This window comes from Spinacia oleracea, chromosome 6, assembly GCF_020520425.1.
Source record: "Spinacia oleracea cultivar Varoflay chromosome 6, BTI_SOV_V1, whole genome shotgun sequence".
Lineage (NCBI taxonomy): Eukaryota > Viridiplantae > Streptophyta > Magnoliopsida > Caryophyllales > Amaranthaceae > Spinacia > Spinacia oleracea.
In genome coordinates, this window is record NC_079492.1 from 62,995,548 (window position 1) to 63,067,636 (window position 72,089).

A 72,089-nucleotide genomic window follows, 5' to 3' on the forward strand; every position below is an offset into this window, starting at 1 on the left:
ATTAGCACACGCACGTACATAACAATCAATTTCTTATGCTAGCATTGACTAGCTACTAATGCACATATAATTCTATCTTATATGCCCTTCTTATACTACCATCTCTCATAAACTAAAGCATTGAAATAATTTAAATGACAAAGTAAAAGAACGATAATATAAGAAAATTATAACATAAAATAATAACATAAATATAAATATAAAATAGATAAAGTAGAATAAATTAAGGAAATGCGTATCGAATAAATTCGAAAATAAAGTTATTAATTCGAAAAAGATTTATATTTCCTAAATAACGAATTCTAATTCTTGAAACAACTTAAAAAAATTTGAACTCCTTTAAAAAAATGTATTCATATTATTATTATTATTATATTTTTTTTGAATAATAAATAATAAGAAAAATAAAAATGTCGAAAGTATCACTTTAACTTGAAAAAAATAACTTGAGTTCGAACTTAAGTAAGAAATATTATATACTTTCAAACAAGATAAAAGGAAATCGGCCCCCCAAAAAAAAGTACCAATTTTTTTGAACACTATAATACGTATAATCTCGATTTTTAAGAAATTTATTTTAAATAACTAGATAGTTAGGCGCCTAAAATTTTATTAAAGTAAAACCTTAGCTTCTAGATACCACTTTGTAACACCCCGACAGTTCCCTTTTTCTAAAACAACCCTTTTATAAATATAACTATAGAGAATTATCAAGGCATTATCGCCCGTGTGAAAACGTAACGGCTTATTCAGAATTTTGCAGCGGAAAACATAAAACTAACTTTAGGTTTATAAATAATCGATTACAGGTTTAGTCCCAAAAATCAACCAACGAAAGTAAGGAAATATAAATAGTATGACAAGTTTAAAGTCCAATTAAACAAACCCAAGTCAACTTAACAAATCAAAACTAAATACAAGTTCTCTATTCCCGATCCCAATGATGCAACCTCTTCAAACCTGCAGATGGACAATGCTTATTGATCCTTAGAGACTGCTCACCAAAGATTGGGTCATCACAGGATCAATAAGGCATAGCCATGATCAACATGCATAAGCAAAAGCACGTAATCAGCAAAGCTGAGTACTACATACTAAATCAATAGTAATCCTAACATGATTATATTAAACGAACAACCCTAACATGATACTAATGAACACAAACAAGGGCAGACAAAACATGATAGTTTGACGACCATACTTGACCAGACTAGACTAGGCTAGACTTTTAGCAATAATATTATTTTAGTTGAAATAGACAATGGACCGAGTTGTCCATCCAGAAGTCTTCACTAAGGAAGATGAGGTACGGGCGCGACTCCGTAACCTCAGTGATCTGCGATATCGAGGAACGTTTTAATAAAAATAGAACACGGTGATCAATCCGGTCCCAGAAAAGGCCATGGGCTACCACCATGAACCCCAACTCCTGTTTGTCCGTCACTTTAGACGTGCACAGTCTAAAGCTATTACTACTCAGTTTCACTTTACATGATTTACAAATTGAGTCTCTGTTACGACTCAACAATCACATAAGGCATACAATCCACGTTCGTTCACAACTGCTTTTATCTTGGAATTAAGTAAGCGATCATAAAGGCATCAATCAAGACTCATTCCAATTTACCCAACCTTTCCTTTAACCATGATCAACCCTGTACATGGGTATAAAGTTTCAACTTACTAAACAAGGTCCACCGCCCTCATAAAGTAGTGAAAAGCTAAAAAGGGAACAATAATCAATCGATCCAAACTTTAAATCAGTGAGGAAATGATGTAAATTTCTCTTCAATTTTGATAGCAGATTAACTGTAATATATATATATATATATATATATATATATAGTGATCAATGTTTAAATTAGTGATGTACGGGTATGCTACCAGCTGGCTGGTAGCATCGCCAAACTGTTAAGGAGGCACGTGACCAGTTATTATTAATCCTTAACGGCAGTTATTATTCCCTACCAGCATCTCTTACAAGCCGGTAGGGGGGAGGCACGTGACCAAACCAAGAGGTCAACGGGTCGCTATCAATCGGGTAGGACCCATTTGTCCGTACGCCCGACCCGCGCCTATATATATGGGCTTCATTTATGACAAAAGGTACGCAAACACAATCATTTCCACTAAAACCAAAATACTTATCACTCATCATATCTGACTTTAGCATCGGAGGGGGGATCCTCGAATCACCCTCGAGGCTAGTTCATCTTTGTTATCTGCGTAGGATATCAACAGGGTAACAGTAGCACTCAACCAGCAAGACATCTCCAACCGTTCCCAAATCATACCGGAACAATTGGCGCTAGAAGGAGGGGATCTCCCAACCTTGTCAAGTAAATCAGCCATCATGGATACCAACAACAAAAAACCTAGAAAAAACAACAATCTCCCACAATCAGCAGTGATCACACCAACATCAGTAGCACAACCCGCAGTCAAACCTTCTCTCTTACCTGTCTCAACCAGCCAAGTCACACCACTTACCGATCCTCCCCCAAAAACACTCAAGTCACAGATAAGCATTGCCCCCCCAGGTTTTGAAGACCCGAACGACGTGATCATAGAGGACGAAACGTCCATGGAAGAAAGGGCACAAGATTCCCCATCACCCCCACAGATTCAGAGCAACCTCTCGGCGTTGTCCCAAAGGTTCACACCACAACAGCTGCTGACGGCGTCTGCCGTCATGAAAGCAATGGCTGAACTGTCCTCAAGGAGGACGGAGGGAAATCAGATCGTGGTTACCGGCAATCGCCCGGGTGTGATGCCGGTTAGAAATCTCTACGAAACCCTAGAGCATGAAGTGGTACTGCCAGCACAACCTGAACCAATACTTGTACAGAGTGAAAATCCGGGTAGAAGAAAAAGGCATAGCTCTCTGACAGGCTCAATCGCACTCCTATCAAAGATAAACCTAACGTTCACCAACTAAAAATATAGCAAGGGAAGCAGGGATCGTATCCACAGGGAAACAGGCGTTCTTTCTACTATTAAATTATTAATCTAGACTACTGGTAACAAGAGTTTGGATTGGGTTGTGTATTAAGCTAAGGCAAATAATCAAACTGGAATATAACAATATTAAGGGAATCTAGGGCAGCGGTTCACCATAAATGCAGACCGGGATTGGACAACGGACAATAACAATTAATTAACAATCATAACTAGGAAAACATGCATCTCTCGAATCTTATGAATTCCTTAGGATATAACAACTAGCGGGCTCTCGCTACGTACTAGAAATAATTCCTATCTAATAGCCACAGACCAAAAACATCAGATTTATACCTCTCGGCGCATAATCTAAGGTTAATCAAACTCAAATCAAAATAGTCCGGCCGAACAGAATTGACGAGCAATAATAATAAGCTATAGAAATTATAATCAATCAATCAAATAATCAAGTCCACATATAATCCCAATCATGCATTCATGGATCTCCTAAACCCTAGAAATTAAACTACTCACTCATGATAACTAATAACAAAGCGATTAACATAATGGAAAACATGATCAATGCAATAGAATAAATTAAAGTAAGAAACAATACCGACTTGAAGAACAATGGAAATTGAAAGCTTGCGTTTTTATATAAATCGAACTAAGTGTTTGAATTGATGTAGAGAGAAAAATAAAACTTAGAAAAATAAACTAAGGGTTTTGTGCTGGAAAAATAAGATGTCCATCAAAAATAAAACAAGTTTGCTTATATAGTTTTGCCAAAATAAGGCCTAAAAACGGAATTAAAAACGCGAAAAACTGCTGGAGGTTGGCGTCGCCCGATCGGGCGACGCTTCGCCCGATCGGGCGAATCACTCGATAGTCGGCCCGATCGGGCCAAAATCCGCCCGATCGGGCGGATTGCGAAATCTCCACAAAGCCTCCAGATTGACCGCCCGATCCGCATCGGGCGAGCTGCGCCCGATCGGGCGCGCGTTGATGAACTTGGCTTGCTTATACTTCCGCCCGATGGTTGCATTTCGCCCTCAGCTTCCAGGGCGATTTGCAATCTTCAATGTATCTCGCCCGTATCACCAAGTCTAACTCCCGGGGCTCAACCATAAGCATCTCAGGCTCCCGAAAGTCGACGATGGAGGTCCCGAACTTCTCGAACTCATATAGTGGCCTTGATCAACAATGAAACGGGTCTAAAACGACCAATTTCTCATAATCAAACCTGAAACTCAAGGCACACTCAATAACACACATTAGTACTAGAAACGGCTCCTAAGAGCACGTTTGATACATAAAAGTACTAAGGGACGGGGGCAAAAATTCTATATAAAACGCATATATCAAACTCCCCCAAGCTAGATCTTTGCTTGCCCCTAAGCAAAGAAATCATCGATGAATACATAAATCAACTTCACCCCAAACACATCTTAAAACAATGGATACGATTCAAGGCAAAATCCAACAAGCATGCATCAATGTCAACCAATCAAATCCATCCAACCACTAATCCGCCTTAACAATCGTCACGCAAAGCGAACCAAAAATGCACATTGGAATTCAAGACTAGTGCTCACATACTCGTCACTCATTTATGTGGCGGATAAAAGATGTACCCGTTCGCTCTCCTCCCAACATATGAGTGAACAATGCCCTCCCAAACTCACAACACTCGTGTGTCTAGAAAAACATACACTCAACCTAATAGTCGACTCGAAATGTGTCATGTCATAACTTGCATTGATAAACAACTACTTTCACATTAATACAACTCTATGCACAAAGGTCGGAAGGTCTTTCAAGCTTGTAATGTTAGGCTTAGGTAAGGGTGCGGTAAATTTGGGAAAAATGTGAGCTTAAAGCCTTGGCTTTGGGGAGCATAAATCCTAGCAAAACCATGGTCAACCACAAATGAAGACCACAACCACAACTTCCCACTCAACACATGATGAAACAACAAACAAACCACACTATACTTTCTTGCCTTTCTTTCACAATTAAAATCAATCACTCATAAAGATAAGAAATTACAATACTTGAGTGTAACAATGTTTTGAATTTTTCTGAGAGTAATGAATTTTTTTTTTTTTTTTTTTCCTTTGGAAACCTTCATATTTTCTATTCTTCTCATCTCTTTCACTCTTCATTATTTTTTTTTTTCTTTTTCAAACAACAAGATAAGAAGAACTCCCTTATTTCCTTTTCAACACTCACTTTGTGCTCAAAACTAAGCACACTACAACTCCCTCACCTCACTTACTATTAGCTCCCCCAAGCTAGGCTTGGGACTAGTAACCAATGGGGCTTTCATGGGCTTGTAATATGGCTAGTCACCGAATAAAGGGGCACAAGCAACAACATGGGTAGAAAAGGAGGGGACAAATGTATCTAATTTCATCTGAAGGCTACCTAAATAGAAAAATGCCTTCGTCCTCCACAATGTGCATGTATATGAGTCATAAAACATTACTAATAGTTGCAAATCAATACTCAAAATCAATGACACACCAGGAAGCTATCACACATCCTAACCAAATCAACTAGTCAAGCACCAAGTCCACAAATAGTTGGTCAGAGTTGACTCATGTTAAGGCATCAAAGCAATCGAATATCAAATCATGGCTAACGCATCCACATTGCTCGTCATCAAATACCAAGAATCAAAACAATTTTCAATTCAAAGGGGCACAGGGAAGCATGATATTGTATTCATCGGAACGTATTTTTGTATTTTTGTGTATTTTTTTTTTTTTTTTTTCAAAGCAATAAACTAATTTAGAAAGCATTAAACATACCAAAATAAACACACTAAAATAGAGAAATGCGAAAATAAAAGAAAGACATACCTACAATGTACAAGTAGTGTGAAACCCCCCCCAAACCAAATCAGACAATGTCCTCATTGGCTCAAGGGTATCGAACCTCATCATCAACATCATCTCGGCATCACTGATGGCCTTGGCCATCATTACCAGCATCATCACCATCATCTCGGCCAGCATGCCCACTAGGACCCGCTCCCCACCCTCCGTACTGGGTGGGTGTGAAGGTGCCCATAGAACCCGGAGCTCCATATCCCTCCGCGGGATAGGTAAACCAGGTAGGGTGCTCGTAATCTGGGGCAATATAGCCCTGCCTGGCATACTGATCATAAAATGGGAACATGGTCCTCTGGTGATCAGCTGCGAACTCCCGGAACCCGAGCTCAAGTCTGCTCAACCTCTCATCAATGGACCCCTGATCCTCATGAACTACCGGGCCACTCTGGGGCCTCCCCGTGTCTCGACGCCCCCTCCTGAAGTAGGTGCGAGGCTCTGGCTGGTACTGATGGGGCTCTGGCTGAGGGTCAGGCTGAGGCTGGGGGTCAGGCTGAGGCTCTCGCTCAAATCCAACAAATAGATAATGAGCCTGACCGGGTCTGAAACTAGTGCGGCCCTGAGGGTCAGGCAAGGTGAAAAGCCTGTTTCCCTCGAACATCCAGTACATGGCTCCCGGCCTAAATAACCCGTGCTCCCCCTGCAGCCTACGGAGTCCAGCAAAATAAGCCAAATCAAGCAAGTTGCTACCCAGAACTGGGATCTGGTTAGCCTCAGTAAAATTGGCCGTGGCCATGGCTATGTGGGTGATCAACCCACCAATGGTAATCTTGGTAGTATGCGTGGAGGTGGCTATGGAGTAAAATTGAGAGGCCATGTGATGTGCAAGGTTCATTTTGTAGCTCTCCTCTCCTTCGGAAACGTAGCCACCTAGGATCTCTAGCTCCGTACTTCTAATATTCTGGGTCTCATCCCTACCAAAGATAGTAAATCCTAGGAACCTGTAAAAGACAATGGGTACCGGGTGTTGAATCTTGGAAGCATGCAAATGTTGCATACTCCCGGGATTATCATTGCCCGTAAGCTTTCCCCACATGGTACAGTTATTGTGAGTCTCCTTGGGTTTCCTACTATATGTGGTAGACAATCCAAAAATTCTACCAAAATCAGATAAGCTCATGGTGTAGGTTCGGTTCATGACACGAAATTGAACCGATGACACGGTTCGATAACCATCCCTACGAATATTAAAACTACTCAAAAATTCTAGAGTCAACCGCCTAAATGTGAGACGGAGCATACCATACATGCTACTCATACCAACACCAACAAAAACACGTTTTACATCACGCTCAATTCCCATTTCATGCAATGATTTTTGACATATAAAGCGAGTAGGGATTACCTCCCTCAATTTGAGGTGCATGAATCGTGCTCGTTGCTCCTCCGTAATAAAGATGACATCCGGAAAATCCGTGTCGGGCTCGAATTGCGGTGGTGGAGGTGGTGGTGTCGGTTCCCGAGCTCGGCTTGTGGAAGCCTCATGTTGATTTCTTGGTACCCTCGTGCATTTTCTTTGTGGTCTATTTGCCATTGATGAAAAATCTGAATTTTTGAGTTTTTTGAGTTTTTTGGGTGAATTTGGGGATTTTGTGGGGATGAGTGAAAACTTAAATCGATTAGGTGTAGGTTGTAGAGGATGATGAGGAGATGATTTTGATGAAAATTTTGTTGAATTTGGTGGAGAATTGAGGGAGATATGGTGGTTGGAAGTTTTTTTTTTTTTTTTTTTTTTTTTTTTTTTTTTTTTTTTTTTTTTTTTTTTTTGAGGTTGGGGTTTAATGGAGGGAGAGAGAGAGAGTTAGGTTGAAGATGAAGAAGAAGTGAAGAAAGAAAGAAGAAACCGTGTACTTGTCGCTGAAATCGCATCTCGTCCGATCGGGCGATTTGCGATTGCCTCTTTTCTTGACTTTTCCACGAATTTTCCTCAACCGCCCGATCGGGCAAAAAAATTTCGCCCGATCGGGCATTCCACTCGCCAGTCCGCCCGATCGGGCATGCTGCGCCCGATCGGGCAGAAATAAGCTTTATGAAAATCATCCGTGCGCGCCCGATCGGGCGCAGCTTGCCCGATCCGCATCGAGCGATTTGCAATGTGCTTGGCCTTGAGCTTAATTTCACTTTCTCGAACTTGGGGCTTTAGGCCTGCACATTAAGAAACACCCAAACAGCGTAATGCCCTCTTCTCGCCTCACTAACACCAAAAACAATACTTAAACACACGTAGGTAATAGAAATACTTAAACACACGTAGGTAATGGAAAATACTAACTAAACACACAAAAATTAGAATCAACAATCAAGCTTATACTACTAAGGCAATAAATGGATAATGAAATACTCATCCCCTATGAGATTGATGTAATGTCTCCATTACACAATCTCCGTTTATGCGCAGACAATAGACATGAAAGGGATGAGAGCTACGACAGCTCATCGAATGGGGGCACCAAAGATGGTGCCACCTGGTGTCACATCGATTACCTTGGATGAGCTGTGTGGTGCGGGAAGTGACAGATCACGACCCCGATCGTGAACACGATGTCCACCGTTTACAGAACTTTCGGCCCCTTGGGTCGTGGCATCATCAATCCGTCCCTTCTTTCGAACCCATGCCGAAGAGTGTATACTCCGATCACCTCCACCTGCAAGACAATTTGAAACATGTGCTTTTTCCGAGGAGTTATTAGAGTTAGTATGAGTCAATTCGGTATTAAAATAATCATTAGAAATATTGACTCCAAAACATGACTCCTCTACCATAGGGTTCTTAGCAACATGGGTTAAATTGAAAGTAACCTTATCATCTCCCACATTTAGCGTCAACTTGCCATTCTTGACATCTATGATTGCCCCCGCAGTGTGTAGGAAAGGCCGACCTAAAATAATAGGAATTTGCCTATCCTCTTCCATGTCTAATACAACAAAATCAACAGGAATAAAGAATTTACCTACTCTAACAGGCACATCTTCTAAGACACCTAGGGGGTATTTTACAGATCTATCGGCCATTTGCAGAGTTATGTTGGTAACTTTTAAATCACCCATGTTCAACTTAGTACATACAGACAGGGGCATGACACTAACACTGGCACCTAAATCACATAAGGCTTTGTCAATAAAAAGGTTGCCAATATTACACGGGATAGAGAAACTCCCGGGGTCCTTCAACTTGGGTGGAGACTTATTTTGTAGTAAGGCACTGCACTCCTCAGTAAATGCAACAGTCTCCACCTCACTAAATGCTCTCTTCCTAGTCAAGATGTCTTTCATGTATTTAGCATATGCAGGTACTTGAGTAATTAATTCAGTGAAAGGGACTGTTACCTGCAGATTCTTTACCACTTCTAAGAACTTACCAAACTGCTTGTCTAGCTTGTTCTTTAGCTGACGATGAGGGAAGGGAAGTTTGATAGGTGGAACTTGTATCTCAACTTTCTTCTCAACCCCTGTGTCAGCTTCCTTATCCTTGACCACCTTCTCACTTTCTCTTGGCACAGCACCACTAACAGATACTTCAACCCCTTCCTCTATAGTCATAGGTGGCCCATCATACTCATATCCACTCCGCAGAGTGACAGCATTTACAGACTCTCTGGTCACAGGCTGTGAAGGGAGTTGACCTTTGGGTCTCTCTGCAAGAGCGGTAGCCATTTGTGCCAACTGTTTATCCATGATCTTGTTATGAGCAGTGAGGGCATCGATTTTGGCATCCTTTTCGCTTAGAGATCTCTGCAATTCCAACATCATATTCCTCATCTCTACAAGCATGGGATCAGGTTGTGTGGGTTGAGGTTGTGGTGGTAAGCCAGGTGATCCACTAGGTTGCGAGTTGTAGTTGCTCCGCGGTTGGTAGGGTTGTTGTGGTGGTGGAGGGTGTTGAATCTGGTGGGGGTTCTGAACATTAGTACTCCTATATGATAATAGGGGGTTGTTTTTATACCCCTCATTGTATGAGTTGGAATACGGATTGTTCTGCTTGTAGGACTGGAATGCATTGCATTGTTCGATGGAGCTTCGGCATACCTGTGCATAATGGCCCTGCATCCCACAACTATTACAGACATTAGCAGATTGGGCACTTATTGCAGCGACACTAGCATGTTGGGTGGATTGGGAAGATGCGATCTGTATATTGTCGAGCTTGTGATGTAGGGCAGTTAGCTGAGCAGTAAGCTGTTCAATAGAATTCATCTCATGCTTAACACCTCGGTCGGCAAAACCTCTAGGATTCCCATATTGGGCACTATGGATGGCCATCTCCTCAATCACCTCCAAAGCTCTAGGCACCTCCAGTTGCATGAATCTTCCACTGGCAGCTGAATCCAAAAGACACCTAGATTCATTACCCAGACCATTGTAGAACTGCTGAACCAGGAACCAGTCATCTAAACCATGGTGTGGGCACTCCCTTTGCAAGTCCTTGAATCTCTCCCAAACTTCGAACAAACTCTCATCTACTTGTTGAGAGATACCTAATATCTGACCCCTCAGACGAGCTGTCTTCTCAGGTGGGAAATATTTAACATAGAAAGCAAGGGCCAAAGAATTCCAATCGGTGATTTTCATAGCTGCGCGGTTGAGACTGTTAATCCATAGCTTGGCCTTCCCACTCAATGAAAATGGAAAGAGTATCTCCATAGTCTGCTCCGGTGTTAAATTCTTCTGCTTAATGGTGGCACAATACTGAATGAAAGACTGAATGTGGAGATTGGGGTCTTCACCCTTTTCCCCACCGAATTGGTGTCTCTCGATCATGTTTATCAGCTGGGGTTCAATCTTGAAATTCTCGACCGCAATGGAAGGCATGATTGCCTTGGGAAGCATAGACAGACTTGGTTTAGAATAGTCTGTAAGCCTTGGCACAAGTGGGGGTGGTGGTGCTTGGTCACCCATCTCTGAATCTGTATGGAATAGATTGCTAATCAGATAGTCGGATTCAGAGTCAGAATAGTCTCTCAACTGTTCAACGAATCTACGCCGTCTACGAAAGGTCCGTTCAGGTTCAGGATCGAACGAAGTCAGATCGCTGGTATGGACAGTCCTGGGCATAAACAAGCAAGAACTAGAAAACAGTCGTGAGATCCGGTCTCAAGGAACGGGAGTCCCTTGAGAAGTGACAAACAATAATCCAGAAAAACAATTAATAACAGAAAATAAAACCGTTTCCCCGGCAACGGCGCCAAAATTTGACAGGCTCAATCGCACTCCTATCAAAGATAAACCTAACGTTCACCAACTAAAAATATAGCAAGGGAAGCAGGGATCGTATCCACAGGGAAACAGGCGTTCTTTCTACTATTAAATTATTAATCTAGACTACTGGTAACAAGAGTTTGGATTGGGTTGTGTATTAAGCTAAGGCAAATAATCAAACTGGAATATAACAATATTAAGGGAATCTAGGGCAGCGGTTCACCATAAATGCAGACCGGGATTGGACAACGGACAATAACAATTAATTAACAATCATAACTAGGAAAACATGCATCTCTCGAATCTTATGAATTCCTTAGGATATAACAACTAGCGGGCTCTCGCTACGTACTAGAAATAATTCCTATCTAATAGCCACAGACCAAAAACATCAGATTTATACCTCTCGGCGCATAATCTAAGGTTAATCAAACTCAAATCAAAATAGTCCGGCCGAACAGAATTGACGAGCAATAATAATAAGCTATAGAAATTATAATCAATCAATCAAATAATCAAGTCCACATATAATCCCAATCATGCATTCATGGATCTCCTAAACCCTAGAAATTAAACTACTCACTCATGATAACTAATAACAAAGCGATTAACATAATGGAAAACATGATCAATGCAATAGAATAAATTAAAGTAAGAAACAATACCGACTTGAAGAACAATGGAAATTGAAAGCTTGCGTTTTTATATAAATCGAACTAAGTGTTTGAATTGATGTAGAGAGAAAAATAAAACTTAGAAAAATAAACTAAGGGTTTTGTGCTGGAAAAATAAGATGTCCATCAAAAATAAAACAAGTTTGCTTATATAGTTTTGCCAAAATAAGGCCTAAAAACGGAATTAAAAACGCGAAAAACTGCTGGAGGTTGGCGTCGCCCGATCGGGCGACGCTTCGCCCGATCGGGCGAATCGCTCGATAGTCGGCCCGATCGGGCCAAAATCCGCCCGATCGGGCGGATTGCGAAATCTCCACAAAGCCTCCAGATTGACCGCCCGATCCGCATCGGGCGAGCTGCGCCCGATCGGGCGCGCGTTGATGAACTTGGCTTGCTTATACTTCCGCCCGATGGTTGCATTTCGCCCTCAGCTTCCAGGGCGATTTGCAATCTTCAATGTATCTCGCCCGTATCACCAAGTCTAACTCCCGGGGCTCAACCATAAGCATCTCAGGCTCCCGAAAGTCGACGATGGAGGTCCCGAACTTCTCGAACTCATATAGTGGCCTTGATCAACAATGAAACGGGTCTAAAACGACCAATTTCTCATAATCAAACCTGAAACTCAAGGCACACTCAATAACACACATTAGTACTAGAAACGGCTCCTAAGAGCACGTTTGATACATAAAAGTACTAAGGGACGGGGGCAAAAATTCTATATAAAACGCATATATCACTCTCGGCGCAGAGAAAGGTCCACTAGACGCCGGGAGTCGGTGTCAGAGCAAGAAGGGTCGTTTCCTGCTGGTAGGGAATCGACACCGTATCACGAAGAGTACATCGTACAGTCTCCACAACCAGGTTGGAATAGATATGAAGGATATCTACCTCATCAGGAGCCGATGAGGCGAACCATACACCCCAAAGACTCCCCACTCTGCAGGGGTATACTGGAGCAACCTATGGAGAAAGTAAAGATGCCGACGTGCAAATACAACGGAACCACAGACCCCGAAAATCACTCCACCGCTTTCGAACAACACATGATGCTGTATTCTGACTCAGATGCCATGTGGTGCAAAGTGTTCCAAACCACATTATCAGGGGTGGCAGCCGATTGGTATAAGAAGTTGCCGGCCGGATCGATATTCAGTTTTCGGCAGATCCAAGAGGACTTTGTGAGGCGGTTCATTAGCAAGGTTGAACGAAAGAAAATATCTGGAGAGCTGATGTCAATCTCACAAAGGCCGAAGGAGCCGCTGAGAGAATACCTTACTCGTTTTAACAACGAATCCATCACAATACCAGATTTACAGCAAGAAATAGCCGTCTTGGCTCTGTTGAGAGGGATGCAGGAATGCGAGTTCAAAAGGTACCTGGGAAGAAAGTCATTTACCTCGCTGGGGGAGGCCTTGAGAAAAGCAAATGAGTATATCAGGAGTGATGAGCTGATGCTAATATCACCCATGGGGGGAAATCAGGCAGTACAATCGGCCAAGAAGGATCATGTTCCCATACAGCAACACAATTACCGGAAAGATAACGGTAGAAAGGAGGGCCATCAGCAGAGAGGAGGATATCCGAACAGACAACAGCCGGTAGGGGCTTACCAGGTGTACACTCCCCTGAACACCGCCAGGGCCACGATCTACGCAGTAAATAAATCGGCAGCGTGGAGAAAACCGTTACCGATGGATGCCCCAGGTAACAATAAGAACTTTTGTGCTTTTCATAATGATCATAGTCATTACACGGAGCATTGCAAAGAGCTCAAGGATAACATCGAAGAGCTGGTAAGAAGGGGATACCTATCCCAGTACAGGGTTCGACAGGAAGGCCAGGGAGGAAATAACAGGCAGGGCAGTTCACATAGTCATGCCCCATATACACCTACTCAGCCAGGGTATGCACAGCCCACTGGTAGGATTGAACAGGCACCACCATCCTGGCAAGAAATCCGGTCATTACCGGAAACAGGCAAAGATGGGGCCGACAGGGGAAAGAGACCCACGGTTTGGGTGATCTCTGGAGGGCCCGTGCATGGAGGTACAGTCAGCGGGGCAATAAGAAATCTAGAGGAGCACAGGCATTTGGTGAGTTACCATAGCGCAAGGAAATGGCCGGAACCAATCCCCCTACCGGTCATCACGTTCACCTCGGACGATTGTCGCGGCATTATATATCCCCATGATGACCCGCTGGTATTGGAACTCGAGATAGAAAACTTCCCCGTCAAGAGATGCCTGATTGATGGAGGCAGCTCTGCGAACATCATATTCTGGGAAGCTTTCACCCAGCTGAACATAGATCACGGAGAGTTAACAAGGGTGAGCTATCCCGTTATCGGATTCTCTGGAGCCAGCGTCTATCCAGAAGGCAGTATCCGTCTACCGGTTCAAGTAGGTAGAGGATCATCAACCAGGGACTTAATGGTCGACTTTTTGGTGATAAAAGTACCAGCAGCGTATAACGTAATAATTGGTCGACCATTCATTCATGACGCACAGGCGGTGGTGTCCACATATCATTTGACCATGATATATCTCTCAAATCTGGAAAGAACAGAAAGGGTACATGGCAGTCAGGAGACTGCCAGATCGTGTTATCTGACAGCGATAAAGGCACCAGGAAGGATGGTGCCGAAAACCAACCTTGCCCGAGAAGCAAACATGCCAACCAAAAGAAAGAGAGGGGACTTGAGCATGGAAAATTTTGATGAAAGGCCGGTTTGCATCCCAAGGCCAGCTGCAGATGGAGAAACTCGGGAAATTGAATTAGTAGAAGGAGTTCCAGAAAGAACGGTACGAATAGGTGCCGATATGGAGGCAGATCAGCAGGTCAATCTCATCGGCCTGTTACGAGAAAATGCAGATGTCTTTGCCTTCTCTGCAGATGAAATGCCCGGTATCAGCCCAGACATCATAGTGCATCGTTTGAATGTAGACAAGTCAGTCAGGCCGGTAAAGCAAAAGAAGAGAAATTTCTCCAGTGAAAAAAATGCTGCAATAAAAGAAGAAGTGGAAAAGCTGCTGGAAGCAGGGTTCATAGAAGTTTGTGATTACCCCGAATGGTTGGCCAACGTAGTCATGGTAAAAAAGTCAAATGGCAGTTGGCGAATGTGCGTAGATTTTACCAATCTGAATGGGGCGTGCCCCAAGGACTGCTATCCATTGCCACGAATCGATAGGCTGGTAGATTCAACAAGTGGCCACGCTCTTTTGAGTTTCCTGGATGCCTTCTCAGGGTATCACCAAGTCAGCTTGTGTAAAGCCGATAGAAAGAAGGCCGCCTTCATCACAGATTCAGGGGTATACAGCTATAAGGCTATGCCATTTGGGTTGAAGAATGCGGGAGCAACCTACCAGAAGTTGGTGGATAGGGTATTTGCTTCCCAGAAAGGGAGGAACATAGAGGTGTATGTGGATGACTCAATAGTTAAAAGCCGATTGGCCAGTGACCACATCGACGACTTGAGAGAAACTTTCGAAACTCTGAGGAGGTTCAGGATGAAGTTAAACCCCAAGAAATGTGTATTCGGGGTCCGATCAGGAAAGTTCCTGGGTTTCCTAGTAAGCGAAAGGGGAATCGATGCCAATCCAGATAAGGTAGATGCAATTATGAATCTGCCAGAACCCGGTTGCATAAAAGACGTGCAAAAGTTAACAGGAAGAATGGCCGCATTGACTCGGTTCATTAGCAAATCAGCAGATAGGGCGTTGCCCTTTTTCAACGTGTTAAAACAAAACAAGAAATTCAAGTGGGGAGAAACAGAAAGAGCAGCCTTTGAGGCAGTAAAACGGCACCTGCAAGTCCTACCCACAATAGCTCGACCAGAGGAAGGGGACACGCTGCAGCTATACATATCTGCTTCTCAACACACAGTAGCAGCAGTTCTGATCATAGAGAAAGATAAAACACAGATACCGGTGTACTTTGTCAGCCACATCCTGCAAGAAGCAGAAACGAGGTACTCCTTGATAGAAAAATTGGGGTTGGCAGTATTGATTGCAGCCAGAAAGTTGAGACCTTACTTTGATGCACACGGGATCCAAGTCCTCACAAACTACCCACTGGAAAAAGCAATGCAAAAAATGGACACATCAGGTAGACTCCTAAAATGGGCGATTGAACTATCAGAGTTTCACATGGAATATCGGCCCAGAATGGCTATAAAGGCCCAAGCACTGTCTGACTTCATAGTCGAAGCATCATACCAGGAGGAGGAAATAAAGGAAGGAATATGGGAAGTAGCAGTAGATGGCTCGGTCACCAAATCAGGGTCAGGAGCGGGGGTAATAGTTACCTCACCGGAAGGAGACCAGTTCGAGTATGCTATTAAGTTCTCTTTCCAGGCATCAAACAACGAGGCAGAATACGAGGCCGCAATCGCTGGCATACAGATCTGCACGGCAGCTGGTGCTCGTAGGCTCATGCTTACAACCGACTCACAGCTGGTAGCAAACCAGTTCTCAGGAGAATATGAAACGAAGGAAGAATCCATGAAACGATACGCCGAAAAGCTTAAACAATCAGCGGCACAGTTGGAAAGCTTCGAAATAAAATTAGTACCCCGATCAGAGAACATGTTGGCAGACTCCCTGTCAAAACTGGCCAGCTCGAGTGCTCTGGTAAAATCAGTAATGATGGAGGTCATGCACCGAAGGAGCCCTGAAGTATTGGCAAATCAGGTCATGGTAATCACGAGCCAACCTGAATGGTATGACACCTTGTGGGCATACAAGAGAGATGGAACCCTGCCTGCAGAAAAAACGGAAGCAAGAAGGTTGATTAGAAACTCATGCTGGTTCGTAATCATCAGAGGCCAACTCTACAAACGGGGTTTTAGCTTGCCTCTGTTACGATGCATATCAGCATACGAATCGGCACGACTGATAGAAGAAATACATGAAGTAGTGTGTGGAAATCATCAGGGAGGAAAAACCCTTGCACTGAAATGCCAAAGGCAAGGATACTACTGGCCGACAATGCTAACAGACGCACAAAAGTACGTCAAGAAATGTGAAAAATGTCAAGTTTTTTCAGCAGTCATTAATCGTCCTGCAAACGATCTCATGCCAATCCTAAATCCAATACCGTTCGCCCAGTGGGGAATGGACATTCTGGGACCATTCACAACGGCATCCGGTGGAAGAAAATATCTGATAGTGGCAGTCGATTATTTCACCAAATGGATAGAAGCAGAGCCGGTGGCAAAGATAACTGCAAATCAGGTCAAAAAGTTCATATGGAAAGGTATAATCACCAGGTTCGGATTACCAATGGCAATCGTGATGGACCATGGAGTACAGTTTGATTGCTCACCAGTTCAAAGTTTTTTGAGTACGTACAAAGTCAAGTTTGCCTACTCTTCTGTTTGTCATCCCCAAAGCAATGGACAGGCAGAAGCTGCCAACAAACAGATACTGGCAGCAATGAGAAAGAAGCTAGACGACTATAAGGCTGGTTGGGCCGATATTGTTCCAGAGATACTTTGGGGAAATAGAACCACCGTTAAGGAAGCAACGGGAGAGAGCCCATTCCGTCTATGTTTCGGATCAGAAGCAGTGATACCAGCAGAAGTAGGGTTACCTACATTCAGGATCCAGCATTATGAAGAAAACAAGAACGGTAAACTATTAAAGCAGGAGCTGGATCTTCTACCAGAGATCAGACTCAGAGCAGAAATCAGATCGGCGGCTTACAAGCAGCGCATAAGCAATGCCTACAACAAAAGAGTAAAACACAGACAGCTTGAAGTAGGAGACCTGGTGCTCCGCAGAACTGCAGCTACAGGCAAGGCAAAGGTCCAAGGGAAGTTAACCCCAAACTGGGAGGGGCCTTATCAGATATGGGAAGAAATCGTACCAGGAGCTTTTAGGCTGATGGATATGGGTGGAACAGCACTAAAAATTTCATGGAACGCCAGCGTCCTTAGAAAGTTTTATGTGTAGTCACTAACCCAAAAAGGCCGATTGAGCCAGGCCTGTTATGGTCCATGAAATGAAAGAAAGTCGAGGAATTCAAAGCAGAAGAATCAAACCCTTAAAGTAGGTCAGCAAGGCTACTATCAGCTTGCTGACTCGGGGTAATGTATAATCAAAAAATCGTGATTCGAACCCTTAAAGTAGGTCAGCAAGGCTACTATCAGCTTGCTGACTCGGGGTGATACGACTCAAACCCTTAAAGTAGGTCAGCAAGGCTACTATCAGCTTGCTGACTCGGGGTAATATATAATCAAAAATCGTGATTCAAACCCTTAAAGTAGGTCAGCAAGGCTACTATCAGCTTGCTGACTCGGGGTGATACGAATCAAACCCTTAAAGTAGGTCAGCAAGGCTACTATCAGCTTGCTGACTCGGGGTAATGTATAATCAAAAATCGTGATTCAAACCCTTAAAGTAGGTCAGCAAGGCTACTATCAGCTTGCTGACTCGGGGTGATACGAATCAAACCCTTAAAGTAGGTCAGCAAGGCTACTATCAGCTTGCTGACTCGGGGTAATGTATAATCAAAAAATCGTGATTCAAACCCTTAAAGTAGGTCAGCAAGGCTACTATCAGCTTGCTGACTCGGGGTGATACGAATCAAACCCTTAAAATAAGTCAGCAAGGCTACTATCAGCTTGCTGACTCGGGGTAATGTATAGTCAAATATCATGATTCAAAACCCTTAAAATAAGTCAGCAAGGCTACTATCAGCTTGCTGACTCGGGGTAATGTATAGTCAAATATCATGATTCAAAACCCTTAAAGTAAGTCAGCAAGGCTACTATCAGCTTGCTGACTCGGGGTAAAGTACCAGATTCAAACAGCACAATTGCATAAATAAGGGCAAGAGCAACACCATCTGAATAAAGCAAATTCGACAGCCAACACCAACACTGACATTTGTTAGCTGATCAAAAATGGCACAAGGTAAAGTTTACAAAACAAAACATAAAATATCCCAGGGCAAAAAGTGCCACAAACAGCTGATACCAAGAGTGCGTCTAAAAAAATAAACTAATCTTTAAAAGCAGCAACGCCAGATGAACCACAGGATGATACCGGTGATGACTGCCCGCACCTTCAAACTTGTTGATGATCCGTCTGGTTGGTACTGGAAGACAGCAGGGCAGGATCCAGGTAGTCTTCTTCCTTCAGCTCAATGGGAGGGAGAGTCAAGGGATCAGCATTCTGAATGATCTCCTCCGGAATGATCTGTGACTCCCAACCGGTTGGTACCTTGTGCTTTTCCTCCACCAGGAAAGCATACTCAATATCCTCACAGTCCTCCTTGGTAAGGCCAATACCATGAACGCCACAACGGTGGGCAGCAAACCAGCCACCGTTATGACTATCCGTGATACGCTTACTATAGGTCTGGGACCGAGAAAATCGCAAGGCACCATCCCGAGCACCGATCTTGTAAGCAGCTTTGGCCTTCTCATCCGCCTCCAGCAACTTCTCAGACAGCTCTTTGTTCTTGGCCTCCTCTGCCTCCAGCTTGTTCGCAACATTCTCCAACTCTTCGTTGCGTTGCTTCACCCTTTTCAGCTCAGAAGTTTTTTGGTCCAGATCTTGCTTGGCGTCACTCACCTGCTTCTCCAGATCAGCCTGCCTTTTCTGAAGGTCTTCATTCTGCTCCTGGTAGCAGAGGTACAGCTTCACAAGCTCCACAGCAGAGTTGCAGGCCTACAAAAGACAATTCGTCAAAAACAACACCGATTGCATGTATATACAAAAAGCATACCATAAAAACAACACCGATTGCATACCTTGAGCATATCATTCATATGTTGGGCAGCCGGCGCGTCAATCTCAGCAGCAGGATTGTCGCGAGGAGTAGCCAGATCCTTCAAAGCCCTCCAACCCATACAACCACCCCCTTTGCAGTCGTCGGTGAGTATCGACTCACCACGAAGAAGATCGATTTTAGGGTTCCAGGGTTCATCAGGCTCACCAGGAGGAACCTCAAAGTACTTCATCTTCCTGGGGGATAGGCAAATCGGAGTCTTCTCAATCCACTCCCCAGGACGGACAAAGACACCCATGTTTATACCAGAGCTGGTACCAGCACTCTGGCTAGGGCGAACATACCCAGAAGAAGTATGAAGAGTAGGAGGCATGAGAGGAGGAGTCTTCTGGCCCATACCAGCAACATCAGTATCATTTACCTCTTGCTCTTGGTTCTGACGGGTTGGAGTCATAAGATCCACAACCATCAAGTCTGGTTGGGCTATCGGCTCAACATCCGCAACAGCATCACCCCCTTGGCCTGCGATGTTCACATCGGCAGCTGATTCAAAACCTTTCTCAGGAGACTTCTGCTGAGACTTATCAGGGGCAGGCTGCGTAGTACCGTCCACTCGAGACCGATTCACCCGAGTGAAGGGTTGGTTACGATCGCGAGGACGCCTGCCAGTAAGGGCAGCACCACGACCGCAATCCAAACTTTTAAAACCTCCAGCCATGTCAGGAGCAGTATGGACGGTCTTGAAGACAGGTCTTGGAGCAGGGTTGTCAGGAGCAGTATGAGTCGTTTTGAAAACAACTCCAGTAGGTGCACGGATGGAAAGTGGTTTGGGAGCTGGTATGGAGCTTAATCTTTTTGTCTTCTTAGCAGGAGACTCACTCACAACCTCCTCCCGAGTCGAACCACGCTTTTTGTTGGCTTGGGTTGCGTAGGTCGACAGAGTGGAAAACACGCCTTTCGGATTGGGAGGGTTGTTGGTAGTAGGGCGACCGTCTTTACCCAAGCCAAGAATAGCAAAGTTGAGAGTATGCAGGCCTGGTAAGAAAAAACAAGCAAAAAATATTTAAAAACAGACAAACAACATTACATACAAAACAAGAAAAGCATACTTTAAACAATATAAGAGGGGGATATAGCTATCAGCCCCACGACCATACCAAGAGTATGGGTGTGGCACAAGCCAACTGCAGACAGCGGCCCATTTCCCAAAATATACTTAGCAGGAGGCAACCAGTACTTAGGAACGGTCACAGACTTCTGCAAACCGGTGTCAACATGCAAACATGACACAAACTGATGGGCCCTTTTCTCCCTGAAACCCAACTCCCGAATGGGGTAATGGTTCATATGAGGACGGGGGAGATGAAAGCGAGTCCGAATGGGGAAATCAGAAGGCACTCTCAACCAGTAGAACTTCTTTTCCCAATCTTTACAGCTAGACAGCTTGGGGTTGACTGTCATTTTGCTTGCCTTGGTGTAAAAAGACCACCATCCAGACTTCTTCTTGTACTTTTTCAACCAAATCAGCCGCCTAAACAGGTTAATGGTTTGGGGCCATTGTTTAAAAGATAGCAGCCAGGTAAAAGCCACAACATTCCTCACTACCTGAGGCGTTACCTGCGCCAAACATACATTCCAAGCCCGGAATACCTTCTCTATAAAAGGATGAAGAGGAAATCGGAGGCCGAAATCTAGATGATGGGCATACACGCCGATATGATCAGGAGGACAATCCAAAATCACACTCCCCTCAGCAGGAATCACGAGACGGTACCCTTTGGGCAGTTTCAAATACTCTTTGGCCCAGCGCGGATGGTCGTCTTTGATAGCCCTATCACGAAAAGATTTGATTATCTTAGCTTTGTAAACGGCACTACCAGCAGGAGGAGGACTCTCAACCCTGTAGCTCATCTCTTCCGTATCGGAATCTGGTTCCACATCCAGATCCCCTTCTCTCAATACCTGCTCACACAGAGAGGCCACGTCTTCACCATCATCCCACAACCGGCCAATATCATCATCAGACTCCAAAATTGAATCCCCTGCATCCTCATCATCTCCCCCACCGCTACCGGCGGAGTTATCGGACCCCGCAACATCGTTAGCACGACTGCTAACCTCCCCTTCATCCATCTGACGGCTCCCACCAGCCACGTCCTCTAGATGGGCACCCCTGACGGCATCCTGGTTGAAAGACACAACAACATTGCCAAAATTAGTGCCATAGTCACCATATCCTTTACCGGCAGGGTCCATAAATTGCGTCCATGATCGAAGTTCGTACTCAAGGGCAATAGAGGGAGCATCCACTGCCGGGATTGTTTCGCAGTTATCTACTAAATTCAAATCATGACGAATGTCGGCTCGTACCTGTTTGCGCATATGAGCCTGTAATTCCTTTGCAGCATCCTCGTAAGACGGCTCAAAATAGTCAGAGGCAGACGGCTTATCATCATCCTCAAAATTGACATCCTCAGAGGTAGACGCAGGGTCAGCATCGTCATACCCAGCCCCACTCAACACATTATCACTATCTCGCTCACTCGACATTACACCCAAATATAAACCTATACGAAGGAAGAAACAAAAACAAAAAAGACTATACCTTCTCGCACAACGGAAATTTAGCAGCCCAGAACCGAGGTACAACACTTCCGCAAGCACCGCAGTCAGCAACAGAAACAGCGCCGAAAAAATAACTCGCAGGAACAAAGGAGAAGATTTGAGAAAGAGAGAGAAAAGTTTGAAGAAAAGAGCGAAAGTGTTTTGACGTTTTAAGAAAAGAAAGTTAAATAGTCAAAAATCGAGGAAAACGGGCGATTTGACAGTTAAAGGCAGTTGAAAGGACAGAGCAAATCTCAGCCATTGAAATAAAATGATAAAGCGACACGCGTCGCATAGCACGCAGATGCATCACACGTGGAATAAATTTAAGCGGTACAAATTCAAAATACTTCCTAAAAAATTCCAAAACCTCAAGGGGGCTAGTCAGCATCCAAAACCTCAAGGGGGCTAGTCAGCATCCAAAATCTCAAGGGGGCTAGTCAGCATCCAAAATCTCGAGGGGGCTAGTTGTAGGGAGAGCACTATTTTCAGAGCAAGCACATCAGTCAAGACAGATATGCTCACTCTGAGGGGGCTAGTTGTACGGGTATGCTACCAGCTGGCTGGTAGCATCGCCAAACTGTTAAGGAGGCACGTGACCAGTTATTATTAATCCTTAACGGCAGTTATTATTCCCTACCAGCATCTCTTACAAGCCGGTAGGGGGGAGGCACGTGACCAAACCAAGAGGTCAACGGGTCGCTATCAATCGGGTAGGACCCATTTGTCCGTACGCCCGACCCGCGCCTATATATATGGGCTTCATTTATGACAAAAGGTACGCAAACACAATCATTTCCACTAAAACCAAAATACTTATCACTCATCATATCTGACTTTAGCATCGGAGGGGGGATCCTCGAATCACCCTCGAGGCTAGTTCATCTTTGTTATCTGCGTAGGATATCAACAGGGTAACAGTAGCACTCAACCAGCAAGACATCTCCAACCGTTCCCAAATCATACCGGAACAAGTGAGAAATTGATTGGATTTGGAATCAGAATTTCGTGATTAGTAGAAAGCTAGCTGAATGAACACCCTAGGTTGATTGACTTATGCAAGAAGGTTGTGTAAGCTAGCTGAATGAGTTTTGTTTCATTTCCATGTAACAATGGGTTCTTGATCTTGTTATTACTCTTCTTCAACCTCTATCTAATGACGGATACTAGAACCAGTCTAACTCTCACTCCAGAAGAGCGCACAAGCTTAATCGCGATGCTCACCGAATTCGTGGATGTCTTTGCTTGGTCATACAAGGACATGCCAGAAATCGATAGGGACATAGCGGAACATTCCGTTAAACCCAGAAATGAAGCCTGTAAAATAAAAGCTAAGACAGATTAAACCATACGAGTTTTAATTCACAATTGTTTTGTTTTTACAGTTAGTCTTTCTTGGTGGCTGATGCTTTTGCTTGATCTTCCATGGGTTTAGAACTTCAGATTATACATGATTGTGGGCAGTAAACTATCCTTTTAGTTCCTTATTGGTAAAGAAGCTAATTCCAATGAACTGAAAAGGTGTTTCAATCTTTCTGGATTTAAATAAGATGAAGTCTACCTGGACAACAGAATATTTTTAGGTGTCTAACATCATGCCTTATGCTAGTGATTATTTATAATCTATTGATTGTTCATGGATACGTCTTTCTCCTCTCTTACAAGCAGAGGCGTATTAACAAGTGTTACATGAAATCAATTTGTATATGGCTCGAGCTGATATCAATATCATTCGAGTTGTAATAATGAATGCAGACATGGATGCATTTCGCCTTTTGGTACTGTTTTTTCTACTGAAACTATCTAGGGACAGTGGTTATTATGATAGTATCATGGATTCATGTTATTCATGGTGTATTACTCGCAAATGGTAGAGCTACATGAATGTCTCAATGCTTCTATATGGCATTTTCAGGCTTTCAATTGGACCTCTCTTTATAAAAGGCTTTACTACTATATATATTATTACTAATTAGATCCCTCAGTGTTATATTGTTGCTGCTTCGTTCATGCTTTACAAGTATTATATTATTAATAATTCGATCTCAAAATGTTAAAAATTTAAAATGTTTTTAAGTTAATGTACATTTAAATTCATTATACGAGTAAAACTAATAGTAATAATAATTATTCAACCCTGTTGGGCTGTTAGTTCAATCCGAACCCGTAAAAAGGTATATAATATTAAAAAAATGCGTAATAAAAAAGGCGTGATAAAAGCTCTCAACCCGTTGGGTCAACCCAAACCCGAACACTCTGGGTCTTTAACAAGCTTTTGTAAACCCGAATCCGAAACTGACTGACCCGATAGAATCCGAACCCGAAGTTGACTGACACTAACCCGACCCGTTTGACAGGTCTAATCATAGTGGTATTTCCAGGATTGATATAGAGTGAACTAAAATTCTACAACTTTGTTTACAAAATCTATACAGTATGTACTTCGTATTTAAATTGGACCACGAAGTACATTTCAGTTCGTAAAATGCAAAGTAGGCCTCAGTGTTATGGGTGGAAATGAAAAGTTAAAACCCTCAACTTGTTGGGATTATGTTTAGCTTAAACTACACAAGATTAAATGTACTTGGAGGTTGTTACGATTTTTGGGGAAAATATTTGTTTTTGATGAGCTTCTTTTTTCCCAATTCCAGAATAGATATTTTCCTGCAAAAAAAATAATAATTAAAAATTACAGGAAATCTTTAAGGAGCTAGGTTTTGAGGCAAATTTGGGAATGGAAGACAAATTTGTAGAGACAGAGAGGTTAAAGAAAAGGATAGAAAGAAGGGTGAAGATGGTAAGGTTGGTTCGCAATTGGTATGTAATTCGTACGAAAGAGTATTAACTAAACCTTTGTTTTGGGTAAGAGTATTAGGAAAATGTTGGCATTTACTATAATTCTTACGCAATGTGAGACCATGGTTCCTATTATTTCAGAAGAAGATTTGCTAAAGATATCATTTAGCTATGTATTTTCTTCAGTATAAATTATCCTGTGCATACTACATTTGACCTTGAGGGACTCTTGCATGTTGGATATCGTAGTCAATATCAACCAAAGCATCTGGTGCACCAACAACTAACCTTTACAGATTCTACTATTTTACATGAAATATCATGAAAAAGCTGAAGATATCCACCTAAGCGCAGGATTAAGTGGTGTACTTGTCCGTGATGCGATAGGATTAAGTGGGTTAATGCTTTCTTATTCTATACTTGCTACCATGATCAGGCTTCTCAGATGGAGATGTTACATAAGTTTAAAGCTGGGACATACCATGCCCTTATCGCCAAAGATCTTGCAGCATAATTTAGCAGTCCTTTAATTAATAAACGTTGAATACGCTTTATTTTTGTATCTCACTTTATAATCGTCAACTATAACAGATGTAGTTTCATTAGCTTATGTGCGGTATGAGCTCGAGTACGTGCTAAATTCTGGATTCTGTGGGAATAAGAACAGGCCAATTTTGATTGAGAACTACAAATCACAGCAACAAAATACATCTCCTGTCCTTATTTTTTATCGTGTTTGATTTAGGAGGCAAACATTTATAGTTTTGTTCGGTGGGCATCTGCGCGCGATAGCGCGCGGTCAGATCCTAGTCATATTAAGGTCGTTCAAATTATTGATGTCATTTGTATTATTCATTTTTGTGGTCTATTTATATCATTGATCAAAGGGAAACAACCACTCATATATGAGTGGTTTGACTAAGCGGTCCAAAATTACACTACAAAAAATTATACCATTAACGACGGGAGATTACCCGTCGTTAAAGGCCAATAATCGTTGATTAATTACGGGATTTCCTGTCGCGGACCCGTCATGAAAGGGAGTCGTCGTTAATGGAAAATCCCGTCGTTAACCCGTCGTAAAAGACATTTGCGACAGTTGTTCCCGTCTTTGTTGGTTGTTAGCCCCGTCGCAAAAGGATTTTGCGACGGGATTTTTGACCCGTCGTAATTAGCTTGTCGTTAAAGATACAAATTCTTGTAGTGTTACTGAGTTATCGATTGAAACTTGATAACCCTAGTATAGGGTTTGACTTTAGACTGTGTTTCTATACAATGGTTAGTGGTATTATAGGTATTAAAATATTTCATTAAGTGCATAACAAGGGTTATTAATTGTATTGAAACTTAAAATATCACACGAGTTTAAGTTATTGTATTGAAACTTAAAATATCACACGAGTTATTAATCAGAAGGGATTATCTCGGCCTGTATAAGAGAACCTTGATCTTATACAATAATTGGTACACGTATACAAAGTGAAACTCTTATAAAAACTATACAAACTTTTCTATAAGGCGGTCTTACACAAAAGACCACCTTAGTGTAATATAAGTTAAGCAATGGAACCAATTAGTTATGCACTTGAACTTATTAGTGAAGCATTGAAACCGATTAGTTAAGCAAGGTAATTAATTAGTTAAGCAATTGAATCAATTAATTAAGCAATGTAACCAATTAGTTAAGAAATGAAACAATTAGTTAAGCAACCAAAGTGGTCTTTCCGGTAAGACGGTCTTACACAAAAGTTGTCGTAAAAACTAAAGGAAAGTGGGGAATTTTCGGATTGCAATGTAAGAAGCCCATGTCAACAAACGTAATAAATAATAATGAATGAAAACTTTCTTAGATTTCGTAAGGCTTTAATTTATATAAGTACTGCACGACACACACTGTATTGTTGTATCATTAATAGATTGGTGATTAAAGTCACTATATATGTCACAAAATGTAACCCAAATTTCATGAAAACCACCCTTGCACGTAAATTTCAGTAATTTGATCACCCACAAAAACTCCCATGTATAGTTGTATCATATTATGATTTTGGGGTAATTTAGAAGGTGGATCATGGTGCACAGATAATTAGTGTATCTTAAAGAACACAAGTACATAAACTAAAAGCCTAAAAGAACATTACCTTTTGTAAAAAGAACATGAACATATTTATATTTATAATTTTAACAAGAAGTAAAATTATAACAAAAAAGTAAAATAATATATCACATGTTCTTTTGTCGCAAGGTTATATTGTTTTGTTTGTACACATATGTTCTTTAGGTACACCATGCTTATTGTGTACCAAAGTGGCGGTGCCAGGATTTTCTTGTTAAGGGTTCGGAATCTTCGAATGCATATAATAAAATTTTAATCCAAAATCCAAAACCTAAATTACAACTAATAATTCATGGGGCGCATGTTCTATTGCAATGACATTAAAAAAATTATAATTGAATTCAACGAGTTTTCATATTTTGAAAGCAATCTACATCATCATCCTTAACTAGAAAAAAAATAAATTTTTCTCAATAAATGTTATATACTAAACAATCATTCAAGAGTTGATCACCCGACCATCTTGTTCCGCATCTTATTCTTCACATAGATTTCAATGTAGCAATTACAGCTAAATATATAAAGTTCAAACCCTAACTTTCTAAATTGTAAAGCAACAAATAAATTACACTCTAAAGTCTAAACTAAATCTAAGTTATCTAAGAGAGTAACATTGAACATTCTATTCACGGATTCATCTATTGTTCAAAACTTGAAACAATTTTAATTCAAATTTTCAATTAAATAAATTTGTAAAAATTACAAAGCCACTTATTTTTTGCCAAAACCACTTCAGTGCCACTTATTTTTGTGTAATATAGCGCGCTTACTTACTTGATTTTTTTTTTCTTTTTTAAAAATCTGACATTTTTTTTTTTTAGCTAGTAAGAACTCATTTGAACCCACTGAACCTTACTTGCACCGGCACCACCACTGGTGTGCCATTATCCATAGTCCACTAATTGGGATAACTTCAATTTAATCTATATATTATACTAAAAGAGAGGAAATCAATGTGGTGATGACAAATGTCACTCATTGATTGGCCTCTCTTTTAGAAATAAAAAAATTATAAAAATTAAAACATTCTATAGTTATTTTGTTAACTTTCATCTCATAAGAATATTTGATTCTATTTTCCTTTAAAAAAAAAATCACTCTATACATGAGAAATATTGTGTAAATTATCTTTTCTATACTTTCATAACAAATATAACCAATTTAAAATCTTTTTATAAAAGGAAACATTACCATTGTATAGACATTTAGGCAACGATATAAAATCTCGATTTAGGTAGTACATCATATAAATAAAGAAATACGGAAACTCATTCGTTAAAATGTATACTAATTTATTTATAATATATTCAGTATCGATTAGAAAATTCTTATTTTAACACAATTAAATGACACATAAAAATATGATCAATTAGTACAAAAGATTTATTTATTTCATCAAAATAAACCAACACATACTTAATCATTCCTATAATAGTATATCAAGCTAGCTAAATAAGGTAAAACAAAATTGAATTGAAATATATAGCTAAGTCTAAAAAATAACTTAAATTTTTAAAATATATATTACCATTTTACTTACGCATGTACTATGTATCTACTAATGTTTTAATTTCTAGCACCATTAAAAATTCGTGAACTTTTATCTTACAAAAGTATGTACTCTTGATTTATTAATTTAATAATAATTTCCTAATTATATACTACGAACGTTTTATAGACAAATTTATCAAAAGTTGGTGGGAAAATTTGCACAAGGAAGTGTCACGTGTCACGCCTGGTGTTTGTTTTAGTATAATGTAATAAACATTATACTACGAATAATTAATCCATTATATGGAGTACGTAGTAGTATTTTTATAAAAATTTAAGAGTAGTCTATTGATTTGTACTTACATAATTAAAATACAAATAAATAAGAGAATCAACCAAGTCTGAATAAGATTATAAGAGTGTATAAAAAAATTACTATAGTACTCTATAATATTTAAACAACTAAATTCGATAAATATAACCGCCAATTATTTTACTATTTTAATGTAGTATATTTAGAAACTAATTTCAATAATTATCACCGTCGTTGATAGTAATTATGTAACTTTCTTAAACATGAGTAAAAACTTGCGTAATCTAATCTATCTACTACTCTATTGCGCAATAATTAATATAATTCATATATATTTTTTCTAAAATCTTCTAATTACTTATGGTAATAATCGATCATACTACGAACTACGTACTTATTTATTTATGTCAATAAATTTCTTAATTTAAATATATATATCTATATACTCCCTCTGTTTTAAATATTAGTCATCTTTTGACTTTTTCACCCGTTTCAACTCAATATTTAAACGTAAATATCTCCAAATACGTATGTTAAAAAAGTATAAAATTTTGATATTGTACTAACCAAACATTGAGAAGAACAAAATAAAATATCATATAAATATGTTTTGAAATACGTATTGGAAATAAATTAGAAGATTTTCTTCGATTGTGAATAGTTAAAAGATTACAGATATGACTAATATTCGAGAACGGAAGGAGTACTCCATATATTATAATAAAAGAGAAGTAAATCGACGTGGTGGTGAAAATGTCACTCTCTAATTTTCCTCTCTTATAACGTGAATAGCCGAATATCATGTTTTGTTTAGAAATTGTGTCATACTACGTATAATGGATGTGAATAATGTATAATGAACGTTTACCTTTGATCGTTTACTATTTGTAATCCAAAGAAATTTTTTTGCATGAAATTTATGATAACCGATTGACATAGAAAATCTTATTATAGTTGAACATGTACTATCAATTAAATTATTATAATACTATCAACTTTTTAAGAATTTGTGTCATATAATAATCAGGATATGCATAACAAACGATAACTCTTGATTTAATATATTTGACAAGGTTGTTTAAAATATTTTATAGGCCCGATGTTGACTAACAAAATGAGATCCCTAGCCACATACTTTTTCATGACGGGCCCTGACCTATACTTAATCTTAAATATCAAAAACAAAATTTGCCACATTCTCATTATCGTAATACTTTTATACGAAGCACGGATAATAATTTATCCGCTCATATTATTGAACTCTTAAGGGCATATTGATTATAATTAACTATTCGTAATCAATTATTTCCAAAATCATAAGACTTAGATGATTAACTTTACTTATTATTAATATGTTTGCAATAAAAAATATATTTTATATCTTAATGTAAATGATTGCAATGTCACATTAAAATTTTGTGCAAAATTAAATTTTTATATGTAAATGGTGCATCCCAATTGATGATGGCGCGAGTTTCAATTTTAGATTGGGCTGACAAAAAAGATAAACGTAGATGATTGCCTAATGTTGACCAATGCTGACTAACAAATAGAGATTTGTTGTTGGCAGACGGGTATAAGGATAACATGTACACACTTTACTGATGGGGCGAGTTTGAATTGATTTGACTTGGGAACACTCACCCAATCTTAATTATTTATGTCACTTTTAAATATATTTGTTTTATCAATATTATAGCTAATACAATCAATTAAAATACTTTGTAATAAACTAATGTCAATACATTTAAAGTTAGTTGGAAGAAAAAGTTGATTGTTTATCGAATATAGGGATGTCAGATTGTTAGTGGGACGAATCTTTTGGAAGATCCCCCCGTAGATCCTCTCCAAGTGGGCAGGGATGGAGGAGAATTTGGTGGGTGGTGGGGGGTAAAAATGTATACGGCGTGGTTGACGGGACAAAAATGAATTTTAAAATTGGACCCGCCTGCGTCTCTAATCTTTCATCTAATTGATTATGAATATATTAAATAAAATTTACTACTAACTTATATATTATATGTTTTTTTATTTACTCAATGTAATTACTCTAATTAGACAAACAAATTGTCAAATAATCTAGAATAGAGTTGTAAAATTCAAAACTCCTTTACCAAAGTTTAGTCTAGGTGTGGGTTTGAGGCGGGTGTAGATACACGCGAGGGGGGTGATGAAGAGGGGATGAATTTTATTTTAATTTGTACCTCTCGAGACGGGGATTGAGAGGGGTGGGTATCGTTCCATCGTGGATGGAAAATAATGGGTATGAGAACTTTAGGGGGGCACGAGTGTGCAGGCCCCGCTTCTCCTAAAAGTCATCTTTAACTTAGTAAAATAAATGGTGTAGGTAGTTGTTAAGAGATCAGGTAATGAAGTTGATTGGGATATTTTGTGAGTATTAAGTGCGCATTACTATCGAAGTAAAGAGTGATGAGATAACTTATGATTGACACAAGTGGTGAATGAGAATGAAAATAATTTTATCTATGTACTCTAATTTGTTTTAGTTGGTTTGATAAATGAGCAATGACAAACTTATCAGTAACTAATTTTAATTTGCAAAATATATATAATCTCTATTTTGTTATAATTTTCTAACAGATTTCATACAAATTTATGTATAGATTATAAAAATCGTGCATCGCACGGGTACTATACTAGTTACATTCTCAAAAGTAGTACGAAGTATTAGTTATTGTTTGAGTAACTTCAATATACATTCTCAAAAGTTAAAATACTCCGAACCAATTTTATTATACTACTCGCACTTACGTTTAATGATTTTTCTCCTCTTTTTTCCGGTGCCTTCCTTAATGCATCTTTCTATTACTTCCTCCGTCTTTTAATACTCGCAACGTTTGAACTTTTGCCACTATTTATATAATCTACTTTGACTATTCGTAGTGTTTTTTATATAAGATAAAACATAGTCATGTGGGATCTTGTTAGATTCGTCTCAATGTGTATTTTCAAAATATCAACTTTTTATAATTTTTGCATAAAGAGAATTTAAGATATAAATGATCAAAGTTGTGCATCGGCTCGTGAAACTAACAAACGTTGCGAGTATTAAAAGACGGAGGAAGTACTATATACTAAAAGAGACACCATGAATTACACGTGTCATTTCCTGGTGCGATTTTTTCCCGCCAAAATATTTTTTTATTTTTTTACTTTAAAATAAATAAATTACATTATGTTTTTTTAGGAAATTAAGATAAAAATATATTTTAATTACCATAGATATGTACCGCATAATATATTATTGGAGGAAAGCTAAATCAATATTGTTTTTTCCTTTATGATATAATTTTATATATGTATTATTATAACTTTTTAATTTGATAAGAAATATAAAAAGTATTGATAAATGAACTTCTAATGTTAGTGTACTATTAATAAAACAATACATGGTAACTGGTAAGTAAGAATGTTAATTAAAATAATAATACATGGTAAGTAGACTAACATATAAGCTTATTTATCAAGATTTTACTCAATTCAAAATAGGTTGAATTTGAGTAACTCGGTTATGCTCGGGTCTTTTCGAAAATTAGTCTTGAGTCATTCGGGTTTGGTTAACATTGTTAGATCGTTCTACATACAAGTAAATGACAGAATTAGAGATTAAGATCAGGAAAAATTAAGTTGTTATTGTATTAATTATAGTCAGCAAGTACAAGATATATATATATACACACACATAGAAGGAGATAGTCTAGAACCTTCTATAGGTTGTTGCATCAGCTAACAAAAAATAAAAGAGTTTGTTACAATAATGCCATGTTGGCAAGGCTGACTCAGCAGTTAGTTGCTGAAGCATAGCATACAACTTAGACTAATATTCCAACAGCCCCCCTCAAGATGGAAGGGGATGAGAATCATGCACACCCATCTTGGAAAAAAGAAGATGGAATTGACTAGATGCCAATGGCTTTGTAAACACATCAGCTAGCTGTTCCTGTGTAGGCAAATAGGAGAGTTGTAGCAGCCCTTCTAATACTTTGTCACGAGTAAAGTGACAATCAATCTCAATGTGTTTTGTTCTTTCATGAAACACTGGATTCTTGGCTATATGTAAAGCTGGTTGGTTATCACAATTGAGAGTAATTGGCTTGAGATCAGAAAGTCCCATGTCTGTGAGCAAATTGACTATCCAAGTTACTTCTGAAGCAGCAGCAGCCATGGCTCTATACTCAGCTTCTGCTGAACTTTTGGAGGTTGTGTTTTGTTTCTTGGACTTCCAAGATATAGGTGACCCTCCTAATAGCAATATATATCCTGTTACAGATCTTCTAGAATCAGGGCAAGCTGCCCAGTCAGAATCTGAAAAAGCTTGTAGAGAAATGTTAACTGTAGCCTTTAGCAGTATGCCTTGACCCTCAGTGTGAGCAAGATACCTCAAAGTATGATGCAAAGCTGTAACATGAGGTTGTCTTGGGTCTTGTAAGAACTGGCTAAGATATTGAACTGCATAAGACAGATCAGGTCTGGTATGTGTGAGAAAGTTAAGTTTTCCAACAATAGACCTGTATTGTTCTGTATCTGCATAAGAGTCACCATCAGTTTTAGATAATTTAAGATTCAGAGGTAGGGGAGTGATGGTTCTTTAGGAGACATCAAAACCACATCCAGTAAGGAGCTCCTTAGTAAACTTCCTTTGAGTGATAATTATCCCATCTGCAGTATATCCCACCTCAATTCCAAGAAAATAATTTAGATATCCCAAATCCTTTATGCTAAACTCTTTGTGAAGATTTGCTTTGAGCTCATCAAGTTTAGCAATGTTGGCCCCAGTCAAGATGATGTCATCCACATATACAACAACTATGTTGATATCTGTATCTGTCCTATGAATGAACAGACTGTAATCATATTTTGATTGCACAAAACCTTGAGATTCCAGTACAATTAAGAGTTTCTCATGCCACTGTCTAGATGCTTGTTTCAGGCCATAGATAGACTTGATTAACCTGTACACTTTGTTGTTAGGGTTGGGTACCCCTTCTAGCATCTGCATATAAACTTCTTCTTTGAGATCACCATACAGAAATGCATTGTTCACATCCAGTTGAAAAAGAGGCCAATGTTTGCTTGCTGCCACTGCAATTAAACACCTGATTGTACTCATTTTAACTACAGGACTGAAAGTTTCCTCATAATCAATCCCATATTTTTGATTGAAACCCTTGGCTACTAATCTTGCTTTGCATCTTTCTAGAGCCCCACTGGATTTAAGGTTCACTTTGAAGACCCATTTGCACCCAATTGCCTTTTTCCCTTTAGGTAATTCTACCAATTCCCAGGTTAAATTCTGGTCTAGAGCTTCCAATTCTTTCTGCATTGCTTCAACCCAAATTTGATGTTTTGCTGCTTCCTGATAGGAGTGTGGTTCTGAAATGTCACAAGCTTGAGACAGAAAAGCTTGAAAATCTTCAGGAAAGGTAACATAAGCTACCAGGTTGCACCAGTGACTTGCAACACATTTGGAAGCAGAATGGCATACATAATCTTCTAAATAATTGGGTGGTTTGTGAGTTCTAGAAGACTGTCTAGTGGGGTTTGTTCTGATGATTGGATAAGGAAGACTTGCAGTATCTGAAGAACTAGATGTAGTTGAATAGCTATGATCAGTAGTGTTTTCAGAAGAACTTAATGGATTTGTTTGATCAACTAAGGTGGTGTCATGAGAGGAATTTGGTGAGTTTGTGTGTTGAGAAGGTGTTTGAGTGGTAGTGGATGTAGGTGAGGAGTTTGGTGAGGATGTATGTGAGGGAAATATTTTTTCTGGTGTTGAGAAATCTGGTTCATCAAATGTGTTTGGGGAAGCAAAGGCTGGTAAAAAGATAGCATTAGTGTAGTTAGAAACTGGTGTATTGGTTTTATGATAAAGGTGAAATGGGAAGTGTTTCTCATGAAATGCTATGTCTCTTGAAACAAAGAATCTGTTTGTGTCAATTTCTAAGACCCTATAGCCTTTCTGGGATGCAGAGTATCCCATAAGAACACAAGGAGTAGCTCTGCTATCCAATTTAGTTCTTCCAACTTTTGTAGCAGAAACATAACAAAGACAACCAAATGTTCTGAGATGAGTAAGATCAGGTTGTTTTGCATACAATCTGTAAAAAGGTGAATCCAATCCAATGGATTTTAGTGGCATCCTGTTAATCAAATATGTTGCACACATCACACACTCTCCCCAGAACCTAGCAGGAACCTTTGATTGAAAATACAATGCCCTTGCTGTCTCTAAAAGGTGTTTATGTTTCCTTTCTACCACCCCATTCTGCTGGGGGGTGTCACTACAACTAGTTTGATTCAATATACCAAGTGTCACACACAGCTTTCTGAAAGCTCCTTCACATAATTCCTTTGCATTGTCTGATCTTACACATTTAACAGTCACACCAAACTGAGTTTTCACCATATTCAAGAAATCAGTTAACACAGAAACACAATCTTTCTTATTCCTCAACATGTGGATCCAAGTGAATCTACTGTAATCATCAACAATGGTCAAAAACTGATTACAACCAGTAGAGGTTTTCACAGAATGTGGACCCCAAACATCAATGTGTATTAGCTCAAATGGACAAGTTGTCTTAATGCTACTATGTGGAAAGCTAAGCCTGGTTTGTTTTGCAATGGGACATACTTGACAAATTGTGTCCTGAATACAAGAGTTGACTTCACAACTAGGTTTAATCAACTTAAGTTGACTAAAAGGGATATGACCTAGTCTTAAGTGCCATAGTTTGGCATTATTGACAGCAGTAGAACAGGCTGTGTTGCACTCATGTGGCTGCATTGTAGATGTAGCTGCTATATTGTATTCTCCAACATTGTACAGATCAAAACTCACATCACCAAGAGGAATCAATTTCCCTTTCCGACAGCAAATAAAGCACTTGTCATGAGTAAAATGCAGCTCACAATTCAAATCTTTGCATATCTTGTGGACAGAGATTAGATTATATTTGAAGTCAGGCACATGCAGCACATTGTGAAGTGTAATACCTTCATTTAAAACTACTGAACCAACATGTTTCACAGGTATTTTACTGCCATCAGGTATGGTTATATATGTAGATTGATTATCAACCCTTTTATATGTAGAAAACTGACTCAAATCATGACAGAAATGATCGGAAGCACCACTGTCAAGCAACCACTTAGAATTAGTATGAGATATTAAACAGATATTACCTGCCATTAAGGCCAAGTTAGGTTGATGACTAGAGCCAAAACTTTGCTGTTGCTTGCTCAAAAGATTCATCAGCTGATTATACAGCTCCACTGAGATATTAGTATTTGCTTCAGTTCTTGGATTGTTGGATGTGTCAGCATCAACATCTCCAGTAGTTGACATTGCTGCTGTCTTGTTTTTGAAATGCTTAAAACCTGGTGGATAGCCATTGATGTTGAAGAATCTCTCAATACTGTGTCCAGGAATTTGACAATGTGTACAGAAATACTGAGAGTTGCTCCTATTAGAATTGTTAGCTTTATGAAATTGTTGAGAACCAGTTGCTTGAGATTTGAAACTTCTGTTGTTCCAATGATCACCATCAAATCTTCTTTTCTCAGCTGCAAACGCAACAGGCTCTGTAGGATAGACAGTTTTAGAGATCTCTTGATGCCTTTCTTCTTGAGCAAAGAGTCTGTATGCTTCAGGCACCTTAGGTAGAACTGGAACCATTAACACATTTCCCCTAATTGTGGCAAACTGGTCTGTTAACTTCATCATAAACTGCATCACCATTTTCTCTTGCTGCCTTTGAAAGAACTTCTTAGTAACATTGCAGGTACAATTGTTACAAGTACTGTAAGGCATAGGATGAGCTTCTTCAATTGCATCCCAGATTGACTTGATTTCAGTAAAAAACTCAGAAACTGATTTTTCTCCTTGATTTAGCTCAGCTAGTTTCTGTTCTAAAGAGTAGACCTGTGCCATAGAAGCAAAACCAAATCTCTCTTCAAGATCACACCAAACTTCTCTGGCAAACTTCAAAAACATTACACTCTTAGCAATTATTTCACTCAGATTCCCTAGGATCAGAGAACACACCAAATCATTGCACCTTTCCCATGCTCTATACTCAACAGTTCCAACAGCAGGTTTGCTGATACTTCCATCAACAAAACCTATTTTGTTTTTTAGCTGACAATGCCAGCAGCATCGATCTCTTCCATCCTGTGAAACCTTCACCATCAAACTTGAAAGAAACAAGTTGCACAGAATTTGCATCAGAAGGATGGATGTAATACAAGCTAGCAGGATCCTGATTAGGAGGCAAATTCACATTTCTCCTAGAATATTCGAAGTGTTCATCATTAATCGCCATTATCAATTTTCAATCAGTAGAAATCAAACAAACTGAAGTTCAATCACTCAAACTGTAGTTAAATTCTTCATAACAATTAGCAGATTTCGATCAGAAACAGTAAAATGCAAGGTTCAATTGAACTTTTAGAGAGAATTTTGTGTGAGAATTTGCGGAATTTCGGAAAAGATGAGTCAGGTTTCTTGAACCTGCTCTGATACCATGACAAAATTAGAGATTAAGATCAGGAAAAATTAAGTTGTTATTGTATTAATTATAATCAGCAAGTACAAGATATATATATACATAGAAGGAGATAGTCTAGAACCTTCTATAGGTTGTTGCATCAGCTAACAAACAATAAAAGAGTTTGTTACAATAATGCCATGTTGGCAAGGCTGACTCAGCAGTTAGTTGCTGAAGCATAGCATACAACTTAGACTAATATTCCAACAGTAAACGACTATAATTTTTAACTTTGTATAGTAATATGCAAATTTAGTTAATTTAAATATATTTTTTACAAACTTTGAATTTATACTTTTTTATATATCCTTTTTACTTTCATGTTTTCCTAATATCACAAGTCTTTTAGTTACTATTAAAATAATAAATTGTTTTAGTAGTAGGCGTGCGTTGCACGGGCCCTAAACTAGTTTAGTATAAAATAATACGAAGTAAATTATATTTTGGAACAATATTTATAGTACGAGGTATATTGTATTTGCGAAAATGATAAAGGTCGCAACATGCGACCTTTAAGACGTGTCACAATGATGACATGGCATGTTTACGTGTCATGATTTAAATTGGAAACTGAAATATTTAACTTATAATATGTACAAAAAAGGTGAGAAAATCTTAATATTCTAATTTGTTTCCTTTTTTATATCGACTACCTTATTTACATATTTTCATAGTAAAAATATTGCATTGGTAGTAAAAATATTCTGATGACACATAGCTTACGTGGCGCCTATATGTACCAATTAAACTGTGACACATAAGATTGCGACAACTAAATGTTGTCGCAACTTGCGACCTTTATCATTACCCTTGTATTTGATACATACGGAATACTTCATATGCTCAATTGGCCAATTGGGAGTATTATATTTAGTAGAACAAGTCAATTTACACTTTGCTGAAAGTCCTTGGGCTCGTGTAATGGCCTAAATCACCATGAAACGGGTCTAAAAAGACCAATTTCTCATAATCAAACCTGAAACTCAAGGCACACTCAATAACGCATATTAGTACTAAAAACGGCTCCTAAGAGCTCATTTGACGCATAAGAGTACTAAGGGACGGGGGTAAAACTCTATATAAAACACACATATCACTGGCCGATCATGCGTGCAAGGAAAAGGGAATGGCAGGGCCGGTAAATAATGAATGAATTTAAGGGTGTGGAGGTAATTTCACTATACTTAAGGGAACTTGAGAAGGCACTCCTTGCTTTTTAAAGGGGTAGGATTGGTGTACAAGGTTTTTAAGACATATTTCATCGGTCAACTAGATGACCATAAGATTAACTGGCAACAAAAAGAAACTTAAATGGATAAAGTATATTGCACCTTCTCTAATGTTTACTTTACTATCCATTGCTGGTTCTGTTTGACAGTTTTCTCTGGAGCTACCAATTACCACCACTGAGTTCTTAGCGACTCAGAAACCTTAGTGTCGTAATGGCCGCCTCAAGGTTGGGTTTTTCAGCCCTCCTAACTCAACAAATCGTTATGTTGGAATCTGATACATTGGAAGTTGTATGGGTTGCCAACAGGAACAACCCAATTAGCGGCTCTTCTGGGGTCCTGAAAATATCTGAAGATGGAAATCTTCAACTTTCAGACAGACAAAACATGATCTTTTGGTCATCAAATGTTTCTCGTCAGGTAAACAGTTCAGTTGCTCAGCTTCTAGAATCTAGACAGCGGTAGCCTGGTTTTGCTCTCAAGTCTCAAGTGCTAGTGGGATGAGCATCTGGCAGAGTTTTGAGCATCTCACGAATTCGTTGTTGTTACAGGCGACGATCTCAATTGACAAAGTTACTATGTATGAGAACTCAATACTTCAATCTTGGAAAAGTAATTCAGATCCATCAAATGGACGCCTTAGGATTGGAATTAGTCCTCGCACCCTTCTTGAATTTGTCACTTGGGATAGTGATAAACTTTGTTGGCGGTCTGGCCCTTGGAATTGTAAACAATCTGTAGTTGTTTAAGGGGGTTCGAGCCCAAGATTATAGATGAGTGGAGAAAAAACAATTGGTCTGGCTGGTGTGTTCGAAGAACGCTTTTGCAATGTAGAAATACGAATGTGCCAGATTGTGGTGATTTGTTATTAGCAGATGATCAAGATGATTGCAGGAGGAACTGCTTGGGAAATTGTTCATGTTTAGCATATCCATATCCTAAGGGTATTGAGTGCATGGTGTGGAATGGAAGACTAATTGACCTGCAACAGTTCTCTGCTGACGGTGCTGATCTTTTCATTCGTTTGACTTATTCAGTACTAGGTAATCACTTTGATTGACTCTTTTCTGCTTTTCAGATAATTATGCAATATGTTTACTCTGTCTTTGATGTTCTTTCTTTCTTGGTCCCATATTATATGATATTTTACTAACATCATTATTAGCCAATTAGATTTCATAAGTTTTTAAAGTGATTCAACTTCAAAAAGGAGTAATTTGGAAAAGAATGTCAGAAATAATATAGTATAGTTTATTTAAGACCTGTATAATGTTTGGGGTGATGATAAAGGTCGCAAGTTGCGACAACATTTAGTTGTCGCAATCTTACGTGTTGCAGTTTAATTGGTACACATAGGCGCCACGTAGGCTATGCGTCATCAGAATATTTTTACTATCAATTCAATATTTTTAGTATAAAAATATATAAATAAGGTAATCAATGTAAAGAAGGAAACAAATTAGAATATTAAGATTTTCCTACCTTTTTTTGAAAGGTATATAATAGATTATATAAGTTAAATATTTTAATTTCGAATTTAAATCATGACAAATAAGCATGCCATGTCATCATTGTGACACGGCTTAAAGGTCGCATGTTGCGACCTTTATCATTTTCGTAATGTTTGATAATCAAAACATATCACTATTATCTTATTACGGTACCGTTGGTTTTACTCGTGACTAGTAGTGGGTGGTTAGATGTGTGTGCATCACAATTACGGTGATTATGAAGAAGAGAGATGGTGTGGTATTGAATTGATTATAGGAGCAACAAGCCAACAACATGTTTATGATTAGAAGGAGATCAAAATATTGATAAAATGGAGAATATTCGACGTTCAGTACTTGTACGTAATACTTTTGGCCATTGTACTAGTCTGAGTTGCAATTGGTCCAGATTAAGAAGCACTTGCTTTTATTAATACACTTCGTAATAGTATATACTACCTCCGTTTCATAAAGTTCTTTACGCTTTGGAAAATGTGTCCAAAGTATAAAAATTTTGACCGTAAATTCTCACCATTATATATATCAAAACGTTACATGTAAGATCTTGTTAGATTGGTCTCGTGATGTATTTTCAAAATATCAAATTTTTATAATTTTTTCACATACGAAAATGAAAATATTAGTAGTTAAATATTGCATTGGAGTCCGTGCAAATAGTAACTGTAAAGATCTTTTTGAAACGGAGGTAGTATTATTTATATGGTTGACAAAGTATTAGTTGAATACTCTAAACATAATTCATTGATCATGTAGTTGGCCATTTGAAAAACTGACCATGAGCAAAAGATCTCTAATGGAAATTTCTCCAATGTTTTTTGTACTATTCATTTGTTGTCTTAGTTTAAAATTTGTCTCAGCAACTACCAATATTACCGCCACTAAATTCCTTAAAGATCCAGGAACCTTACTGTCTAGTAATTCCATTTTTAAGATTGGGTTTTTCAGCCCCACTAACTCAACAAACCGCTATGTTGGAATATGGTATAATATTGAGAAATCTGTTACAATGGAAATTGTATGGGTAGCCAACAGGAACAACCCCATTAAAGATTCTTCTGGTGTGCTGAAAATATCCGAGGATGGGAATCTTCAACTCTCAAATGGACAAAACATTATCATTTGGTCGTCAAATGTGTCTCATCAGGCAAACAGCTCATCTGTTGCTCAGCTTAAAGACACTGGGAATCTTGTTTTGATTTCAAGTGTCAGTGGGATGATCACCTGGCAGAGTTTCGAGCATCTCACAAATTCGTTGTTGCCACACACTAGGATCTCAATTGACAAGGATAGTATGAAAGAGAATTCAATTCAACTACGATCTTGGAAGAGCGCTTCAGACCCGTCAAATGGACGGTTTACAAGTGGGATTATTCCTCAAACACTTCCTGAAATTGGCACTTGGAATGGTGATAAACTTTATTGGCGATCCGGGCCATGGAACGGCAATCTATTTCTTGGAATGCCTAATTTGAGCGCAGAGGCTTCCTTTGGATTTCGTATCATAAAGAATGACCTCGAAGACACACTTGAGGTATTATTCTCTGTGTCAGATGAATCATTACTTATCTACTTTGTTTTGAATAGTGATGGAAATGTGGTCTTGAAAAATTGGGATAATGATATCCAGAAGTGGAAAATTTGGGGGCAATCCTTTACATCTGAGTGTGCTTTTTACGGCAAGTGTGGTCCTTATGGAAGTTGTGACCCAAAGGGTTTACCAGTATGTAGCTGCTTAAAGGGGTTTGAACCAAACAGATTTAATGAGTGGAGTCATGGAAATTGGACTAGTGGTTGTGTACGAAGAACACCTTTGCAATGCGGAAAAAATACAGGAGGCAAAGTAGACAGGTTTCTGATGCTTAAGGGTATAAAAGTTCCAGACTATGCTGAATTCGTATTAGCAAATGATCAAGATGATTGTAGGAGAAAGTGCTTGGATATTTGTTCTTGTTTGGCTTATGCTTATCCTAAGGGTATCGGGTGCATGATCTGGAATAAAAGCCTAATTGATTTGCAACAATTGTCTCATGATGGTTCTGAATTTTCTCATCTTTTTATTCGTTTGGCTCATTCAGAACTAGGTCATCACTTTAATCAATTTTCTCCTTTTCTGATGGTACTTTGTGGTTGAAATTTAAATGAATATTTGGTGGATGCCAATGTAAATTTTCGAATTTTGCAGAAGAAACCAGAAATTTGATATTAATTATTTCAGTCATAGTGATCATGGTGACAGCCACTTTTTCTGTTTTCGGGTACTATCTATGGAGGTGGATGTGTCAACGGCATGGTGATTTTTTCTTTACTCTTGCCGGTCTCGCGGTTAGTCTGCTAAGTTTTTTTGCTTGCAACGTTGACATGTTGTAATTGCTGTGGCAGATAAGAAATCCTCAACCAAGGAGACAAAATCTATTGCTTCCCGAGTAGATCCAGTTGAATTTAAAGATTTGGCATTGTTAAAATTTAACCAATTAGAAGTTGCAACCAACAACTTTTCCAACATCAACAAGCTCGGAGAAGGTGGATTTGGTCCAGTATACAAGGTTAATGGTTTCTATTGGAACATAATTTTTTGTCAGCATACAAAAAGGATATTAAGCTGAATGAGGTTATTTCTTTTTAGGGAAAGCTGGAAGATGGGCAAGATATAGCGGTGAAAAGACTTTCAAGATCATCTGGACAAGGCCTTCAAGAATTCATGACTGAAGTGTTAGTGATTTCAAAACTTCAACACAATAATCTTGTCAAATTATTGGGTTGTTGTGTAGAAGGAGAAGAGAAATTACTAGTTTATGAATATATGCCGAATAGGAGTCTGGATGCAGTTCTCTTTGGTACGTTCCAAAATCTATGTATTGAATTTCCTTGATTCATCTTATTAACTTATTGTATAGATCCAATTGTTTAGTTGTATGTAATTACAACATTGAACATCTATGAAATTTTGTAGTGTCTTGTTCTTGTGCTTACTGACATACTGTTATCCAGATCCAAATCATCGAAAACAGTTAGACTGGAGGACGCGTTTCAGTATTATCAATGGGATATGTCGAGGCCTTCTTTATCTTCATAGGGACTCTAGATTGAAGATTATACACAGAGATCTCAAAGCAAGCAACATTTTGCTTGATGAAGAGCTCAATCCAAAGATATCAGACTTTGGAACGGCAAGGATATTTGGGACAAAGCAAGATCAAGCTAACACTGTACGTGTAGTTGGCACCTAGTAAGCGTTCTGACATTTTAACCTCATGATATCCAAAAATCTGGATCAATCATTTATCTTAAACTGAGTGAGATTTATGGATTTCTGACTTATTTGCAGTGGCTACATGTCTCCTGAGTATGCTATGGAAGGTTGTTTTTCTGAGAAATCGGATGTATTTAGTCTGGGAGTGCTACTATTGGAGATTGTCAGTGGAAGAAGAAACAGCAGCTTTCTGGAAAATGAATCTCTGAGCCTCTTAACTTATGTATGTCACATTTACTGAATCAATTTCCCCTGTAGCCCTGTAGGAATTTTAAAGATGTCTTAGCTAGTGACTAACACATTTGCTTTAATGTTTAGGCATGGAAATTATGGAACGAGAACATTATGCTTTCCTTGATCGATCCAACAATTTCTTATCAATCTTTTCAAGGTGAGATTCTGAAGTGCATACAGTTGGGGTTATTGTGCGTGCAAGAATTTCCAGAAGATAGACCATCCATTTCGGCGTTGATTTCCATGCTTGATGTCCATGACATTACTGATCTTCCTCGTCCAAAGCAACCTGGCTTCACTCTAAGGCAAGTTAATTCTACTGACGAGTCCCCCCAAATTGGTGGAGAACATTGTACGGTGAACCATCTTTCTTTGACTGTTGTAAGTGGTCGATAGTGTGTGCTTCCCGCAGAGAGTATTTATATTTTCTGGTTTACTGTGCTGTGACAAACTTACAGTTTGTAAAATAGCATGTGTGCATGAAAAAGTCTCCTTTGGGAAGGATGCAGTGAAATCATCTAATGGAACTTACTCTGTCTGAAAACTGGTAATGTTAACATCTTACTAATTGAAGAGGCATAATTATTTAGCATAGCGATTTATTACTCTGATGAACTGTGAAAAAGACTCGAAGCTTATGTAAAACTGTGATTTATATCGTGTTTTTTTTCTTGGAAAGAAGAAGATTATACATACGTATTTAAAGATTATAGTCACGATTTGAAGCATTTGGTGCTGTTTCTTACCGTCATACGTATTTGTTTGCACTAGTTCTTGTTAACTTTTTTGTGCCTCCAAAAGACAACTTGTGTGTTGATATGTTTAATTAGTTAGTTGCTGTCATGAGAATCTGAGTTATTCTACTTTTAGTTGACTTGTGATTGAAAGGCACACCTGCTGGTATTACTCGAACTTAAGACTCTGCTGAGAAAATTCATACTTGGACTGAGTTGGATGATCTTAGACCATAGATGTGAATAATAAAAGTTTTGGATATAATTAGAATAGAAGAGATGGTGAATGTATGGAAAGCACAAAGTCTAGTGGGAGTAGTTTATGCATAATAAATAAAATTATTGTCAAACTTTGTCAAAAAGGCCAAATATATGTGTTCCATATCTTATTTTTTTATGAAATGGAGGGTTGGTTAAAGTAAGGGCTTGGTCAAAGAGGAAGTCACGATATGGTCACTTATTCATTTTATTTGGTAAAATCTGCACTCTCATTTTAGAGCATAGATTTATTCAATTGGACTTAAAAGTTAAAAGTTAACATAATTGTTCTTATATTATGTCATGGGTTTTAGAGGCAGACGTATGCTTTGTTCTCTTCACCTTATTCTTATTGCTTACGTAGTATTACATACTCTTTTTAAAATTCGACCAGATAAGAAAAATTCAAATCTACCACACCAGACCAGAACAGAAAAAATCAGACAAGATGTGACTAGAAAAAGCATAACACACTCACAAAAAACATTCAGACCATACCAGACAAGGAAGAATCAAACCAGACCGAAGACTAGACAAAGGAGACAACACCAGGTGATAAAACCTATAGTGTTGAGTAGTTGGCGGTCTCTACTTTTTTTTTTGGTAAGAAGATTGACCTTACTAGACCGAAACCTCAAGCTACACAGGCTAGGCTCTAGGGAATGGGGGAAGGATATGGAAACCCAACCCCAAAGAACTGCAACCGGCAGGGATGAAATCTATGATCTCAAGGCCCATAAAGTGAAATCTCAACCAAATACACCAAGTACTACATGGTAGAAATGAGGGTGGTGTCTACGTGGGTGTCAGTATAGGAGGCTGGAATGTTGGATAGCATTCTAGTATGGTGGTTATTGTGTATGGAGACGAGAAGGAATATTAGAAGAAGACGCGATAACAAGGTCTTATAAGTGATGACTGCAAATTTTTTCAATTTAAAGTTATGTGCAATCTCTTTTATATTAACTACCCAAAATGTCCAATCCCTAAATGATAATTTCCAGTCCCAACTTCACCCTTCTGTAAACACAAAAAAAAAAAATTGAGAGTAGGGATTGTTCATTTCTAAATGCAACTAACACCAATAATTTTGATTATATTATTTGTTGATCTGCCTTTTATGGCGCACGTTTAGTAAGCAGACATTGACAAGGGGTTTGTGAGGGAGAAAAGGGCATTTTAGGGCATATTTTTTCTCACTTAGGATAGCATTGTATTAATGAGTATAGGAACTACTTAACTAAAGGGTGTTCTCTATCTAATTTTTCTGAAGTATTAAATATTGGCTTAAAAAGTTTTTAAACATGACTCTAGTCACCACATTGTGAATTTTCTATGAAATACAACTTCAATATAAAAGAGGTATTGTATAGAGTAATTAAACCACATGTTTAGTCGCCTCAAATCACATAAAAGTTTGTCGATGATATTTCTCTCTTAAAATATGCTAAAAGTAGCTAGGGGATATAAAAAATCATGAGAAAACTGCATATCTGCAAATAGAACTTTCGGACACAGCTGATAGTCATGCTACTATTATTTAATTTTGTTTACTTCTTCAACTGAAATAGTCATGGGAGACCTCCCTAAAATAGTGTATACAATTCGTTTATAATGAGGAGGAATTTTTGAATTTCTGCACTTCTACCATAGTTTACTAGTCCAAGTTGCAACTTGTTCCAGATTAAGAAACAAAGTATACATATTTTAATGCATATATGTATAAGTTATATGGTTGACAAATTATAGTTTATGCATATAGGTCTATTGTTCAATGTCCATTTTTATGCATATTGAATATCATTGACATATTTGGTTGCCTATGTAATTGGGCGTTTAGCAAACTGACCGTAACCAAAAATACACAAATGGAAACTTCTCTTTTGTTTATTCTACTGTTCCTCTGCTGTGTTTGTTTGAAATTTATCTGTGCAGCTTCCAATATTTCAACCACTGAATTCCTTAGCGACTCGGAAACCTTAGTGTCTAGTAATGGCCGTTTCAAGATTGGGTTTTTCAGCCCCACTAACTCGACACATCGATATGCTGGCATCTGGTATAATATTGAGGATTCTGATACGAAAGAAGTTGTATGGGTAGCTAACAGGAACACCCCAATTAATGACTCTTTTGGGGTGCTGAAAATATCTGAAGATGGTAATCTTCAACTGTCAGATGGACAAAACATGACCGTTTGGTCATCAAATATATCTCAGCAAGCAAACAGTACTTCAGTCGCTCAACTTCTTGACACAGGGAACCTGGTTTTGCTTTCAAGTGCTAGTAAGATGATCATGTGGCAGAGTTTTGAGCACCTCCCGGATTCCTTATTGCCACAGACGAACATCATATTAAACCTCTTGACTGCCAATCGTTCGGATGAGAACCCGATACTGCGATCTTGGAAGAGCGCTTCAGACCCATCAAATGGACGTTTTAGGACTGGATTGATTCCTTTCCCAATTACTGAATTTGTCACCCGCAATGATGATAAAACTTATTGGCGATCTGGCCCATGGAACGGTAGCAGATTTCTAGGAGTGCCTTATATATCTGCGGAGGTATTCCGTATCATATTTAATGGCCGTGATGACACACTTGACTTCTCTTATTTTGTTGCAAATGAATCATTGCTGGAGTACTTTGATTTGAATTATGATGGAAATATTGTTCTAAAATACTGGGATGATGGTGGGCGTAAGTGGGAAATTGGTTGGCAATCCATTGAATCTGATTGTGATGTCTATGGTAAGTGTGGTCCTTTTGGACGTTGTAACCCAAAGGATTCACCAATTTGTAGTTGCTTGCATGGGTTTGAGCCAAAGAGCATTGAGGAATGGAGCGAAGGCAACTGGACTAATGGGTGTGTCCGAAGGACACAATTGCTATGTGGCCTTACCGGAAGAAGATCAGATGGATTTTTGAGGCTACAGCATATGAAATTGCCACATTATATTACTTTTGAATCAGCCAATAATCAAGATGATTGCAGAAGGAAGTGCTTGGAAACTTGTTCGTGTTTGGCTTATGCGTATCCTTTAGGAATCGAATGCATGATATGGGATGAAAACCTTATGGACATACAAGTATTCTCTGCCGATGGTGCTGATCTATTCATTCGTTTGGCTCATTCAGAACTAGGTGAACACTGAAACGACCACCCCTCCTGTATTTATAATTTTGCCATATTTATGCTTTCCACATCATTCTTGTCTCAAGTCCATATTACATGTCTATTTTCTAACAACATTATTTGTGACTTTTATTTCATGAAACTTTTTAAGCGATTCAACTTCCAGATCATCATGTCTATCGTACAACTGAACACATATGTATGACAGGGCAGTGAGTGTTGTACACATGCCTCATCCGCCTGCCTGTTTAGTACATGCAGGTGGCGCGGGTGCAATGAATGTTTTGCATTTTTAATGGATATGTCAATTGTTGAAGGTGTTTAAAAATACATAATACTTCGTACATATTAGTGTGAAAGAATAAAAGAACTGATTCAATTTTCAAGTGGATATTGAGGAAGAGGAAGCATTATTATGTTGACTGAGATTTAATGGATGCTGATTTCGGTTCTTGTAGATGATCCAAGCAATAGGAATACTAAAATAATTGCAATTATAGCAGCTGTTTCTGCAACTGCGTTTGTTGTCTTGATGTATTGTCTATGGAAGTTGGTCAGGCAAAGATATGGTGCGTGACCTTATACTCTTTTCCTTTTCCCATTTTCTTAGGCTGCAAAAATATCTAGAACTTTGACATGTAACTGTTCACTTATTGCCGCGACAGGTAAGAAAATCACAAACATGGAAACAAGAAGTGTTGATTTTGAAGTGGATCAAGCTGAATTCAAAGATTTACCATTGTTTGAATTTAAAGAATTGGAAGTTGCAACGGGCAACTTCTCAGAGATGAACAAGCTTGGCCGAGGTGGTTTTGGTCCGGTGTACAAGGTAAGGTATTAAGAGTGTATGTTTACGGGAGCAAAATTCTTTTAAGTATACAGAAAAAAGAAATAAGTCTGAATGTGTGGTTATTTCTTCTTAGGGGAAATTGGAAAATGGGCAAGTGATAGCCGTTAAAAGACTTTCAAGGGCATCTGGACAAGGCCTACAAGAATTTATGAACGAGGTTCTTCTGATTTCAAAACTTCAACACAAAAATCTTGTCAAACTTTTGGGTTGCTGTGTAGAAAGAGAAGAGAAACTATTGGTATATGAATACATGCCAAATAAGAGTTTAGATGCTCTTCTCTTTGGTATGTTATATTCTGTGCATTCTACTATATACTTCGTACAATATTTCATAGCACATTCATCGGTTTATTTAAGCATCTAATAACTGCATATGATAACATCGGTTTATTTGAGCATTATTAGAATACCTATAACATGGGTACATGCTATGTTCTTCTATACGTATATTGTTGAACAGATTCGCATCAACGAAAACAGTTGGACTGGAAGAAGCGCTTCAATATTTTTAATGGGATATGTCGAGGCCTCCTTTATCTTCACAGAGATTCTAGATTGAAGATCATTCATAGAGATCTTAAAGCCAGCAATATTTTGCTGGATGAAGAGTTCAATCCAAAGATATCTGACTTTGGAATGGCAAGGATATTTGAGAACAATCAAGATCAAGCCAATACCTTAAGAGTTGTTGGGACCTAGTAAGCATCTCAACATTTTATCCTTACAATTCGTCTTTTATTGGTCTGGATCATATATCTTAAATGAGGTAGTTTATTCCAAAAAAAATCTGAAACTCCAATTACAGAAAATAAAATGTGCCACAACTTTCCCATTCCTAGACTAAAAATTCCCTTGACACAAGATGCATTATTGATGAAGTTTTAACTTGTTTCCAGTGGCTACATGTCTCCGGAATATGCTATGGAAGGCCGATTTTCAGAGAAATCAGATGTGTTTAGTTTGGGAGTGCTGCTACTTGAGATAGTCAGTGGCAGAAAAAATAGTAGCTTTCTGAATGATGAATCTTTGAGCCTCTTAACTTATGTATGTTACATTATAAGGGATTACATATTTCCATTTGAAATTTCTAGCCCTTTTTTCTGTTTGTCAAGTCCTGGTAAATATCTTAGTTGCTAACACATTTGCTTTGATGGCTTTAGGCATGGAAGTTGTGGACCGAGAATGATACACTTTCAATGATTGATCCAACAATTCTTTATCCTTGTTTTAATGGTGAGATTTTGAAGTGCATTCAGTTGGGGTTATTATGCGTTCAAGAATATCCCGAAGATAGGCCAACCATTTCGACATTGATTTCGATGCTTGATGTTAATGATGTTATGGATCTCCCACATCCAACAGAACCTGGATTTACTCATAGAAAACTTCCTTCATCTGATGAAATCCTTCAAAGTAGCCAAGAACATGGCTCTATAAACAATGTCTCTCTGACTGAATTCAGTGGTCGATAGTATATTGTGTCATTGTGTATGTTCCTCTAAGAGGATTTACATGCGTACTTTCTTGTTAAGTGTGTTGTGGATTTACACGTTATTATGTATTTACGTCTACAAACGTGGTGTGATGAAATCGCGATCAGAATCCTCCAATGGAGATGGCCGACTCTTGGCTGGAAATTGCTGGATGTTAACATGCTACTAATTTGGAAGATGTCTAGTGCGGCCACTAGCCTGTGTAAGTGCTCAAACTCTTGTTATTAATATGTCTTAATCTAATGAATTGTAACTGATATTTGACATGGTCACATACTCATAGACAATGGGCCAGATCGGGTTGGATTTTATGAACTCCATACCCGACCCGCCTATATTCGGATTTGGATTTTTAGAGTTAGATTCGGATTGTATTTATCGGATTCTTGATTTATTATAGTTTAATATCAATACATGGAATTTAATATGCTTCACTATTACATGTATGACTACATATATCAAGTTTATTTTCTTTTAATACTCGGGAGAACATGTTAGTGATTCAATTGGCTGCATATAATGTTGTTACTACGCAATATACTCTGTAATAATCTACTTCCTCCGTTCTTTTTTGAACGACACAATTATGGTTTTGAGATTGACATTCCTATACTTAGAAATGAAGCAGCTAAGCTATTATTCAGCGGTTCATCAAATGATGTTGAAGTGGTTTTGAGAAAGGGTTTCGAGGTCAAATGGATGATTGATGATGATGGTCAATGTGATAATGGCACGAATTCTTGTCGAAGGTGCGGATTTAATCAAACTTCGAATCAGCCTACTTGTTTATGCAAGGATGGCGCTTATGAACGAAGCTGCGGTACTAAAGAAGAGCTACATGTTAACAAGAATAATTCAACAGGTAAATAATGAAGAATTAATCCATATTAGTATTGTTAAGGAGTACTCGGTATATACTCATTCCGTCCCTTAATACTCGCACCAGTTTGACCGTTGCAGAATTTTAGAAAATTAAATTGACTTATTAATTTAATGAGTGTTGGTTGATAGTGGAGTATTGTTTTAATATAGTTAGTGGGAAATGTGTAAAGGGTGTGGAGTGGTGAGTGGGGGGTGTGAATTTTTAAATGATTTTTTGTTGGTAATAGGGGTGTGTGTAGGTGGGTTAGTATGTAAGTGTGAGAAATAATATAACATTGGTAAAAATTTCCATTTATAAAAGCGGTAGTGCGAGCATTAAGGGACGGAGGAAGAATATCACTTGCACTTGTATTCGGTAAATAATTAACATTTAACAATAATGAAGATCTCTTGCACTTGCACTTGCACTTGTACGTCTAACTGTCTTATTAATTTCTCCAACACACATGCACCACATAATAACGTACATACTTCATACAACATAAATAAACGCTACTTTTATTCGACCAAAAACAAATAACCAATACTTACATATATAGTACTACTGTACTAACAAACAAACGTAAAACATGGAGAAATAATAACCAAGGTACAATCGTACGTAGAACTTATTGAACGTAGCTAGACATACTATAGCAGTAGTCGTAGTACTCGTAGTAGTAGTAGTCGTCGTCTCCCGGCCCTGAGATGTGATCGTGGACTAACTCTGTCGTCATAGATGATCATGCCAAGGAGGGTTTGGGGAGACACATGAAACGACCAAAATGCATCATAATACAGATAAAGGGATCACAACACCTATCAAAAAATGGTATGCAAGCAGTACTATACATAGGGTGGCAATTACGAACATCGTTATTATTATTATTATCATCAACAAGCTGATGTTGACGTACAATGGTTGAGACGGTCGGGTCAACGAATTGGCCGACACCCAAGATGGGTTCAGGTTTTGTTGCAACTATCAAAATGACTACCAAAACTATAAAACTAATCGCCTTTTTCGACTCCATTTTTTTAACTATCACTTAGTTTAATTCGTGTATTTTATGTGTGTGTGTGCGCGCGCTTAAAATTAATACAAGACGGGGAGGATCCTTTTATAGAAGACCCTTAGAAGGGTCAAGGGTGTGTATGTGGCACACCCAATAACCCCGTGGCTTCTTGCATGCAAATTATTTTGTAGCTAGTTTATTGAATTTAAGTACTCTTTCCGTTCCATTCATAATAAAGTGTCTAGAATTTTGACGCTATTCATGCACAGAAGATAATCTTCTAGTTAAAGAAGCTCTGGAGGGTGCATGCGTGGCAGAATCTTCTAGCTATAGAGCCTCTTGGCTCTCTTGCATGCAAATTACACTGCAGTTGGTTAATTGCAATTTAAGTATGTTGCAGGAAGCCCTGAAACATAGAAAGATGCATGGTAGATTTAACATTTAATGTCTTCTTGAATGTTCAAAACTCTGAAACATAGAAAGATGCGTTGGTGTTATCCAAAAAACCAAGGCGTTATAATCAAATTTGTTTGATGGTTTTTTCAAAACTCAGTCATATGGTTGTACTCTTATCTAGAAGTGCATGTCAATTCAGACAAATGAATCGGGACTGGGTTTGAGTTCATCGTTAGGGTTGAAACAGGGTTCATTTGGTTATCAGGTCAGATCGAATTTGGTACGAAAAATAAACGGGTTTAGCGTTAGTTTAGCCTTAGAATGCAAATAAACTCCTGAATTAGTGGAGTAAGTTACGCACATCAAGGCTGTAAATTAGCTTTGTCCTATTGTATATATTGTAAAGCAGAAGGCAAAGCAATTACGAACCACAACCAACAATCTAAATACAATTCACAACACCTCATTCAAAAAAAAAAACCTAAAGCCACACCAAATATTGGTAAAATTAGTACAATGAAAAATCAAATTCAAAGCTAAACAAATCAGTCCAAATTAGACGAAATATCAGTATGAATAGTAAGGCTCCCATCAGAGCACAAAAGAACGTAAGCAGAAAAATCTTCACCACCACAACGGCGACGATGGCATCGGCGTCAACGGAAGTAGCAGCCGGAAAGCCACTGCAAGGGGAAGAAAATCACCATCTTTGTTCGAACATACGACTTGCGCAACACCGATGTTAAATACCCCATCACAATTTAAGGACAAATTAATATCCACCAAGATACAGAAGATCAAAAGAATTGGTACATCTCCGTCCAGATCTGGAGATTTGAACCACACACGAAAACTCGGGTAGGATAGAAATTCAGAGATGTGGGTAGTTTTGCCATTTTTGCAGATGTAATAATGTATATTGAGTGGAAATTATAGGGAGGAAGAGAGAGAATGAGTGAGTAACTATGGTTTGGTGGTTTAGTTTTGTGGTTCTTTTAGGAAATTGGTGGTTTAGTTTTGTGGTTCTTTTAGGAAATGAGAGAGACGTGGTAAGCAGAGTTCAGTTGTTGACCATACAGTTGTGAGGCAATTACCGGTAATTGGTTTCCATTTTTCAAGTCAATTCTCATTTTTTATTTTTATATTTACTTTGTGGTAAAGATCAGTATCCAATAAAATAACTTCCTGGCTTTTTGATTTTTTTTAATTTAATGATAATGATATTATTGTCTGTATTGTATTATGGTGAAAACTTCATCCATGTGTTTATTTAGCTTTCTAAGCTTTTCTTCCTATAAGGCAAAGAGTAACAATGTAGTATCTCTATTATATAAGCCAGCTCCTGAGGGCTTTTAAGTAAATTAACTTTTCGTGTCCCCAAAGAAATTTACAATAACACTTCACACTTTCACCCAGCTACAAGTATGTTGTATAAACAGATTTTGTAATTTTGAAAACTGAGCTACATCCCTCTAATATCTCGCCCAAATCAGGAAAGGGATTTAAAAATCCCTATAATCTCTCCCTTTAACCTCTCAGCTCACGTCATTAAAGAAAAATAACCAAATAAAATTACAAATTGATTACAGTTTCCAAAACAAAATCCCTACAATCTCTCACCTCTCACGTCAGGGACAAAAATCAAACAAAATTATAAATTGATTACATTTTCTAAAACTACTAATTATCTTTTTTCTCATTCATCAAATCACTGTAAACTGAGTTCCATTAGAGAGTTCGTTGATAGCAAGCTCCACCACCGCCAATACAGGTAAGTAGGGGTGTAAATGAGCCGAGCCGAGCCGAGCTTTACCCTGTTCATGTTCATGTTCATGTTCATGTTCATTTAACTTATGCGAGCTCGAGCCCGAGCCCCAGCTTTTAAGCGAGCTCAAAAATTTGTTCAAGCTCGGTTCGTTTAAAATATTTTGTGTTCGCGAACTGTTCGTGAACGACTCATTTATTAATCGAGCCGAGTTTATAAACGAGCTTTCTTAAACGAGCTTTAGAGTATAACCACTTGAAAATCTAACAAATTATAATTATATCTAATAATAAAGATTAAAGTATACATTACTTTATTTGATAAACAAACTAATAATTTAGAAAGAGTCAAAGAGCAATAATTTAGCAATTAAAATTTTATTTCAAAATATTTTTATTCTATTATAGATTCCAAAAGTCAAAAACATGATTTTTATTTATATTTGAAAAACGTATATATGGTAAAATATGATACATAACATAACTAGACGAACTTGTTCACGAACATAAATGAACGAGTTGTTCATGAACATAAATGAACAAGTTGTTCATGAACTTAAATGAACGAGCATACATATGTTCATGTTCAAGCTCGTTTATTAAGCGAGCTTCAAAAGTTGTTCAAGCTCGGCTCGTTTAGTAAATGAACGAACATGAACGAGTTTTAAACGAGCCCGAGCCCGAGTAGTTTATTGACCGGCTCGGCTCATTTACACCCCTACAGGTAAGTACACTCTTCTCATTGATTCATGCACAAAATAAAAACAAAATTTTGTGTTAATGAAAATATTCGACTGAAAAATATATGACTTGCATCGATTTGTAATTTTATAGAGAAAACGGGTCATTGCAACCTAATTGATTATTCATTATTTTTTTTGCAGATGAAATTGGTTATTGCAATGAAATTGATTATTAATTAATTTTTAATTATTCATGAAATGTGAAATAAATAATGGTTTTTGCAGATTTTAAGTTCGGTTTTTAATTAATTATTTCAGATTTTTATTCATGCTTTTAGCTTTTTCTTAACACCATCTGATTAAATGTCCATATCACTCAAACAAAATTATAAATTGATTACAAAATTTATAAATTGATTACCAACATCTGATTAAATGTCCACATCCGTCAAACCAATTTATAAATTTATGATATTGTTTATAATCAATTTACCAATTTTCAGAGTGCTTAATTTAATTTGACAGATTATAATTTGATTAAAATCATGAAAATCTGAAATAAATAATGGTTTTTGCAGGTTTTACGATTTGAAGTTCACCACGCATACAATTACCAATGACACAAGGTATATTCCCCATCAATCTCTTAAACAAAAAATAAATAGTAATATGCATGCTTCGGTTGATTTTGATTAATTATTACAGATTTTACATCATGCTTTTCATTAAATAAGATGTTGTATGATTTTAATCTATAATTTCAGATTCTATTAGTTTATAAAAGAAAGAGAGAAAAAACCCACCTTTTTTTTATCGTCAGCAGTTGCAGCAACAGAGTCCATCCATCCCAATATGATCGAAACCCAAAATTCGATTTCCTGGAAATGCATATACAATAACCCAGATAACCCACACAAAATTAACCCAAAAAAAAGTTACATTAAAAAGTATACGCAGACACCAATAAACCCTTTTATTATTGTAATTACCCTATTGAATGCCAATTGAGAAAAATCACCAAAATAAACAAAGGAAAATAAATTAAGGTTTCAAGAGGGATTCACCAAACTAAATGAAGGTTTCAAGAGGAAAACATGGGTTTCAAGTTAATTGTTACACTCAACAGCAACCAAGATTAGCTTAGATAAATGAATTATCTAAAACTCCACTCTTGGCCTTTATTTACCGGAATAGAGATAAATAGAGTAAACGAGAAGATTGAATTATCACACCTCACAGTCCTTGGCCTTTATTTACCGGAATAGAGATAAATAGATTAAACGAGAAGGCCTTATCCTTACCCTTTTATGCGAGCCTTCAACCCAATATTTGTTAGGATGTAGGTCTCAATTTACCGGTTTTTGTGACATATTACATCAGTGTCCTGAAAACATGAAACACGAAAATATTAGAACCGGAAACTTCTCAAAGCAATAGCCAATGCAAATCAATTTTATCCATTTACGGAGACAACTTGCTTTCTAACAAACTACAAATCAAATTGTAGAGTACTTGGAGAGCTCACTAATAGAAACCATAAGCTCCAAGAGTTTACAACAATATCTCATCGTATTTCCACTAAAAAAATGAGTTATTGTAACAATTAGTACATAAATAAATAAGACATTAATATCCACATTCCTTCTAATTAATTAAACAAAATTTATACCCAATGCCAGAAACTCCTGCAACACAGTGCCTGATAAAGCTTCTTTTGTTTATCATACATACATACAAATACAAAGACATGAGCAAGAAACAATTGAAAAAAATTAAGCAAACCCATAATTCTTTCTGATAACTTATACACCCCTTAACCTTTAACAACTTCCATTGACAAAAACAACACTTCGTACATCATAATTGGAAAAAATCCTCAATTACATTCAAGAGTTAAGTTCGTCTTAGGCGGCTGAGAACTACACAATTGGAAAATGCAGTCTTGATCAACCAACATTCACTCACGCGCACACAAAAATTGAATGAGTTGATTTATTCTTCATCATTCTTTCTCCTTAAAACCCATAATTTTAAGCAAACCCATAATTATGAAAAAATTAGCGTCTATTCTGACAAAAAGAACGGAACTTTTAGAAGACCGAAACTTAAACAGTTTTGATTTACACAAGCTAGCTATAAGTCTATATCCAATAATATTTTTTTTTTTCAAAACTTATGATTACTTAAACTTATGAGAAGCCCCATGACATGGTGATTCAAGGTGCTACGTTAATTGTATTACATCCTATCCTGCTCGCTGTCCACCCAGCTAACATTTATAACTCTTAAATCATGTCAATTATATAACAGAAAGATGAATCCTTATGAACACTAAGCCGGTAGTCAAGTATAAGAAAAATTGTGTGTTACCGTGCGATTGCAACTCTCTTTTATGCTGATTATATAGTCTTTTGAACAGATGTTAAACAATATTGATCTCTAACATCACATGTTCATTTCAGTTTCATCCCGGGAAGAATGTTGGAATTGGCAAGGACCATACAATCTTTGCTCTAATTGATGGATTAGTGAAATTTGAGAAGTATGGTCCTGACAAGAAAAAGGTTAGTTCTTAGCAATTTTTTGGGTATGATTTAATCATTTAAAACATTCACACAATTGACATCAAAGTTATGCCAGGTGAGTGTTTATCCACGAGAAATACAGCCTGAAAACCCCAACAGCTACAAAGCAAGAAGAGAAGGATATTCTTTCCAATCACAGCTAATCCTGGCATCTGATGCCACTGATAATGCTGATGAAAGTGTAATCTGCTGATAACCAAGTATTTTTTGAAAAGATTTGCATTCTACTTCCCTCTTTTTGGCTTGGTTTTCCATCTATCTTTTGTAACTAAGTTTTTCACCTCCTTTAAAGTTTACTTCCAAAGTCTATGTAGATCATTTGCACCAAAAGCGAATCTGTACTATTTGTGATATATAGCTAGCTAAAATTAGTGAAATCAATCCTTAAACTAAACCCTAAATAACCAACAATTTTCACAAACCAGTAATTTTCACAAACCAGTAATTTTCACAAACAAACCCTATGAAAACCCAATAATTTTACCAAACACTTAAAGATAATGAGTATACACCATGAAACAATCGAAAAAAAAACATATAAAATCAAATGCAAAGTATTTCTGCTCACCATATCTGCTAAAGCGTGCGAGATCCAAGGGTTTCTAATCGCCATTTTTTGTTCCTCATTAGTTGATTGAACTTGATAAAACCCAGAATTAATTAAATTACTTTTATGAGTTTTCTCCAAATTTGGAAAATTGAGGTTGATTTTTTCTGTGGTTTCCAACAAATCGAGAAAATATGAAGTGAAAGAGAAGAGGGAAAGGAGGGAGACGATCCAGAAGTTGATCCAGAAATTGAGAGAGGGAAAAGAGAGAGACGATCCAGAAAATGGATGCAGGAAATGAGAGATAAAGGAGATAGACGATAGGAGATAAAGAGATGAGAGAGAGAAGGACAAACGGGAGATAAGAAAGAGGGATCCAGAAAGAACCATTTGTGAATAAAAGGTATTTGAAAAAAAAAATCCAATTAATTATATTCAATTTAAAATAAATTAAAGTTATTTCTTTTGGTGACAAACATAATAAGAAAATCTCTAATCATTCTACATTAATTTAAAGCCTTTTAAATAAAATCCATTTTAATTTAAATAAAATCTTAAAATAATAATTTTTAAAAATTAAGTTACGAAAAAATTTAATTATCCATTTCCAATTTATCATCATTTTTTTAAAAAATTTATGAGTTTGTTACTGATTTAGAAAAAAAGATATTGAAAGTAGAAAATGTAGGGTATCAAAATAAAATATTTAATTTATTAAAGAATTAAAATTTCGTTTTAGCGGAAAAGAAAAACAAAAGGCATCAAAATAAAATATTTAATTTATTACATAATGAAAACTTTCGTTTTAGAGGAAAAGAAAAAACAAAAGGAATCAAAATAAAATATTCATTTTATTTTATATTTTAACTTAAAGCTTCTGTTTTAGTGGAAAAGAAAATACTTGATTTTAATCTAAATAAAACCATAAAATAATCTTTTTAAAACAAATTAATTAGTGACTAAGTTACATTATCTACTCTCCAATATAAGTCGTACAAAATTGTGGTGTTTAATTTACGAGTTTGTTACTGATTTTGATAGGGATATTATGATAGAGTCAGTAATTGGTCAATTGAGTTATATCAAAGATAATGTCGGTTATTATGACCCACTACAGTATCCGCTACTGTTTCCTTATGGTTCTTACGGCGGTATTTAAACAGAAGTTCGACTGGTAAAATGTTGACATGCCGAGAATTCTATGCATACACATTTCAGGTGCATATTTCTAATAACTATTTTTGTCCGTCTTATCCTTAAAATCTTATACTTATATCTTTCTGACCAAAACAAGTATTTTGTGTTATTGACGCGACAACATCTTGATTATCTAACCTTGACGGGCAGTTGTCTACTCCAACAATTTGTTGTCGATAACTGTGTCAAAAGGCAAGCGAATAACTTGAGGTGGATTGCACTCAACCAAGATAAGATACGTGCTAATTTATACAAGGGTTTAGAGAATTCTTTAAATGTTGGAGAGCATAACTGAGATTCTGATTTTTCGTTGAGATATGTTAGTTGTAACAAAATAATTTTAACTTTAATTCATACTTTCACACGCATCGGGTGCATATAAGACTAGGATTTTATAATGTTGTGTATGTTTTTTATATTGTGCTAATATTTTTTTTCCAAAACTTTTCAACCATGCGTTTGTAATGAAATCTTCCAATAGGTATTAAACTATTGGTTAAAAATACTTTTCTGAAAAAAAATATAGAGATAGTTATTCTACGATAATAAAACTTGATTTATTAAGTTGGTTTATATGCATTCTAAAATTCACGCACGCATCGCGTGCATAAAATACTAGTATTACATAAATGAATAGCTGAGATTAGTTTAGTAAAATCACTTTTTGGTGTTCCCTTGGAATAGACGACAGTACCCCACATCTTCACAAATGATTTCAATAACTGAAAAAGAAAACGTACTAGATTTCATACAAAAATCAATTATGAAATGACAATTTTTGTGTAAGACCGTCTTACCGGAAATACCACTTTGATTACTTAACTAATTGGTTCCATTGTTTAACTAATTAATTTTAGTGTACTTAACTAATTAGTTTCATTGTTTAACTAATTAGTTCCGGTGCTTAACTAATTAGTTTTTAGTGATTAAATAATTGATTTTATTACTTAACTTATATGACAACAATTAGGAGATCTTTTGTGTATGTAAGACCCCCTTATATAAAAGTTTGTAATTCTCAAATCCATAAGAACTAAAGTTTGAAAAAATACTATAGAATCAATTGACAATGTTCATTTAAAGGAAGATTTTTATTTAAGTATAGAAAGTCAATTTTTTTTGGTAATTCACAAAATCAACTTTTGGCATAGTTAGAGTTTAAATATTTCGGTGCTTATTTAGTTAACTAGTCTTATATGCACGCTGTGCATGCGAGATTATATATTATCTCTATTTTATAATACAATAGTACTACGTATTCCTCTTACTTCGTATCACCTCTAATACGCCCTTATTAGAAAATAAACTCTTTCACTAATTTCTACATTTTGATTATGAACGACTTGAGGGACGACTACCATCGAAAAGAAAGAAAATTAACAACGAGATTAAATGTGATCAACCAATATATAAAAAAAATGAAACATATAGAATATTTACGTTCTTTTTGTTTGACAACCTAATACGAAGTACAATATTAGAAGCTCTAACAATATCAAATGGGGATTGTAAAATTAAATTGTGTAAAATCTTGCATGAAGCTTTCATTTTTCAAATATTTGTCTTCCGACCCTTTTCAATTTCAATTTGATTGATAGATTATATGTATATTTTGTATATTATTATCTATATCATATTTAGCCATATATAGTATTGGACAATATTCCTTGATTGATGAGAATGACATAAGTCAACATATATACAAAATAATATACTTAATTGTAGGCTATAACTTAGGTAACGGCTAATCACCTATCTAATTACCTGAGACACGGAAGAATTACAAATCCTCACATATTTACATTAATGGTTATATTTATGGGGTATTTTCATTAATAGTTATGCTTAAATAATATAGAGGGTAGTTTAATAAAATCCAGGGGGACACCAAAAACGTGATTACAGAAATAACCCTCCCCTCTTGGCTTATATAATAGAGATACTCTATCGTCTTATAATATAGTGTTATTTATTTATTTATTTATTTATTTTTATTTAAGGTATCTGAAATGGTGAAAATTGTTAGGTATACCCGGGTGCACCGTGCACCCAAGAGTATTTTTATGTCCATGGGTGGTTCCTCTCACATTTTCTCACCACATATAAGGGGAAAATGTGAGAGGGTGTACCGTACATCCGGGTGCACCTAATATGTTCTACTGAAATGGTGTGCCTATTTTTACCACTTTTCTATTTAATCATTTAATTTTTTCCTAATATAAAACAATTTAAATACGGAGTAGCCAAATTTTCCTACTTTTACCTATGACCTACTTTTACAATTGTGCCTGATTGATGTCAAGGGTAATTTAAGAGGGTTTTGTTTGTTGCACAACTCGAACTAATCGCATGCATACTGATACCATTGTATGATGATCGAACTTTGACAAATATTTGTTCCATCTTATTTATTGTCAATTAAAGTTTACCTATCTAGCACTAAATATAGTCATCATAGGGTGGGTTACGTTACATTTGTCCCTATGTAAAACATTTTGTAAAATATAATGAGATTTCATGAGAGAGAACGGAGAGAATAGAGAGCCTTCTAGCGAAGAAGACGATTTGTTGAGGAGGTCGAGCAAGAAGACGAAACACCAAGAAAGAAATGAGAATGACATGGAGACGGAGAGGGCACCCTTGCCAGTGACTCAATCCCAGAGAGGGGGAGAAGGTTTGAGACGTGAAGGCTACTCATACATGAACGCTACTGGAGGGTTCCAACCACAATCGGCACAACAAGTCCAACTAGGGAAAATGCAACACATTGTAGAAGAGGACCTAACGGATGATGAACAGGGAGACATGAGAGAGATGGAAGAGCCGTACTGTCCAGTTATCCAACTGTCCAAAGAAGAGAAGGCAACACTGAGGAAACCATGGTTAAACACATTGATAATCAAGTTGTTTGACAGGAAGATGAGATATGAGGATCTAATTAGAAACTGTTAGATAATGCCTTGAATCGGTCAAGCCCCTTACTGCAACACCCCAGCACGGGGATCTCGCTGCCCGGTCAGCGAGTAGGGGTCCAGGGGAGACGCCCCCGAACTTTACGGTATCTGTTATTCTGGACTAGGGTTATCTGTTTGGGCCTATTTTCTGGGCTTTTCCACATCTGTCTAGAGAGTACTATATAAACTCTCTAGGTCATAACCTAGTTGTATTCTGTAATCTGTACTCCTCAAGATCAATAAAACTTTCCTCCCCTCTGCCTGTGTACGTAGCTAACACATTGTTAGTGAACCACGTTAAATTCTCCGCGTTCTTTAATACGTTCTTTATTCTTTATTTGCATTCGTTATAACAGAAACCTTTGGTACAAATGGAGTCTAAAAGGGGATATCTCCCTAATTGATGTAGGTTGTGCTTATTATGTAGTACGATTTACTAACCAAGAAGACCAATTTCGTACTAAGTGGTGGTCCTTGGATCATTGGTGAGAGTTATCTTACCATCAGGAAATGGATCCCCAATTTTGTTCCTGATGAAGCTCCAATTAAGGTTCTCACCGCTTGGGTACGGATTCCCAATCTCTCAGTAGAGTACTTTGATAAAACCTTTCTCATGAAGATAGGAGAGAAAATAGGTAAAGTGGTCAAAATTGATAGACATACAGAAGCCATGAGTGGAGGACAACACATTCGATTATGCGTGGAAGTAGACATTTCAAAACCGTTACTTTCAAAATTTAGACTCAATAGAAGAGTATGGATGATTCAGTATGAGGGACTCCGCCAAATTTGTTTCAAATGTGGAAAGTTGGGCCATAAAGAAGAACAGTGTCCAGCCTTCATAAGAGAAGTTAGTAGCAGTAATGGTCAAGCTATGGAGCAAATCCAAGAAGAATCGACTAGGCACAGTACCACAAAGAATCAAGTCACTGAGGAAAGATATGGTGCATGGATGCTCGTGCAAAAGCAAGCCCGTCAAACCACAAGTCGGAGACAGACTAACCAAACGAAGAACCAGGGTTCGAACCTAGAGGCCAATCAAGTGAACAGGCAACATCACAAACATGGGGAGAAGATTTGGAAGGAGAAATCTCAGCCGCAAAATCAGGTGATTACCTCGACGGGGTCAAGATTTGATATTCTCAATCAAGGGAATGATTTGGTTAATCAAGGCAAGGAACCAGACGAAGAAGAATTGTTGGAACAAGTCAAAGAACCAAAGGAAAGTGGCAATAAGGAGAATATTTCAACGCCCAATTAATTCGGTTGAATTAGAGCAAAATTTGGGGGATATGGAAACGATTTATGTGGAACAGATTAGGGAGAATATAGTGGAGAATAAATCCCTAGAAAATAGGGATTCGGAAGCTAATGATAAGGAAAGAATTGAGACTGAGGAGGTGAGTGACACACCGAAACTAGGGGACAATCAAGAGCAAGAAACGATACGACTAGGTGAGGTGGTGGCCCCTTCATTTAGGGAAAGGAAAGAAATAAGGCAAGGTAATATTTTACCAAGGGTTAGCTCGAATTCAAGCCAGAATATGAGGGCTATTAGCCCAAGAAGAGTCCCATTCAAAGAGAATAACCAGCCCATGAGGTTAAGGTCTTACGAACCCCGTATTCTGATTAACCCAAATGTTTCAAACTTTGTTAACCTAGGCAAAGAAAATTCTATCTCTCTATTTCCCTAATCAAGGGAGAACCAGGGCATTATACCAGAACCGCCGGAGGTAGGAGACTTACATTGCAGTCATGGCATCGAATCTATCTCGAATCCAAATAACACTCGAAGTACGCATCCCTCCAAAGTACACAATGTTATTGAAAGAACGTTTAGAGGGACCGACCATGGTGTCAGTCCACCCCCTGCTGAACAAGGTGGAACTCAACTTGATGGCTGGTCTACCACCAGTGCATGTACCGAAGGTATTTTTGGCATCAGTTCAACCTCCAATGTAGCTAATTCATCCGATGAAGGCGCTTCGAGAGTTGTGGGTGAGAATGCTACCTAACGTTCCATTGAATGTGTTCGATCGCTATCCTCCTTCGGGAATGATTAGTATGTCAATAAAAATAATGATGTGGAACGTTCAAGGGGCAATGAAGCAGAGTTTATGTCAACGCTCAAGGAGATAATCCGGATTAATAAACCTAATCTCCTAGGGTTAGTGGAGACCCATGTCAATGGAGAAAAGGCTCAACAAATTTGTAGTCGAATTGGGTTTAGTGGACAATGTAGAGTGGTAGCTTAGGGTTTTAGTGGAGGAATTTGGCTATTTTGGAAAAAGGAAGAGGTGGATGGAACCCCTATGAAGACCTATGGACAACATATCACTATCAAAATTGCGAGAATTGGGGAAGAACCATGGATGTTCTCGGCTATTTATGCGAGTCCAGACTCATCAGTTCGTAATGATCTTTGGCGGGCCTTAGAAGACATGAAGAGAATATTTAATGGTCCTTGGCTCATTGCGGGAGACTTCAACGAAACAAGAACCATGGGGGAACGCCAAGGGGTGGGAGGATCTGAAATGCAATGTCGTTGTCGTGCATTTAGTGATTGGATGGATAATAATGGACTCATCGATTTACATTTCTCAGGTCCCCCTCATACCTGGTTTCGAGGAGACACATAAGCTACATTAAAATCTGCAAGATTGGACAGGTTTGTTTCGAATGAAGATTGGAGATTGAGATTCGAAGAGGGCTCGGTTAAACACCTTCCAAAAGCTTTCTCGGATCACTGCCCTATTATTTTGAGCACTTGCGGATTTGCACTGATTCCGAATTCTCTTAGGCCCTTTAGATTTCAAGCAGCTTGGTTATTGAGGCAGAATTGAAGTAATTTGGAACCTTTAATCCCTTTCCAGAAACTTTTGGCGAATAAGTTGAATGTGTGTAATAGAGATTATATTTCACAATATATTTCGTAAGAAATCGCAACTCTAGGCCAGACTTGAGGGTGTGCAAAAATTGTTAGCATCCCGCAGACTTCACCATTTAATCGAGAAAGAAAAGGAGTTGAGAAAGGAAATGGAGCTAGTTCTTTACCAAGAAGAACTCTTGTGGTTTCGAAAATCCAGGTTAGAAGCGTTGAGAGACGGAGATAGAAATACGAAAATTTTCCACCTTTCAACTATCATTCGAAGGCGTCGAAATCGCATTGATATGCTCTTGAACGATGACGGTAATTGGGTTTCTAATCCAGAAGAAGTGAAGCAGTTGGTAGTTCGGTATTGGGAAGGGTTGTTTCAAGAGGAAGCATCAAACATTCAAGCGTTTGATTTCCTCCATGATTGCTTCCCCTCCATCTCGAATGAGGACAGATTGAACCTGTCTAAACCATATGTGTCTAGTGAGGTGAAGGCAGCTATTATGAGTATGCAACCCTATAGAACTCCGGGGCCGGACAGATTCCAACCGGTGTTCTATCAACAATTTTGGGAACTGGTTGCTCCTTCGGTGACACAAACAGTACTGAACGTTCTTGAAGGTAGGGATTTTCCAGAGGATCTTAATAGGGCATTCCTAGTTCTAATCCCAAAAGAAGACACTCCACAATATGTCACGCAATTTCGCCCTATTGGGCTGTGTAATATAGTGTATAAAGCCGTGACTAAGGTGTTGGTGAACCGTCTGAAGAGCATGCTACCATCCATCATATCTCCAACTCAATGTAGCTTTGTGCCGGGAAGACAAATCACGGATTATATCATTATAGTGCAAGAGATGCTTCATTCAATGCGGAGAAAGCAAGGCAAAGTGGGGTTTATGGCCATTAAAATAGACTTTGAAAAAGCCTACGATCGACTTCGATGGAGCTTCATCAGACACTCTCTCTGTGAGGTTATGATACATATAAACGAATATAAATCATGCGGAAAAACCATAAACGCCAGGATTCCAAATTAATTGCCACATAACAGTTAGCATAATTATGATGCATACTCTTTGTAGCGTGCCCTCCCTTGCTGCGCCCGAACCGAACAAGAACAAGTCTTTAGGACTCCAAGTGTCGTCCCTCCGTAGAAAGTCCACAACACGTTCGGATCCGCCTTAAGATTCACTAACTAGAATCGCCCTTAAGGTTCTAATATTTTCGGCTATTATGGGCAAAGTGTATGACTGATTTTTTGCTCAAATTCTTACCTTTGAATACTTCAAACTCATTATAAATTATGAGCCTTGATCTCATATTTATAGGCTATGGAATAAGCAATCGAATCCTACTAGGATACGAATTAATTAAATTAGAATCCTAGCAGAACTCTTATTTAATTAATTTATCTTTTAGGATTAGGAATTTAATCATCAAACGAATCCTATACGCTTTAGGTTTCGTATGTGAACACAAACACACACGCACGCACAGCAGCCCAAGAGGGGTGCCATGCGCGCGCGCGAGCAGAGCCCGAGGAGCGACGCAGCCCACGCGGCGACGAAGCCCACGAAGCTGCCTGCAGCCTTGGGCGCGCGCTGGGCCTGCCTTGCGGTGGGCCTGGCGCAGCCTTGGGCTGTTCGTGTGTGGCGCGCCATTGCTTGCTGGACGCGGGCCTGGCTTCGTGCTGGGCCTTCGTCTAGCAAGCTCGTCCGATGCTAATTCGTACGACGCGCTTCCGATTAATTTCCCAATTCTGGAATTCATTTCCGATACGAACAATATTTAACATTTCCGATTCCGGAATTAATTTCCGTCTCGATCAAATATTTAATATTTCCGTTTCCGGAATTATTTTCCGATTCCGATAATATTTTCGATTCTGAAAATATTTCCGTTTCCGGCAATATTTCCGATTTCGGCAATATTTCCATTTCCGATAATATTTTCCGATACGTACCATGTTTCCGTTTCCGGCAACATCTACGACTTGGATAATATTTATATTTGCGATACGATCCATATTTCCGCTTCCGACAATATCATTATGTCCGGTGTATTCATTTATTTGTCTTTGACGATCTCAGCTCCTACTGAAACCAAGATCCGTCGATTCCGAATATCCATTAGATAGAGCATTTAATGCCATTAAATACTTGATCCGTTTACGTACTATTTGTGTGACCCTACGGGTTCAGTCAAGAGTAAGCTATGGATTAATATCATTTAATCCACTTGAACTGAAGCGGCCTCTAGCTAGGCATACAGTTCACTTGATCTCACTGAATTATTAACTTGCATAATTAATACTGAACCGCATTTATTAGACTTACCATTAAATGCATACTTGGACCAAGGGCATTATTTCCTTCAGTCTCCCACTTGTCCTTAGGGACAAGTGTGCATTTCCTAATTCCTTTGTCGCTCGATGCTTGCTCTTGAACATAAGGTAAGAGTTGTCATCCTTATTATGTCCAGAGGTGTTTTACGGTTTCAGAATGAAGGAAATAATTCCCTTGGTCCAAGTATGCATATGATATTAAGTCTAATAAATGCGATTCAATATTAATTAACAAGTTAATAATTCAGTGAGATCAAGTGAGCTGAATGCCTAGCTAGAGGCCGCTTCAGTTCAAGTGGAATTAATTATATTAATCCACAACTTACTCTTGACTGAACCCGTAGGGTCACACAAATAGTACGTAAACGGATCAAGTATTTAATAGCATTAAATACTCCATCTATGGATATTCGGAATCGACGGATCTTGGTTCTAGTGGGAGCTGAGATCGTCAAAGGCAAGAAATGAATACTCCGGAAACGATGATAGTGCCGGAAACGGAAATATGGATCATATCGGAAATATAAATATTATCCAAGTCGTAGATGTTGCCGGAAACGGAAACATGGTCCGTATCGAAAAATATTAACAGAAATGGAAATATTGCCGGAATCGGAAATATTGCCGGAAACGGAAATATTGTCAGAATCGGAAATATTATCGGAATCGGAAAATAATTCCGAAAACGGAAATATTAAATATTTGTTCGAAACGGAAATTAATTCCGGAATCGGAAATATTAAATATTGTTCGTATCGGAAATGAATTCCGGATTCGGGAATTTAATCGGAAAGCGTATCGTACGAATTAGCATCGGACGAGGCTTGCTAGACGAAGGCCCAGCACGAGCCTAGGCCAACGCCCAACAAGCCACACGCCAAGTGCTCGACCAGGCCCAGCGCAAGGCCAGGCCCAGCCAAGCACTGGCGGGCGCGCACGAAGCTCGTGGGCTGCTAGGCCGCATGCGCTGTGCGCTCGGCGTGGGCCGCAAAGCCTACATACGGGCGTGCATGCGTGTGCGTGTGCTCGTGTTCGTAACGAATCCTAATCCTATCGGAATTCGTGCATTGATTAAATCCTAATCCTAAAAGATTAAATTTATTATTTTGAGTTCTAATAGGATTCTAATTAATAAATCCATATCCTAATAGGATTATAATTCCTTTCCATAAACTCTATAAATAAGGGCCTAGGGTCACATATTTGATAGACGATATTGAAGAATTCAAAGGTAAGATTTTTAAGCAAAAATCATCCAAACACTTGCAACCCAAAATAGCCGAAAATCCTAAGTAACCTTAAGGGCGATTCTAGTTGGTCAAGCTTAAGGCGGATTCGGACGTGCTGTGTGTTAGGTTATGATACATATGACAATTCATAAATCATGCGGAAAAACCATTTAGCCAGGAATACATATTATTTACACATAATCATATAGCATAGTTTAGATGCATACTCTTTGTTGCGTGCCTTCCCTAGCTGCGCCCGAACCGAACAAGAACAAGTCTTTAGGACTCCAAGTGTCGTCCCTCCGTAGATAGTCCACAGCACGTCCGGATCCGCCTTAAGATTGACCAACTAGAATCGCCCTTAAGGTACTAATAATTTCGGCACTTTTAGGCAAGGTATGTGACTGAATTTTTCTCTCAAAAACTCACTTTGAATACTTAAAAACTCGTTATAAATTGTGAACCCAGGCCACATATTTATAAAGGTATGGAAAGAGAATCGGAATCCTACTAGGATACGAATTAATTAAATTAGAATCCTAGTGGAACTCTTATTTAATTAATTTATCTTTTAGGATTAGGAATTTAATCATTAAACAAATTCTATACGCTTTAGGATTCGAGTAACACACTTCGAGTAATACGCTAGCACCGCACGCAGGCCTTGCGGCCCACGCACAGCGCCAGCCCACTCGTCGCAGCCCCGCGCGCGCGCCCAAGCTTCGGCTGGGCCTGGCTTTTGCGCTGGGCCTGGTCGCATGCTTGGCGTGTGGTTGTTGCGCTTGGCTTGCTGGGCGATGGCCCGGCTTTGTGCTGGGCCTTCGTCTGGCAGGCCTCGTCCGATGCTAATTCGTACGATGCGCTTCCGATTAAATTCTCGATTCCGGAATTCATTTCCGATACGAACAATATTTAATATTTCCGATTCCGGAATTAATTTCCGTTTCGAACAAATATTTAATATTTCCGTTTCCGGAATTATTTTCCGATTCCGATAATATTTCCGATTCAGACAATATTTCCGTTTCCGGCAATATTTCCGATTCCGGCAATATTTCCATTTCCGATAATATTTTCCGATACGTACCATGTTTCCGTTTCCAGCAACATCTACGACTTGGATAATATTTATATTTCCGATACGATCCATATTTCCGTTTCCGGCAATATCATCGTTTCCGGAGTATTCATTTCTTGCCTGTGACGATCTCAGCTCCCACTGAAACCAAGATCCGTCGATTCCGAATATCCATAGATGGAGTATTTAATGCCATTAAATACTTGATCCGTTTACGTACTATTTGTGTGACCCTACGGGTTCAGTCAAGAGTAAGCTGTGGATTAATATCATTAATTCCACTTGAACTGAAGCGGCCTCTAGCTAGGCATTCAGCTCACTTGATCTCACTGAATTATTAACTTGTTAATTAATACTGAACCGCATTTATTAGACTTAACATTGAATGCATACTTGGACCAAGGGCATTATTTCCTTCAGTCTCCCACTTGTCCTTAGGGACAAGTGTGCATTTCCTAATTCCTTTGTCGCTCGATGCTTGCTCTTGAACATAAGGTAAGAGTTGTCATCCTTATTATGTCCAGAGGTGTTCCTCGATTTCAGAGTTCAACTGATCAAATAAACAGATAATCATAGCCTATGATTCATCCGAGCACGGCCATGCATTTCACAGTTTCTAGCTCTCCGAGTGGCCATGTACAACTTTTAAGCATCTCATCCCGATTTATGGGAGGACAATTCCAATCTTGCGATCTTGAGATTAGACTTCGTTTGATAGGTGATTACCTGAGCGTTGCCTTTATAGCCTCCTTTTACGGTGCGTCGGTTGGTCAACGTCAAAGCAACCAGTTCTCAAACAAGTAATCACAAATCACTCAGGTATTGAGGATTTAGTGTCTAATAATTTTAATGAAATTTACTTATGACAGATTTTCAACTCTTACAGTAAAGTTTCATAGGTCTTGTCCGATACTAGTCTTCCCAAAGTAAGTATCTATGCAAATGATTATGACATTGCCATGTCCACATAGTTCAAGAAACAGAACTACTAGTCATCTTGCATTCTAGTCGTCTAACGTTTTCTATGCGTCCAATTTTATATAAAACTCCGACTAGGGACCATTTTCAACTTTAAACATTCAAGTTCACTTGATAGACATTTCTTAGTCACAGGACTGGTCCTGACAGTCTATCTTGAATATATTGTCAAATTGAAGGGACTCATCATTTAATACTAAACCAAGATTAAATGGAATTCGAAAACACATTTCATATATGATAAATGTTCAACCCCAATGTTTTATAACCATGGGCCTCAAACCCATCTTTTAAACAGTTCATGGAATTCAAAGCTATGCTTGATTTCCAGTGCCACAATGTGAGTGTTGTTTCTCACTTGTTGCATAGGTTTAGTTATCATGCTTTGCCAATCTTAATATCCTTTCATCGAATGTTCTTCGAGATATGATGATAAGATCTTTTGAGTGTGTTTATTTTGTGATCTATTCCTTCTAGCTACAAGAGTAGTTCTACGCATCTTGCAATGAAGAACCATCAAGTCAGAAGACATATGATCTACCCAAGTTCAGTGAAGAAACTCTTTAACATAAACAACCAACCCTGTTTTATTGCTTCTTAGGCAATAAGTACTTTTACTTCAACTGTTTAGGTTGCTAGTGATGCTTTGTTTGGATTTACTTATCCAAGCAGTTCACAGATATGTGGAAGATTTTCCAGTTGTATCTTAGAACATAGAAATTAATATTTAATTTCCCACGCAACAACTCATGGTCTCCAATCCATGTTGCCATTTCAAAACACGATGCTCTATAGCTCGTCCTTATCAATGGTTAACTCTAAAGGGTCTTGCTTGATCCTTTGCCAGTGTTTATGCGTGTAGCATCAATTTTTAGCATATCTTTATTTCCTTGAATCAAGAACTATTCCTATGTACCTTTTCAAGTACCATAAGTATTCTTGATCTCAATCTAGTTGATCTTCACTTAGATCAATAGAGATTGGTATATGTTCGTCATGCCTAAAGTCATACGATACGTTTTTGGCGATCCTCATATTATATCATATATGATAAATTCTTTTGCAGAATAATTTCCAATTGAATTCTATTCATGTAACTTTAGCTCATTCAATTTCAGTAGATACTGAATCCAGCTAAATTCTTTGACATAAAATATAGGTGAAGAATCTCACTTAGATCCTTTGATGTTTTAACTTAGTAAATGCTTATACATAGTTCAAACATTCTTTACTTAGATTTATTCACATGGGTCGAATATCTCCAATGGAGTCTTTCGTGTTTGATTTAGTAAATGCCATTACTTAATCCAAAACAATATTATAAGATCTTTGTAAATAGATCTTAGTACCCAGTATGAACTAAGTTTCGCCTTGGTCCGTCATTGATGAATAATCTCAAATCTAAGTATTTAGCATTTGAATGTTATTTCACAATAGAGAGATATGTGTGTGATACACATAGGACCAATTAAGTTTTATGTACTCCCACTAAACTTCTTATATATCTATAAGAATCATGTACATTTTATGAAACTAAAATACTTATTAGTTTCACT

General features: G+C 38.1%; 2 protein-coding genes, 1 long non-coding RNA gene and 1 other non-coding gene across 5 annotated transcripts; 3 read left to right on the forward strand and 1 right to left on the reverse strand.

Annotated features, from left to right (window-relative positions):
• The first annotated feature begins 10,224 nt into the window (after window positions 1–10,224).
• Window positions 10,225–10,331, forward strand: LOC130464530 (small nucleolar RNA R71). Its single transcript, XR_008924933.1, has one exon. It is a non-coding gene; the product is annotated as a small nucleolar RNA R71 (small nucleolar RNA).
• An 8,364-nt stretch (window positions 10,332–18,695) lies between these two features.
• On the reverse strand, window positions 18,696–19,729 carry LOC130463820 (uncharacterized). Its single transcript, XM_056833081.1, has 2 exons — window positions 19,464–19,729; window positions 18,696–19,380 (listed from the first exon to the last, which is right to left on the reverse strand). The coding sequence occupies exons 1-2, from the start codon at window positions 19,671–19,673 to the stop codon at window positions 18,775–18,777; spliced, it is 816 nt and encodes a 271-aa protein (XP_056689059.1). The 5' UTR covers window positions 19,674–19,729; the 3' UTR covers window positions 18,696–18,774.
• Window positions 19,730–40,814: 21,085 nt separating this feature from the next.
• Window positions 40,815–50,463, forward strand: LOC110801822 (uncharacterized). Its single transcript, XM_056832280.1, has 14 exons — window positions 40,815–42,152; window positions 42,254–42,361; window positions 42,451–42,614; window positions 42,695–42,905; window positions 43,060–43,297; window positions 43,397–43,544; window positions 43,640–43,950; window positions 46,292–47,688; window positions 48,139–48,249; window positions 48,346–48,509; window positions 48,604–48,814; window positions 48,991–49,228; window positions 49,427–49,574; window positions 49,691–50,463. Exons 1-14 carry the CDS (start codon window positions 40,847–40,849, stop codon window positions 50,000–50,002), a joined length of 5,067 nt encoding a protein of 1,688 aa, XP_056688258.1. The 5' UTR covers window positions 40,815–40,846; the 3' UTR covers window positions 50,003–50,463.
• Window positions 50,464–52,620: 2,157 nt separating this feature from the next.
• LOC130462606 (uncharacterized) lies at window positions 52,621–57,508 on the forward strand. Of its 2 annotated transcripts, XR_008923147.1 has the most exons (4): window positions 52,621–54,067; window positions 55,322–55,369; window positions 57,206–57,307; window positions 57,384–57,508. It is a non-coding gene; the product is annotated as an uncharacterized lncRNA (long non-coding RNA). The 2 variants fall into 2 exon arrangements; XR_008923146.1 differs by lacking the exon at window positions 52,621–54,067 and having other exon boundaries at window positions 54,848–55,369.
• Window positions 57,509–72,089: the final 14,581 nt, after the last annotated feature.

Bases quoted from the DNA above. Each gene is read 5' to 3' on its own strand.
- LOC130463820 (XM_056833081.1), bottom strand. From the start codon at position 19,673: ATGAAGTACTTTGAGGTTCCTCCTGGTGAGCCTGATGAACCCTGGAAC. The intron at 19,381-19,463 runs GTATGCAATCGG...TGTCTTTTGTAG, and splicing joins ATATGAATGATATGCTCAAG to GCCTGCAACTCTGCTGTGGA.
- LOC110801822 (XM_056832280.1), top strand. From the start codon at position 40,847: ATGAGCAAAAGATCTCTAATGGAAATTTCTCCAATGTTTTTTGTACTA. The intron at 43,298-43,396 runs GTAAGCGTTCTG...ACTTATTTGCAG, and splicing joins GTACGTGTAGTTGGCACCTA to TGGCTACATGTCTCCTGAGT. The intron at 49,575-49,690 runs GTATGTTACATT...TGATGGCTTTAG, and splicing joins CTTTGAGCCTCTTAACTTAT to GCATGGAAGTTGTGGACCGA.